This window comes from Hypanus sabinus, chromosome 3, assembly GCF_030144855.1.
Source record: "Hypanus sabinus isolate sHypSab1 chromosome 3, sHypSab1.hap1, whole genome shotgun sequence".
Classification (NCBI taxonomy): Eukaryota; Metazoa; Chordata; class Chondrichthyes; order Myliobatiformes; family Dasyatidae; genus Hypanus; species Hypanus sabinus.
The window spans coordinates 55,004,639-55,076,572 of NC_082708.1; the positions used below are offsets into that span (position 1 = coordinate 55,004,639).

The 71,934-nt window shown below is 41.2% G+C and overlaps 1 protein-coding gene across 6 annotated transcripts; it reads left to right on the forward strand.

The window, feature by feature from the left end:
• The first annotated feature begins 6,006 nt into the window (after positions 1-6,006).
• On the forward strand, positions 6,007-60,169 carry fhl2b (four and a half LIM domains 2b). Of its 6 annotated transcripts, none has more exons than XM_059964384.1 (6): positions 6,007-6,070; positions 39,474-39,655; positions 48,784-48,958; positions 54,413-54,582; positions 57,903-58,089; positions 59,402-60,169. In XM_059964384.1, exons 2-6 carry the CDS (start codon positions 39,500-39,502, stop codon positions 59,551-59,553), a joined length of 840 nt encoding a protein of 279 aa, XP_059820367.1. In that variant the 5' UTR covers positions 6,007-6,070; positions 39,474-39,499; the 3' UTR covers positions 59,554-60,169. The 6 variants fall into 6 exon arrangements, with proteins under 6 accessions (XP_059820367.1, XP_059820366.1, XP_059820368.1 ...); XM_059964383.1 differs by lacking the exon at positions 6,007-6,070 and adding an exon at positions 6,301-6,510; XM_059964385.1 differs by lacking the exon at positions 6,007-6,070 and adding an exon at positions 7,153-7,239.
• Positions 60,170-71,934: the final 11,765 nt, after the last annotated feature.

Genomic DNA, 71,934 nt, shown 5'->3' on the forward strand with positions numbered 1-71,934 from the left:
GAAAATAAATTGAGATTAAATTCCTGATCACTATTCAATAACCAATACAAAAATATTCCGTGGATGTCCAGTGAGATAGAGGACTGGATTCATCCATAATATTCTCCATGATTGAACTGCTAACTCACAAATATCTGTCTTGAATCACAGTTCACCACTGAGTGTAGCACTGAGAGCAAAGTTTCCACAGAGTAATCACATAATTCAGCTACAGGAACGCAGCCTTTGTTTCAACCATAAGAGAAATAAAGCATCATTAGGGAATTGAAGCTGGAATTGGATGACTTTCAGACCATTCGGGGGCTGAGGAGCTGATAGACAGGAGTTATAGGGAGGCAGGTAGCTGGGTGATGGTCAAGAGGGTGCAGAGTACCCCTGTGGCCATTCACCTCTATAACAAGTATATGACTTTAGATGCTGTTGGGTGAAGAAGGGAAATGACCTACGAAGGGAACGCTGCAGCAGCTAGGTCAATGCCAGAGAGTCTGCCTCCGTGGCTCAGAAGAGAAGAGAGGAACAGAGGAGAGTGATAAGCAATTAATTGGCTAGAAGAACAGACCAGAAATTCTGTGGATGTGAATGAGATTCTCATATGGTATGTTGCCTGCCAGGTGCCGGGGTCAGGGACACCTCAGATCTAGTCAACAGCATTCTTGAAGGGATGGTGAGCAGCCAGAAGTCGAAGTTACAGATGAGTACCAACATCATACCTAAGGAAAGGAATGAGATCCTGAAGAATGAATCAGGGAGTTAGGAAGGAAGTTAAAATGTAGGACCTCAAGGGTAGAAATCTTTGGATTGCTGCCAATGCCAGGTGCCAATGAGGGTAAAAATAGGATGATATGGCAAATGAATGCATAGCTGCAAGGGATTGTGTTTCAGATTTGTGGATCATTGTGATGTTTTCTGGAGCAATTATGACCTATACAAAAATGGTAGGTTATACCTGAATTGAGAAGGACCAATGCCCTTGTGGGGAAGTTCGCTAGGGCTATTGGGGAGGGCTTAAACCAAGTTGGCAGGGGGATAGTAACCAGCGTATTAGGTCAGATGGGGGGGGGTGGTTGATGTGAAGGTAGATGCAATGTGTAGGGAGACTACAAGGAAAGACTGACAGATAACGCATAAATGCAGTCAGTTGATGTTCTGGGATTAAGATGGTTAAAAAGGTGAATGATGTGTTGGCCTTCATTAATTACAGGATTGAGTACAAGAGCGGGATAATGTTGCTGCTCTATAAATCTCTGGATAGTTCACACTTGTATTGTGTTCAGTTCTGGTTGCCTCACTAGATGTGGTAGGTTTAGAGAGGGGGCAGAGGAGATTTAACAGGATGCTGCTTGGATTAGAGAAACATTGAATGAGCTTGGTTTTTTTCTTTGGAGCAAAAGACTTGATAGAGGTGTATAAGATGATAAGAGGCATAGAGAAGACAGCCAGTATCTTTTTCCCCCAGGGTAGCAATAGCTAATACTAAGGACATCTTTTTAAGGTGAGTAGAGGAGAGTTCAGGGGAGGTGTCAGAGACTGAGAGCCTGGAATACACTGCTAGGGCTGGTACCTGATGCTGATACATTAGGGACATTTAAGGTACTTCTAGATTAGTATATGGATGAAAGAAGAATTGAAGGCTTTGTACTATGTAGGAGGCAGGGGCTAAATTGATAATGTAGTAGGTATATATAATCAGCACGACAGCACAGGTTGTAGGGCCGACACGATACCATCCTGTCCTATGTTGATTTATGTATATACAGTACGTGTCCCAGCTGTAGAAGGTGAAAGCTGAAAGCAGAAGTCAGAATATAAAGTGTTTCCTAAACCTTACTTTTATTATCATTAATTATTTCGATGGAGGTGCGGAGTTATTGATGCTGCTGTGTATATTTGACATCATGCAATGGCCCATGTTGGTTAGGTTTTTTTTTTCTTATTTACTCATTTTTTGTAATCACTATGAGTTTGGGAGGTTATTAAATATGGATTATCATCTATTTGTATTTATACCTTAACCTATTAATTATGTATTCTCAAACTCTCGGTATCTATGTTTCTCTTATGTTTGTTTAAAATTAATAAAAAGATTTAAAAAGAAAAGATAAAGTGTTAACTTCAAATGTAGCTATGTGGTGCTTGAGTGCAATATTGACATTGCAAAACCGGTTGTCTCTGTCAAATACATAGAGAAAAGATGATAATCTAAAATGGAAGATAAACTTATGTGAAGGTAAATAAATGATGTACAATTGCACTTGAATATTTCATAGAAAACCAGAGATTGTGCTGCATTTTAAAATGTGTTGCTCCAGAAATTCACCTTCACTAGTTTTCAAGCCAAGTTAAGTCAAGTTTATTGTCATTTAACTATACACGTATACCATCCAATGAGACAATACTTCTCCAAACCAGGGTGTAAAGCACAGTAGTCCATGGAACACACATATAACACTCAATGACTTGTGAAAGTTAGGATAAAATCTACAAATGAATTACACATACTGTAAATAAACAACATAAAGTGCATAAATTAAGTATTGCAAGGTACAGAATAGATTAACCAGTGACATTTCAAATGCGATACGGCAGGGAGTTCAGAAGCCTAATGGTCTGAGGGAAGGAACTTTCTCACCCTGACCATTCTTGCTTTTATGCATCGTAATCTCCTGCTTGATGGTAGGAAGTCAAAGGGGTTGCTGGATGGATGGGTGGGATCCTTAATAGAACTAAAGGCCTTGTGTCCTGATATATGTTCCCAAAGGATGGTAGGGTGACTCCAGCCCTTCTCACAGTTCTTTGTAGGGACTTCCAGTCCGATGCTTGGCTGCTCCATCACAGACGAAGTTGCAATTTGCCAGGATGCTGTCAATGGTGCTCCTTTAAAATTCAGTTATGATGGTGGGGGGTGGTGATGGAGCCTCAATCATCTGAGGAAGTGGAGGTGCTGCTGTGCCTTCTTGTTCAGGGAGGTGATATTAAGGGACCAGCGTTAATATCACATTAGCAATCTTGTTTTACAGAGCTTTTAAAAAGGCAGAGAAATTCAATAGTGCCTGTTTGAAACCAATGCTATCAAGCTACCATCAGGAGCAGCAGACAACTCTGGTCAAACACCTCATGCAACTGACATGTATCCTAAGGGCACTGACATCAAGACACAGGCTTCAAATGGTCACATTTGCAATCCCAGTCTGGTTATATGAACAATATGAGTATGTTTAGATAATATAGCCCCGAATCTGATAGCCTGCTCCACCAGTCACCGATTGTCATCCTTGCCATCATTTTCTAGCTTTCCCCCCAAAATTTACATCCCCTTCATGCCCACAGAACTCCTGATTTCTGGTTTGAAATTAAAACTGAGCTTCTTCAGCTTCCTAGGGTAGAGAGCTCTGAAAGTTCACCACACTCTCAGACTCTTCTCCCCTCTCCATCCCTTATTCTTAAACCTTGTGCCCTGGTTATAGACTCCTCAGGCAGGAGAAATATCCTTTAAAGCCCTTAGGAGGTTTTCCAAACACTAAACACTTACGCTCCACTTAATCTCTCCCTAACAGCAAACCAGCCACATATGAATCACAGCTGCACTGGCTCAATGATAGGTTCATCCTCTTTGAGGAAAGGAGACCAAATCTGTCTGAAAAACTCCATTTATGGTCTAACTGGGGCCCTTTACCATTGCCTGACAGAATGAGTGCATACTTCACTAGTGAGCGGGGGAGTGGTAATTTTTCCAAAGGACAGCGGAACATGCACTGGCTTCTTCACAGTGCCCACAGAGAACAGCCTCCTGTGGTCACCTTGTGGCAGAAATTTGCCCAGGAAGTGCCCATAAGGATGTGAGTGCCCTGTCTAAAGGCGTGCACCTCGGACACGTCTTTAGACAGTGTTTCAAATGTTAAAGTTTGACTGAATAAAAATGGAAAGTTCCCCACCAGGACCGTTCTGTGCAGAGCTGTGTCACTCCTGTGTTGTTTGCAATTTCCAGTGACTGACAGGGCAGTTACAGCCTGAGATGGGATAAGGCAGGATTCCTTCGGACAGCCAAAACTCCATATAAAAAGGAACCAGTAGCATTTACATGGATGTTTGGAGGAGCACTTCATTGTCTACGTCCCTCAGGGCCTACCTGATGCCAACCCCAGGGGCCCACCCAGTGTTCATCCTGGCCATCTTGGACCCACCCAAACTGGCTCAGGGATTATCTTGGGACTGGGCAATCTAGTCATCCACAAGGCAGTTTTTTTTCCAGCATCAACTTTCAAAAAGCTGTTATAGGCATTCCTGCTCCAGGCTTGCACCCATGGGCAGGCACGTTTTTGAGTCTGAGGGATTCCCAGAAAATGCTGATGATCCGCACTACAGTGACTTTTAGGGAGGATTGGATGAAAATGAGTTCTGTTCTGACTTAGTCAGTTAGGAGTTATTTGTTTTCTGAAAATGAAGTATGAAACATCTTTTTTGAGAAAAATAATTACCCTTATTTCTTTTTTTCTAATTGGCTGGAGAGTCATCAGAGTTTGATGCCCATATTTACTGGCAGTTCACGTATTACATTTCTTTTCCCTTCATTACTTATTTGATATTGACAGTATCATTTAATCATTTAATGCTCACAGTTACAGGTTTTCCACTGTGACTATTACAGGTTGGGACATAACTACCCACTCACAAATCCTGTACACAAAATGTCCCACCTGCAACTAGTCCCTAATTGTTGAACTACAATTTTGGCAACGTCTTGCAATGTGATAGAGAGCAGCCAAGGGTCATACACCAGCACAGACAACCTGGGAGGGTCTCCAGGCTCGGATTCTGATATTGGTCCTGCCACAAGTGTTGATAGGGTGGTGTGAATCCTGGTGGAGAAGGTGTCAGCACTTCTCTTGCCAGATGCTTTTCTTTTGTTTCTTATTAATTTCTATGTTGATGAACATGGAATTTCTGTTCTTTGTAGCCTTTCTTCAAGTATTTTGTGCTGCAGCTTTTAATGGGGTTGATGGTGTCAGCTTATTTGAGATTTGCCATCTGTGTTCCATCAGTGAATGCAGAAGAGTTTTGTCCGGGTTTCGGCATGAGTAAAAGTTAGTTCTTAAAGACATAGGGCACTCTAGCACCATACAGGCCCTTTGGCCCACAGTGTGTGCCAATCTTATAACCTACTCTAAGATCAAACTCATCCTGCAGAGTCCTCAATTTATCTATCATTTGTGTGCCTAAGAGTTTCGTAAATGTCCCTAATGTATCTGTCTCTACCACCATCCCTTTCAGGGTGTTCCATGCAACCACCACTTGTTGTGTAGAAAAAACTTCTGTTATTGAAGAGACAATCTCGCAGGAGATCCCTTTTTGTGTTGATATCATTTGTGTGAGTTGTTACAAGAAAACAGCTGTAACCAATAAAATCTTGGTTCAAAAAGTCCATGTGAAACTAATCCCTGGCATTAACTCACCCAGAACTATGCACAGAATTAGTTTATGGCGACGCAATTTTTCTCTGAGAAATGCATGTTTTTCCCGTGTTGCAGAGATGAGTTTCTATGCTTTTCTATTTGTTCAGATGTCCAAATGTGCATTGTGTGCACGTTCAAAAATGATAAATGTCTATTAGATTTTTACATCACAGAATCAACACGGATAAATAGTATATTCCAAGATGGGTATCTTCTTGCTCTGAAGAAAGTCGCTGTTCAAGGGCACCCTATTTCCTCCCTTGTTCTTTATCACACCACATATAATGACTTTTTCATCAATGGAAGTTTTAAGGTAGCATGTGCAGATAACATCTACCTGTAAATGGTTTGAATAAGTTTAACTCTGTGAACTTTCAGACCTGTATTACTAGGCTATATTTTCTTCCATTGCACTGTCTGTGATTGTTTTTTGATCACTCCTTTGCTGAAGGTTATCTATATTTTGTTACTGTGGCTTTGCTGTAAGAATAATTGCTTAACCTGCCTTAAGCCATGACTGAATTTACATTAGGGCACTCAGCCTAAAGGTAAACCAGCAGAGGTTGTTAAGTGAAGTACGTTATCTGAAACTACTCTGCATTTATGAATCTAATTCCAAGGTAATATATTTATTTTTATGCTACTTGTTCAGTAACTTATTTTGTGCATGCGAGAAGATTTTAGAAATGGGATAAGTTACAATTGACCATAGACTAATCCCAGCTTTGTACGTCCTTGAGGTAACAGGATATGTGGTTACATTTTTACTAGTGCAGACTTTCCATTGCAGGACATGTGTTGTTAAATGTCTGATACCTTAAAAGGTAGGAAGTTGTGCACAGCAACAGCAATAGTGGTTCTTATCTCTAGTGAGCAGCAGTTGCTTTAGAGATATTGTATTTATAGACTCTTTGGCAAAAGAATGTCAATCTGCTTAATTGCTGGTGTCATCTACTAAATACGAAGCTTTGACAGTCAAATAAAGCAGTAGGTTTCTTCCCTTGTCTTGCTCGGTCATTCATTTGCCTTGGAATTGAAGACAGTTGCTGTCAATTTTGAGGTAAGGATTGGCGTTTCTCTTCATCTATACGTTTTCTGCCATAATTATCTTACATGTTCATTCCCACCATTTCTGAAATTGAGAGCTTTCTCTCTCTGGAATCATTCAATTGAAATGTTAATGAATCAATAGATTCATTATAGCACAGTGTCAAGACCAGGTACTGAAAATAGATCAGCAGTTTACTGTCCTCTTAATTATTTCTTTTGTCATCTCCTATTTTTATCCCCGAAATGAATTCAGTGTTCCATCTGTATAAGACTTTTCAAACAGATTAACTGACTGCTAGAATACAGTATGTAGCCATCAGACAGTTATAATACTTGGTGATTATTATGTTTCTCACATTAAGCTATATTGGATAATGAAATACAAATAAATTTGGGGAAATTATTGAAATATTTTGCAGTGTTTAAATTACTAATATCAATTCATCACAAAATCATGATTCCATTGTTATTTTTAAACATCCCCTCTTTAGTTATTTTAGACTCTATTCTGGGTTTTTTTCAATTTTCTCCCCATCACTCGGGGAGATCTCTGTCTTGTTGGGACTCAGTTCTACAGTGCCAGCAGCTCTCCCATGCTTGCGCTAGCTGCATCAGCAAACTGCTCAACTAAACCCAGGCAGTAAGAGGGACTTAGCTATCATCCCTGCTTTCCTGAACGATTGACACAACACTGATGTTAGATCGTGACTGAAAGTTTCCAATAAAAGCACAAGATGCGGTAGGTACTCAGAACGTGCGGCAGCAGGAGCTGATCAATGGTTAGTAACCTGAAATGTTAACTGTCTCACTGCCAACACTGCCCAACCCGCTGATGATCCCCGGTATCTTCTGCTTTTATTTCAGATTTTCTGTATTCGCAGTGCTTCTTTTTGCTTTTGAGCTAGGATTTTATGCCTGGCACATTACTATACCAACTTTGTAATTACTACCTTTGTTTGTTATTACGCTTTGTGATAAATCATCTGAAGAATTGATTTCACTGACGTTTGTGCGTTATTAATAATTGTTTCAGCTGAGCACAGAATAATACCAAAACCATCTCAGTCAATATTGCAAGATGTAGTCAGTAACCTGGTTATATAAACGTTCTTGAGAACAGTCCATAAGCTGTTTCTTTCTCTGTTAAATCAGAAGTGAACAGTTCCATCCAAAACCAAATAAAAACCCATTACCCAAAATAGTTGGGCCTCCCCTGTTCTTCTGAGGAAGAAGTAAAAAAGTGGTGTACTCTCTGTAGAGCACTGGAGTGAGTACTTATTTATACATCTTGTGTGACTGGAACTCATCGTTTTCTAGTATATGAAGGCTTCTCAATGAACCCCATGCAATGTCAGACTTAAGATTCCAACACAGCCTTCTGCCATACTTGTTACTAAGGGTCGTGAGAAATAAGATGCATAGAGGTACATAGACATGCATGGAGATGAGCAACAACATGCAAGGCATGCAAACTGCATTTGAGAACTGACTTCCAAAAAATTAGGGGGAATCCTGTGACAGTTGCCATAATGCTGGAAAAAGTGGGTCAGATAGGTCTGTTTAATTATTTCCTTGTCTATGCTTCCATCAGAATTCCTTCAACATCCAGAACCACCATAGCACCACTTTTGTCCGACTTCAGTCAACTTCTCTTTGCTCAACTTCACATGCCCCATCACTGAAATGTTCCCACAAACTCTGGACTCACTTTCAAGGACTCTTCATCACTTGTTCTTGATATTTATTGCTTCTTTCTTTCTGTCTTTCTTTTCGTATTTGCACAGTTTATTGTCCGTTACACACTAGTCGTACACGCAGTTGGTTTGGTCTTTCATTGATTCTATTATAGTTATTGGACATTGCATATGCCCTCAAGAAAATGAATCTCAGGGTTGTATATGGTGACATATATGTGCTTTGATAATAAATTTACTTGGAACTTTGAAAACACAATCCCTCTTACAGTCATGTTGTCCAAATACTTATCCCCACTTTTCAGTACCTGCCTGCAGCCTGCTGCTCATTAATTCCCAGCTCGTGCTTATTGACTCAACAAAGGTAAGAGCCCATGGAGAGATGCTAGTATGAATACAGGGTTGGGTAACCAGCAATAGGCAGAAATAAAGCCTTTTCTGATTGGCTGCGGTGACTAGTAGGGGTCTGTGTTGGGACCACTTCTTTTCACGTTCAATGATTTGGATGACGGAGTTGATAGCTTTGTGGCCAAGTTTGCAGATGGCTCAAAGTTAGGTGAAGGGGAAGGTAGTGTTTGATGAAGCAGGGAATTTGCAGAAGGAATTAGGAGAATGGCAAAGAAGTGGCAGTTGAAATGTAGTGTAGTGAAATGCATGATCATACACTATGGTCAAAGGAATAAAGGTATAGACTATATTCCAGAGAGAAAATTCAGGAATAAGACATGCAAGTAGTCTTGGGAGTTGGTGGTAAGGAAGGCAAATGCAATGTTAGCGTTAAGTTCAAGAGGACTAGAATAGAAAAACAAGGATGTAATGCTGAGGCTTTATAAGGCATTGGTCAGACTGCATTTGGAGTATTTTGAGTAATTTTGGGTCCCCTAGTTAAGAAGGAAAGTGCCGGTATTGGAGAGAGTCCGAAGGTCACAAGAATGATCCCAGGAATGAAAGGGTTAATGTACGAGGAGCATTTGATTGCTTTGCACTTTGTACTCATACTCGCTGGAGTCTGGAAGAATGGGGGGGGGCGGGATCTCATTGAAATCTATCAAACATTGAAAGTCCTGGATAGAGTAGATATGGAGAGGATGTTTCCTATAGTGGGGGATTCTAAGACCAGAGGGTACAGCCTCAGAACAGAAGGACATTCCTTTAGAACAGAGATGAGGAGGAATTTCTTTAGCCAGAGGTTGGTGAATCTGTGGAATTTATTTCCACAGACAGCGATGGAGGTCAAGTCATTGGGGAAATTTTAAGTGGAGGTTGGTAGGTTCTTGATTAGTAAGGGTTTCAATAGTTATGGGGAGAAGGTAAGAAAATGGAGTAATAAATCAGCTATGTTTGAATGGTGGAACAGACTTGATGGGCCATGTGGCCTAGTTCAGATCTTATGTTTCATGGTCTTATGAACTTCCACTGAATTAACTGACACCCAATCAAATCCTACTAACTACTTAGCCCCAATCTGTACAGTCATATGCCCTCACTACTAACCCACATACCCAAATCTAATTATTACTTTAACTACAGACACTAGCCCTCAATATCCTATCATATTCATTGATCATTTATCTCCAACCCAAAACAAGATCCCTTCTCTTAATGTGACTACCATTGGAGGGCCACCTCAAACACTGAGTTTTTATGGTGAGACCAACAGTTTTAAAATCAGCTTTGCATGCTCCAGCCAAAATGTAAATCAAAATGTTTTAATTGAAAGGAAAATGGTTTAAAGATTTTAATTTTAAACATTCTGACATAATTCTCACATCTTTCTTGCACTCTGTGGCCACTTTACTGTGCACACCTGCTCATTAATGCAAGTATCTAATCATCCAATCATGTGACAGTAACTCTGTAGAGGTTCATTTGTTGTTCAGACCAAACGTCAGAAAGGGGAAGAAATGTGATCAAAGTGACTTTGACTGTGGAATGATTGTTTGTGCCAGCCAGTGTGGTTGAGTATCTCAGAATCTGCTGACCTCCTGGAATTTTCACACACACTGTCTCTCAAGATTACAGAGAATGGTGAGAAAATGAAACACACAGTGAGTGCAGTTCTGTGGTAAAAATGGCTTGTTAATCAAAGAGGTCAGAGGAGAATGGCAAGACTGGTTCATACCATAAGATATAGGAGCAGAATTAGGACTATTTGGCCCATCGAGTCTGTTCCACCATTTCATCATGGCTGACCAATTTTCCCTCTCAGCCCCAATCTCCTGCATTCTCCCCGTATCCCGTTGAGCTCTGACTAATCAAGAATCTACTAGCTTCTACCTTAAAAATACCCAATGAAGTGGCCTCCACAGCTGCCTGGGGCAACAAATTTCACAGATTCGCCATTCTCTGGCTAAAGAAATTCCTCCTCATCTCCGTTCTGAAAGGACGCTTCTCTATTCTGAGGCTATGTCCTCTGGTCACAGAAACCCCCACCATAGGAAACTACCTTTCCAGATCTACTTTATAGAGGCCATTCAACATTTGATAGGGTTCAATGAGGTCACGGCTTATTCTTCTGAATTCCAGTGAGTAAAGGCACAGAGCCATCTAATGCTCTTCATATGACAAGCCTTGAAATACTGGAATCATTTATGTGAACCTCCTTTGAACCCTCTCCAATGTCAGGTTTCTTGGATAAGCGGCCAAAACTGCTCACAATCCTCCAAGTGAGGCCTCACAGTGCTTTATAAAGCCTCAACATTACATCCTTGTTTTTTATATCTCATCCTCTTGAAATGAATGCTAGCTTCGCATTTGTCTTCCTCAATACCATCTGAACCTGAAAATTAACCTTCAGGGGATCCTGTACAGTGACTCCCAAGTCCCTTTGCACCTTAGAGTTTTGAAATTTCTCTCCACTTAGGAAGTAGTCTACACTTTTATTTCTTCCACTAAAGTGCATGACCATATACTTCCTGACACTGTATTCCATCTGCCACTTCTTTACCCATTCTCCTAATCTGTCTGTCTTTCGCTACTTCCTCAAAACTGCCTGCACTCCACTCATCTTTGTATCATCCACAAACTCTGCCACAAAGCCATCAATCCGTCATCTGAGTCATTGACAGAAATGTAAAGAGAATCGGTCCCAACACAAATCCCTGTGAAACACCACTAGTCACTGTCAGCCAACCAGAAAAGGCTCCCTTTATTCCCACTCTTTGCCTCCTGCTAATCAGCCACTGCATTATCCATTCTAGTATTTTTCCTGTAATAACATGGGCTCTGAACTTTTAAGCAACCTTGTGTGTGGAATCTTGTCAAAGGCCTTCTCAAAATTCAGGTACACAACATCCACAGTTTCTCCTTTGTCTATCCTGCTTGTTATTTCCTCAACGAATTTCAATAGATTTGTCAGGCAAGATTTCCCCTTGAGGAAACCATGCTGAATTCAACCTATTTTATCATGTGTCATCAAGTACTCTAAAACCATAGTCTTAACAATCAACTTCATCATCCCAGTCACTGAGGTCAGATCAACTGGCCTATAATTTCCCTTCTCTGCCTCTCTCCCTTCTTGAAGAGTGGAGAGACATCTGCAATTCACCAGTCCTCTGGAACCATGCCAGAATCAATTGATTCTTGAACAATTGTGACTAATGCCTCCACAATCTTTTCAGCCACCTCTTTCAGAACCCCGGGCTGTACACCATCTGGTCCAAATGACTTACTTTCTGAACTTTCAGTTTCCCTAGGGCTTCTCGCTAGTAATGGCAACTTCATACACTTCTACCCCCTGACACTCTCGAACTTCTGGCATACTTCTGGTGTCTTTGACAGTGTAGACTGATGCAAGATACTTATTCAGCTCATATGCCATTTCTATGTCCCCTTTTACTACCTCTCCAGCATTGTTTTCCACCAGTCCGATATCCATTCTCGCCTGTCTTTTACACTTGATGTATCTGTAGAAACTTTTGGTATCCTCTTTTAATTTATTGGCTAGCTTACCTTCATATTCCATCTTTTCCTTCTTAATGACTTTTTTAGTTGCCTTCTGTTGGTTTTCAAAAGCTTCCCAATCCTCCAACTTCCCACCAATTTTTGCCCTATTATATGCCCTCTCTTTGGCTTTTATGTTGGTTTTGACTTCTCTTGTTAGCCACAGTTGTGTCATCTTGCCTTTAGAACACTTCCTCTTTGGGATGTACAAATCCTGTGTCTTCTGAATTGCGTCCAGAAATTCTAGCTATTGCTTCTCTGCTGTCATCCCTGCCGGTGATCTTTTCCAATCAATTTTGACTAGCTCCTCTCTCATGCCTCTGTAATTCCCTTTACTCCACTGATACATCTGTCTTTAGCTTCTCCTTCTCAAATTGCAGGGTGAATTTTATCATATTATGATCACTTTCCTCTAAAGGCTCTTTTATCTTAAGAGTTCTAACCAATTCTGGTTCATTGCACAACACACAATCCAGGATAGCTGATCCCTACTGAGCTGTTCTAGAAAGCCATCTCGTAGGCAGTCTAGAAACTCCCCCTCTTGGGATCCAGTACCAACCTGATTTTCCCAATCTACGTGCACATTGAAATCCCCCGTGATGATTGTAACATTGTCCTTTTGGCATGCAATTTCTATTTCCCAATGTAATTTGTCGACCACATCTTTACTACTGTTTAGGGATCTGTATATAACTCCCACCAGTGTCTTTTTACCCTTGCAATTCCTTAGCTCTACTCACAATGATTCAACGCCTTCCAACTGTTTGTCACCTCTTTCTAATGATTTGATTTGATTTTTTACCAGCAAAGCCATGCTACCCCCTCTGTCTAAGTGCCTGTCCTTTCAATATAATGTCTATCCTTGGATGTTAGGCTCACATCTATAATCTTCTTTCAACCATGATTCAATGAAGCCCACAAAATCATTCTTGTCTATTTCTAACTATGCTGCAAGTTCATCTACCTTATTCTGTATAACTGCACACATTCAAGTATAACACCTTCAGTTCTGTATTCATCCCTTTCGATTTTGCCTGTCTTTTTACATTGCAACTCATCCTGTTGACTGCAATTTGCCCCATCATCAGCCTGCCCTTGCTAGCAGTCTCACTACCCATAGATCAACTACCTCACCTTCAGCACTATCACTCTGGTTCCCATCCCCCTGTCAAATTAACTCTGAACCACTGCCCCCAGACCAGCTCCTCAGCGCACACATTTACCTGTGAAATCATTCTGTTCTGACTCTCAGCAGTGTTTGGCAAAGGCAGCAATCCAGAGATTGCTACCCTGGAGGTTCTACTTTTCATGTTTCTACCTAGGTCCCTGAAATCTCTCTTCAGGACCTCCTCACCTTTTCTACCTGTATCATTGATGCCATTATGTACCAACTCTTTCTGGCTGCTCACCCTCCCCTTTTATAATGTTTGGACCTGATCTGAGACATTCCTGACCCTGGCTCCTGGCAGGCAACGTACCAACTGGGTTTCTCTATCGAGCCCACAGAATCTCATCCCTGTTGCTCTAACTATGGAATCTCTTATCACCAATGCAGCCCTCTTCACCTCTCTTCTCTTCTGAGCCACAGTGACCTGGTCACTGCGACGTCCCCCGGTAGGTCATCCCCATTAACAGTATCTAAAGTGGCATACTTACCGTTGAGGGGAACAGCCACAGATATGCATTTCCCTTCCTTCTCCTGATAGTCACCCAGTTACCTACCCCCTGAAACCTAGGGGTGACTACCTCCCTGTGGCTCCTGATTATCACCTCCTTATTCTCCGGTATGAGTCAAAGGTCATCGAGCTGACAGAAAGGCAACAGTAACTCAAATAGCCATGTGCTATAACAGTGACGTGCAGAAGAGCACCCTGAATGCACAACTCATTGAACCTTGAAGTGGATAAGCTACAGCAGCAGTAGAATGGGTTCTATTGTGCTCTTGCAAGAAGACAAAGTTTAAGGCTGTATACTGTATACATACTTTAATAACCATACTTTGAACTTTGACCACAAACATACTTGCATTAGCCAATTTATTAGGTACAGTCATTAATTATTAGTTAAACATTTTCTAGGAATGTTGAAGGAAGGAGAAGCACTGGTCAAGACATCAGGGATAGCTCCTTTGTTCTTCCTCAGACCGGTACCAAGCTCTCCCTTGCATTTTCCTAATCCTGATAGGGTGGACATCTGGTGGATCTTTCTTCCTCTGGGAGAATCGCGAAGATCACTGGTGAAAAATAAGGCTTGTCCATTTAAGACAAGAATGAATTGATTTTTTTTCTCTCTCAATTTGTAATAAGACTTTGGAACTGTTTTTGTCAAAGATCGGTGAAAACAGAATCCGTGAATATTTTTTTAAAGGCAGAGTTAGATAGCTTCTCGATAAGTGAGGAGGTTAAACATAGTGGGAGAGGAAATGGAGAGTAAAGGTTTCATTCAGATCAACATACTCTTGTTGAATGATGGAGCAGGCTTGAGGGGGCGTGTTGTTTCTAATTCATATATTTCTATTGCACTCATTGACACCTCTAACAGTGCAGAAACTTCCTTTGTACTAAAGTGCCAGTCTGGATACTTTAGCAAAAGTCACTCCGCTGAGTCCATGCCACTCAACTAATACCAGTTACACTAATCCTACATTTCATTACATTTTACCCTGCCCATATTCCAATCTATTCCACAGCGCATCCCCACCCCTCCCCATTCTTCAACTCGTTTACACACTAGGGCAGCTTTGGGATGTGGGAGGGAACTGGATCACCCATGCAGTCACATGAAGAACGTGCACATTCCATTCGACAGCACAAAGGTCAGGAATGGGCTCAGGTTGCTGCTGTTGTTCTAGCTGTGCCAACCTTTGTGGACCCACAGTTTCTGGAGTCCAAAGAATCATGAATTCACAAATGTGCCTATGGGTGTTAAGTAGTTCAGTGATCACAGTGCACTCAAGGACATCTCATCCACCATTCCTGGAACAAGCAACCTTCACCACTTCTCAGAAGGAAATAGGAGATAAAATGAGGAAGCACAAGAAGGAAATGGCTGAAATAAAGATATCTCAGGATAGTTAGAGATGTTTTTAAGAAGGTATAAATTAATGAGATTAACCATACTCGGCCCACATGGATTACTTCTATGATTTTACCAGTGATGATAATGTTACATACCTCTCCAGACCACTAGGAGGTAGTGGCTACACTTAATACAGTGTATCATCACCTGTTGTGCAATTATTGGCAAGCTGTCCTTGTAAATATGGAACAAGAAATCCTATGGGGAAGTGGAAAGTTCAAACCAGAATTAGATTCTGCACTGTCTCAGTACATACCAGCACACTTCACAGCATCTACTTTGTTGGCTAATATCAGCCTGAAATGTTGGATCTCCTAGGGATGCGTGAGTTGCAATTTGCTTTTTTTTTGTTGTGATGATTGATTTAATGACATCATTATAAAATGACTTTCAGCTGCTGCAGAGTTTTTTTCCTCTGCATAGCAAACAGAAATTAGTTAAAAGATATCATTCAGCGTATGAAAGAAATGGTGAACTCTGGCTCAACCTAAAAGCTACTCTGTTTCAAATTATAAATTGCTAATGCAATTTTGAGCCAGAGTTAGAGAATCAAGTGCAGAGGTATTGCACCCAGCAGTGAGAATGCTATAGTCAGGGATCGAGCAAGGACCACTTTTACCTATGTTTCATGTTGTTGGGTATCACCCATTTCTGAGGGTCTGTAAGTTCTGTCAGTGTTGGTTTTAACCTTAATATTTCCCTGCACAATACCTAACTATCTGTCTTGGACTGCTTGATAATAATGAATTTCGTAGGTTGTTTCAACTTAACAATGTGTTAAGCTGCTGCTTTAAAGTCATGCAGCACAGAAACAGGCCCTTTAACCCAGCTTGTCCATGGTGACCACAACATATGTCCAACTTAGCCTCATTTGCTGGTATTTGACCCATATCCCAGTAAATCGTTTCTACTCATGTACCTATCTAAATGTCTCTTAAATATTGCAATTGTATCCACCACTTCTACCACCTACTCTGGCAACCCATTCCATACACTCACTACCCTCTGTGTGAAAAAGTTTCCCCTCAGATCCCTTTTAAATCTTCCTGCTCTCACCATATCCTCTAGTTTTGGACTCTCCTACCCTGGGAAGAAAACCAAGCATCCACCTTGTTGATGCTCCTTGTGATTGTGTATGTAAGGTCATCCCTCAACCCTTAGCCCCCAGCCCCTTATACTCCAGGGAAAATAATCCCAGTCTATCCAGCCTCTCCTTGTAAGACAAGCTCTCCAGTTCTGGTAACACCCTAGTGGATCGTTTCTACATCCTTTCCAGCTTTATGATGTCCATCATAGAGCTGAATGACCAGAACTGTACTCAATACTCTGTGTAGTCTCACTGCTGACGTATTATTGTACCACAATGTCCCAGCTCCTGCACTAAATTCCTTGACTGATGAAGCAAGCATGCCAAATTGTACCCTATCTATGCTGCCATTTTCAAAGTTCAAGTTTCAAGGTACATTTATTATCAAGGAATACGTGTGCAGTCTGCAACCCTGAGATTCGGCTTCTCACAGACAGCCACGAAACAAAGAAAAACTCCGGAACCTCTTCAAAGAGAAAGATCAAACCCCCAACGCACAAAAAAGAACAAATCACACAAACAGTAAAAAATGAGCGAAAAACATGGAATTTAAAACATCAAGCCGCAAAGTAATTGAAACAGAATATTCAGTGTAGTTTAGTTCAGTTCAGCTTAGCACCATGTTGTTTGCTGACTGCTGGCCGCAGAGCCAGTTTATCCTGATCAAAATCGCACAAAATAGTAACAAAAAAGGAGCGACTAGAAGCCAGAGACACACGATAATGTGACCTACAGAGTCCAATCCACAAACCACGTCAATTCAACCTCGCCCATGACCCAAGACTCCGGCAGTATCGAGCGAGAGAGAGAGTGAAACCTTACTCCAGGAGCAGTGAGCGAGAGTGAGAGAGAGCCGGTCAAACACCTGCTCACCTTCTGCTTTTATCCTCATTGATTTTAATTTTCCTTGTCAATGCTTTAATTGGTGAGATCGGCAAGAAATGGAGTCAATCCATGGAACTGGACACCTATAACCTTCAACACTCTCCAGAGTGCCATCATTCACTGTATAAGTCCTACCCTGGTTTAATATTCCATAATGCAAAACCTCACACTTGGATGTGTTAAATTCCATCTGCCATTCCTTGGCCCAATTCCCCAGTTCACCTAGATTCCATTGTTACCTTGGATAATCTACTTCACTATCAACAACACCAACTTACTAACCATGTTAATGATATTGTCATTCATAATGTTAATATAGATGGCAAATAACAATGAACCCATCACTGATCCTTATGGCACACCACTGGTCACAGGTCTCCAATCTGAATAACGACCCTACACTATTGACCTCTCTCTCTCTCTCTCTCCATTCACTAAGCCAGCTTTGTCTCCAATTGGCTTGAATACCTTGATTTCTATGTGATCTAGCTTTCCAGACCTGCCTATTTTCGGGACCTTTCTGAAGTCCATATAGATTTTACCAATCCTTGCCCCTTCAAATGCTAGTAGGTCTTGTCCCTCAGAATCTCCTTCAGTAACTTTCACCATTGGCATTAGGCCTACCAGCTTGTACTTCTCTTGCTATTCCTCTTAGCCCCATTTAAATGACATTAACCACCCTCTAGTCTTCAAGCGCTTCAGTCATGGCGCAAGATAAAGCAAATATCTCTGCCAGGCCCCTGCAGCTTTTTCCCTAGCCTCCCACAATATTCCAGGATACACTTGATCAGGCTCTGAGGTTTACTATGTTAGTATACCTTAAGACTGTCCACACACCCTGTATGTAATGTGGATATGTTCATTTCCTTAATAACTTAGTTTTCATGACCTTCTCCATGGTAAACACAGATGAGAAATATTCAACAAACATCTTGCTCATCTCCTGTGGCTCCACACATAGATGACTACATTTATTTTTATTTGGAGATACACAGTGGAGTTGTCCCTTCTGGCCCTTCTTGCCAACCCTGATTTAACCCTACCTAATCAGGGGACAATTTACAATGACCAATTAATCTACCCGGTATGTCCTTGGACTGTGGGAGGAAAGCAGAGGACCCAGAGTAAACCCATGCATTCCATGGGATGATATACGGACACTCCTTACAGAGGATGCTGGGATTGAACTCCAAAATCCAATGCCCCGAGCTGTAATAGTGTCGTGCTGACCGCTATGCTACCATTTTGTCCATTAATCCTTAAAGGAACCTCTTCATTCTCTAGTTACCCTTGTTCTCATAATAGACTTGCAGAATCCTTCAGGATTCACCTTTACCTGATCCGCAAAAGTTATCTTGTGTCATTTGCCTCATGATTTTCCCTCTGACTTCACCAATTACCTCGATTCCAGCTGTCCATACCTGACTATTACCTCAATGTCAGTCATCATCTAGGGTTCTGTAAAACCACCAACCATCACCTTCACTCTAATAGGAATATGTTGACCTTGAACTCGATCTCTTTTTTAAAACTTCCCAATTGCCAAATCTCCCATTACCTGCAAGTAGCCTATCCCAATCAACCTTTGCAAATTCCTGCCCAATGCCATCAAAATTTTCCTTGCCCAAATTTAGGATTTTAAATTATGGAAGAGTACTATCTTTTTTCTCATCATTTTGAGTTTTGCAACTATTTAAAAACCAGTAGAGTTTTGGTCACTTTTCCCAAAGTGCTCCCTCCACTGATACTTCAGTCAGTTGCCCAGCCACATGTCCTAACAGGAGTTTGAGAGATGCCCTCTCTCTGGTTGGGCAATCTACATACAATTTGAGAAAACTTTGCTGGAGACTTTAACAAATTTTGCAGCATTCAAGCCATTTGCCCCACGTCATTCCATTCAATATTAGAGAAGTTAAAATCACTCACTTTTAAAATCCCATTTTTCCTATTGCTGTCTGCAACCTCCCTTATTTCCTATTGATATTGGAAAGCCTGTAATATAATCCCATCAAAGTGCTCCACCCACCCATATAGCCTCACTGGATGATTTCCCAAGAATACCCTCTCTGGGTGCTGTCGTCATGTTCTCCTTAATCAAAAGTGCAACTCCCCTCCTGTCCTACACTCACATCAGTCGTACCTATGACATCTATACTGCAGAGCATTGAACTGTCGGTTTTGCTTTCTGTAATGGCTGTAATATCTCAGTCCCATATATCTAGCCCTGCCCTTATTGTTGGGCTTCTTGCTTCTGTCGATTCTGTTGACTAAACTTGTTCTCTCTTGCATTTATATTTCTTTTAAATTGCCCATCTGCTATACCATGACTTTGGGTTTCTCCCCCTGCCAGACTAATCTAAATTCTCCTGTGCAAATCTCCCCACAATAATATAGCTCTCCCTCCAGCTCAGGTGCAGTTACCCCTTTTGTTCTTGTTGCCTCTGCCCCAGAAAGAAGAGCTCACAATGGTCCCAGAACCTGAACTTTCCTTCCTGTACCAGCTCCTCATCCACAAATTAATTTGCCCCATCCCTGGTGTGCTACCCTCACAAGCACAGCAGCTTCTCTTTTGTTATTGTTGCAAATTAACTTAAGGAAACTTAACTATAAAGAGACATTTTTGATGATGTTGGTGCCGCACTAATTCTATTTTTTGATGTAGTGCTTAAAGTAAAGAGACCATCAATTTTCCCACCACAGAATTAGGTAGTTAGTCAATATTTCAGGGGCCAGAGGTAAAATGTCATGTCCTCCAAAGAAAACATGAGATACTTTGCAAGACAGAAACCACAAGCTATTTACAATTTGAGACTTTAGGCTGCTGGATTGAATGTCTGTGATATTGTTATATTCTGGAGATGTTGGCATGTCACATGATTAAATCAGGATCACAATATCAATACACACCTAGCTAATGAGGCAACATGATATTAACGTGCAGAGATCCACCACAAAATATCTTTATTCACACACAGAATGTCGGCCTACCTTTCTAGTCCATTACTGTATTGTCTTTAACCACTTAAGGAACAGTTTATAAAATAAAGGTAACCACTGATGCTTCGTTGAGATATATTTCCAGGATGGGATAATGTATGACTGAGAAAAGAGATTGCATGTGGGGAACTTCTACCCGTCATTTTGCTGGGAAAGAATGACGGTTTTTCCCAACTCTTGGCTGTGACGCTCTATTATCAACATAGAGTCAGTACCTCACCACTATCTATATATTATTATGATGGAGGTGATTAATTTTCAGTTCTATTTCTCCTAAAACATTTCTCCAGTTATCCATCCAATTTACCCACTTGAGTTAAATCAACTCCAACTAATGTTTGGCATAGGCCAAAGTTAACATGTATCTTTTCGACTTTGGCTCACTATTTCCCTGCATCTTGATTTAGGAATGGCTCGGATTTATTAATACCGTACCAGCAACTTCAGCTATATGCAAGTTAGTTATGATGTGAATTCAAACTTGTTGTGGGGACCTCTGACTCCATAGTATTCACAGGCGTGATGCTTGAAGATAAAGAACTCTGAGCTATGTTAGTGCAATAGGATGAGGCCAGGTTAGTCAGGGCAGTAGTCTTTGACCAATGTGGTAAGGCAATAATTGAAGCAAGTAAAATCTATGATGACAAGAAAATCTGCAGACGCTGGAAATCCAAGCAACACACACAAAATGCTGGCGCAACTCAGCTAGCCAGGCAGCATCTGTGGAAAAGAATAAACAGTTGTAGTTTTGAGCCGAGACCCTTCATCATGACCTGAATCAATGATGAGTGTGGATCTGTGTAATAACTATATAAAATAATTAGCATAGATTTATGAGGGATAGAGTGGTGCTTCCTTTAGAGACTTTCAGAAGAAATTTAACAGGTTTCTACACAAATGTAGAACCAAACATGGAAGTGCATAAAATTAAAGATACCTTTCTGCCCTGTAGTTAGGAGGGAGCTCGTGTTAGGGAGGAAAATAAAGGGGGTGTATATTGATGGTGAGATGTGGCATGTAGTTTTTGATGGATCTATACTGGGCTTTGGAAATTAGGCATACAGTGCCTACAAAAAAGTACTCACACTCCCTTAGAAGTTTTCATGTTTTATTGTTTTACAACATTGAATCACAGTGGATTTAATTTGTTTTTCTTTTGACACTGATCAACAGTGAAAAGACTCTTTCATGTCTAAGTGAGAAGAGATCTCTACAGTGATCTAAATTAATTATAAGTATAAAACACAAAGTAATTGATTGCATAAGTATTCACCCTCCTTATTATGACACACCAAATCATCACCGGTGCAGACAATTGGTTTTGGAATTCACACAATTAGTTAAATGGAGATCTGTGTACAGTCAGGGTGTTTCAATTGATTGTAGTAAAATACACCTGTATCCAGAAGGTCTAACTGTTGGTGAGTCAGAGTTCTGGCAAAAACTACACCATGAAGACAACAGAACATTCCAAGCATCTCTGCGGAAAAGTTTATTGAAAAGCACGAGTCAGGAGATGGATGCAAGAAAATTTCCAAGTCACTGAATATTCCTTGGAGTACAGTTAAGGCAATCATCAAGAAATCAAAAGAATATGGCACAGCTGTAAATCTGCCCAGACAGCCTATCCTCAAAAACTGAGTGACTGTGCAAGAAGGAGATTAGTGAGGGAGGCCACCAAGAGACCTATGAAAATTCTAGAAGAGTTACAAACTTCTTTGGCTGAGATGGGAGAGACTGTGCATACAACAACTGTTGCCCAGGTGCTTCATCAGCTTTATGGGAGAGTGGCAAAGAGAAAGCCATTATAGGCACTGTATATCACCAACTTGGGTAAAAGAATTTTACTGTACTGGTGCTGTTCAGCTGGAAAATTAATATGATACATTGGAGCAGGAAGTTATAAAGTATATATGCAAATTTTGTGAGTGAGTAGATGTATTTTAATATGGGGGAGTTTGCTGTCATGTACTCTGAATCAGAGAAAGAATAAATGGAACACCTTTTTATTGGTAAATGATTAGTGATCATGTAAAGAAAATTGGATTTCCAAATATTTAAGTCACTAGGAAGGCTAATGCATAGTCTAAAAAAAATCCAAAAAGATAATACAACATTGAACTTTATCATAAGGGGTGAATGGAAAAAAAATGGAGGGATTTTGTTTCTGTTCTACTGTGCCATGATAAAGCCTTATTTGGAGCATTGTGTTTTCTTTGGTCTCAGTCTTTGCTATTTCCTTGCTTATTATTTGTCTGGCATCAATTAGTCCATGTTCATGGTTAAGTAAAGATTTTGATTTTGTTTCATCAAAATTCTTTAAACACTGAAATAATCACTAGCATCCTCTTCTCTGTCTGACATCTTTTTCACTTTTGGTCTCTGTGCATGATCTAAAAGCAAAGGGGGTTCCCATGGCTACTGACCATGATGTAGATAATCACTGTCCCTACTTAGTTGTTAGAAATTTTCACGAACAAGTTTGAGTGCAGTGTTGGTCTTATAATGCCTTGAGATGGACTCAGGGTGGAGCATCTTCTTAACAGAATTTTTCCCCATCACCATGTCTTGATTTTCTTTAATTTGGAAAAAGTAGAGACAACACTGAAGAAGGATTGGGTAGAAATTGAGCACACTGTTGGATCACACACTGAGCTCAGTGGTTTTAATGTCAGATTCAATATTCAGGTTAGCCTACTAAGCTTTAATTTTGAAATTTCTGCCTCTTCTTACTCTCACTCCTAGTCATGTAGATGCTGGATAAAAAAAAACCCTTCCTTTACTTATCTGCTTCAGTGTTGTGCAACTTCTTGTTTGTGTGGATTTCTGTTGCAATCACTTCCTTGTCATTGTTATAGCTAATGGTTTTTCTTGATTGCCAGTTATGGATTTTGAATTTTATACTCTGACAAGACTCAAACAGAAATAGTTTTGTAATTTTGTTCTTCTTCATTAAGTGGACCATGAATTGACAAATGCCCTGATATGATATGTAAATATATTGCCAAATTTCTACCAAGAGGAATACTTCCTTGCACTCTGTATGGCTTTATCTAAATATTTCCACATTTGCCTCCACTTCTTACAGCTCCATTCTTTCAATGTATGAATTGAAGGATTCCTGCATTTGGGATGGGTCTGATATTTCATGCTGTCTTCCACTTTGATAAGCTACTAGGTGTGTCACTATGTCTGCACTGATCAACAAAAAATGTAAAAGTTATTGGATACAGATATATTTGATCTGAGGTTCTTCAGAAGTTGAGAATGAGGCATAAAAACCTGTTGCTTACAATTATTTATTAAGCACTGAAAGAGCAAAGGGATCAGAAAAGGAATGCAGCAAAAGCTGAGCCTAGTAGCGAGGGAAAGCAAAAGGTGAAAAGAGACTGATGCAATGTTGTCTGGTTTTCTTATAGCAATTTGTTAACAGCAATAAATCTCATTCAAATTCTGTTGCTTGAAGCAACCAATAAGATAGCCCCCGTTCAAATAACATGATGCCTGCAACTGCAGCCAAGGTGTTAAAAAGCAACTGGAACCACTTGTAAACACATGGAACCATTGCATATACATAGATAAACATATAAAATTACAAAACTGCATAAGAAAGTAAAATTACTAGGAAATTAACAATGCTGTAGTCTAACTCAACATTCACTCCTTTGATTCTAAATTACTTATTTGGAAACATTACACCTGAAAATCCGCTGGCAAACTCGTGTGGTACCTTCGTTAAGATTATAATAATCAAAAAATTCATCGACATTATGGAAATATCCATGATTATGTGATTGTTAGGTAGATCGTTTTTGTAAGTGGGCACACCCACGTGAGTTTGAACTGCTCTATTATTGATTGCCCTTAAAAGAGTAAAACACATAAATCAATGATAGGGTATATCAGGACATAGTATTTTGACACAATATATTATTGTAACAGATAATATTGAGTAATCCCAGCTCCATAGACTTAATGAATTCAGTCAAAGAAATCCCATTAATCAGACTGATGGACTTCAGTTGTTTCTTCATGAATATGATCAGTCAAATCAGTTATGTCTTCAGACTTGTATTTAGACAACACTATTTGCCTATAACTGCACTAGTTCTTCTCTGTAATTGCTAAGAGAAGATCTAATGCCATTAGACTTTGAAGAACCATCTTATGCATGGTGACTATTTCGAAGTGTGTGACATACCCAACAGCTAGAAGCATTAACAGCATCAGCAAATTCATGTGACACCTGCAAGTATACTGTACATTATAATTCATCACAATTGGCACATTGTGAGTAGGGAAAATTGACAGAAATATAGCAACAGCAAATAATATTAGAATAATTTCCGTAAAGTCCAGTTCAAAGTCTCTGACTGCACTTGCTTTCCTTGCTGGAACAGCTTCCACCTGTCTCGAAAACCTGTCCACTATTACCAATTAGTATTACCTGCATATCCTTGACAAAGAAATGTAGTCCATTTGTAAGTGTAAAAATGGACAAGGTGGGGCAGTTGCACTTAATTGTGGAAGCTCTTCCATTGCTCCAGGATTTGTTTTCTGAAATGTCATGCATCTTTCAAATTGATTTTTGAGCTTGTGCCTTGAATTTTGGATTCCACTACTACTGGGAGAATCTGCAGCTCATCTTTTGCACTGCAGTATGTCCTAGAGAGTGTATCTGCTGTGCCAGATAAGGAAGCAATGTAGTTGGAATTATTAGTCTATGACGAGTGCCATATCTCCATGCTTCATCACTGCTTAACCTCCTGCCATTCTCCATCCAGAAGCGCTTTTCCTAGTTAGAACATAAAGCTTGTATCTCTTGAATATTTTTTATGTTCATCTGTGATACAGAGTTCAACTATATTTACATAATTTCGGTCTTTGGGTTCACTGTTTACGTTCCCAGTACTTCTTTTAATTCTTTGATCTTTTTTACTTGTTTTATTTCTTTTATCCTTTCCTACAATATTTTGCAATTTCATCTGAGAATGAATTTTCATGGCCTTCCGTTGTAGTCCTTTTGGTTTGGCTTTTACATTTCAACACAGTAATTTCTGGCAGCAACTGTACGGCATTTGTGAGTTCTCATACTAGTTGGCCATTCTTGATTGTGGTTCTTAGAAACATAAGAAATCCCCTTTGCCTCCATATGTTTCCAAAGGCATGAACAACTCCAAAAGCTTATCAAGAACCAGTGTAAGTATTTGCTGATCTTCCTTCTGATTGGCTTCAATCAGTTCTGCACAGAGGTACCAGGAGCCGTGCTTCCTGATGCTTCACTTCAGTTTCAGAAAGCCCGGCCCAGCCGGCCCATTGAGGAGCCATTGGTATGCAGATTTGGGTTCAATAAAGTGTTTCCTTATAATTATTTGCTTTTTCATGGCATATTATCAATTTTGCAGAGTCATGGTCATTGGTCTTTGTAGTCTAATAAGAATTCAGCATATTCATTTCTAATTGGTAGTTAACATGTAAGACATCCAGTTTTTGCTTATCAGGGCAAGCAGGGGCTGCAGGCAAGGGCTTAGTACACCCATTATATCCAATGTATTAGGACAATACACCCATTATATCCAACATTGCTTGTCGAAATCATATTATCAGATCGGGATCTCCAGACTTTTGCAAGGCAGGGGATTGAACTTGCTGTTGAGCATGTTCCTGTTGTTTCCTACACTGACAACTTCTGGCCCAATGTCCTCTCTTACTACACAGGTGCCATTTTGTTTTCTGGGATTGGCCTTGGAGGTGTGGCTCAGACTGAGATTGCTGCAGTACACACGATGAATCCCAGTCCTGCTTTTTCTGTTGGTTAATGGGTATTGGCTGTTGACTAGCAAAACTGGCTGTTGATCAACAGGTAACTGAGTCACCTGAACTAATCCTACTTGGATTTCGATATCCCATTCCACTTTTCTAGTGGCTTGCACTAGCTCAGCTTTGGAGCACCAACTTCACTCCAATTCAGTTTTGTAAGCTTCACCGTGTTTGCAATATTTCCTTTCAAGCCACCAATAAAAGTTGATTTCAAGGGATCATATTTAGAGTCCTCTATGTTATCTTCATTTATTCCTGGAACTCAAGATTCAAGATTGGACTGTTTGTCATTTCCAGTACACAAGTGTAAAGGAAAATGAAATAATTGTTACTCTGGCTTCAATGCAGTACAAAAAAAGCATAATAAGATAAAGGACACAATAATAATAAAAATATTGATAAGATAGCTCATATACATAGATTGATTGTATGTCAATAAGGTGACGCTAGGCACTGGTGTGTCTGTACATTTAGGTGACTCTGACAGGAAATGGTAAAGTAGTGGTGGTGGGGTGAGTGAGTGGGTGGAGGTGTTGATCAGTCGTACTGCTTGGGGAAAGTAACTGTTTTTGAGTCTGGTTACATTTCCTGCTCCCTAATGGGAGTGGGACAAGCAGTCCATGAGCAGAGTGGGTGGGATCTTTTATGATATTGCTGGCCCTTTCTCGGCACCTTTCTCCTGAAGTCGAAAACCATCATGCTTGTCTTGTTGACAATGAGGAAGAGATTATTTTCCTGGCACCAGGCCTTGAGCTCTTCCATTTCCTCTCTGTGGGCCATCTCATTGATTTTGGTGATAAGCACCGCCACTGTCAGGTCATCAGCGAACTGGACAATGTGATTACTGGTGTGTTTGGCCGTGCTGTCACGTGTGAGCAGAGTGTACAGCAGTGCTCTCAGCACACAGCCCTGGGGACACCGTGTGGAGGGTGATGGGGAGGGAGGGGCAGTTGTGCATCCTGACTATCTGAGCTCTGTTGTTTAGGAAGTCTAACACCCAGTTGTACAGTGGTGTATTTAGACCAAAGAATAGGAGTTTGTTCACCACGGTCTGTGGAACAGTAGTGTTGAATGCCAAACTGAAATCCAGAAATTGCATTCTGACACAAATGTCCTGATTTTCCAGGGGCGTCAGGGTCAGGTGCGTGACTGATGCTCTGGCATCTGTCGTAGAGCAGTTCTGTCAGTAAGCAAATTGACGAGTGGCCAATGTGGCAGGAATGGAGTTTTTGATGTGTATTATTACCAGCCATTCAACGCACATCAATATATGAGTGGAGGTAGTCGTTTAGTTCTGAACATGTGGAGTTCTTTGGTGGAGACTTCATACTTCTGAATAACTTAACCACTCCGTCCTGCAGTGTCCCTTGTACTCAGAAACATTATCAGAAATATTTTGCTTGCAATCAACCACTTTCCTCCAATCAGTTTGTCTTGGGACCAGTTCTTCCAACTTCTTAATAGCATTCCAACTATCTTGTATATTTGTTTATTATCTCCCGCATGTGGTTTCAGCTCCTTGAATCAATTGTCTGAATAGGTGAGGAGACAATATAGCCGTGAAAATTTGGATGCCATCATATGGGTGCAGTTTGTGTATGTTCTTAATACATTGAAGCTCAGCCCAGACTTTTAAACTTCCATTTTCCAATGTGGGATTTCTTTGGACAATGCATCAATCTATTCTGCTTCAGATAGTTGATGCAAAAACTGTCACCTTTCATAGGTTCCATTTTGATCTGCCGTGTCTTCACTTCCTTGGTCTTTATTGTAGCAAGCTGTGGCAAAGCTGTCCATCTTATTGTTTCATCAATGTCATCCTCATTTGAGTTGTTAGAGGTTCCTGTCGAGTCCATGTCATGCCCATCCTGTAACTTAGTGGTCACCAACCTTCTTAAGCCCAAGATCCCCTACCTCGGCCTTAGTGAAAGGCGAGATTGACCCTAAATCAATTAGTTACACGCATGCGCACCTGGGCAGAAAATACCGGAAGTAAAACTCTGCAACCCAGAAATAGAAATAATGTATAAACACTAGGGGTACCCACCCTTTTTTACACTGCGGACCGGTTTAATATTGACAATATTCTTGCGGACCAGATGGGGGTGGGGGGGGGGGGATGCTGTCAAACATGACAGGAATACAGTGATACTTGAAGCAGGTTCCTTATGTCCAGTCTATTTTGCAATTTAGTTTTTGTGGCTCTCTGGACTTAGCTTCTGTCCCGCGCTGCTCATGTTTTTCCGCTGAGAAAGCTCAGTGGGTTTGTTTTTAAGTGTGGGGTGCTTGTATTCAGGGTACCAAAGCAGTTTTGAGGGCTTCATTGCCTCATTAGACAGCTTCCTGCCTGCCCGCCCCCAGACGCCTTGGCCAGGTGCGGCTGGTCGCAGGTGGCGTGAGAGGACAAGGTCAGGGCCGGAGGTCCCCGTGCCGGAGCCGCGACGGTCCAGTCCAGAGAGAGTAACCAACCGAGTGAGGAGTGAGACAGGGCACACCTGCCCCCCTTATAGGACCTATCGGCTGACAGAAGTTTTTTTCAGTAGATCGCAGCCAGGTAACTGCTCTGTTACTTACGAAACCCTGAGCCTGAATTAGGTCATTTGCGAATATTTTAGCACCGGGTTCCCCACGAACATTCGGTGTGGTGAACAGGTTCGGAGGCGGCGCCCATCTGTCCGCGCTCCGGGCCGGTGCCAACGGCGCTTCCCGCCGGCCGCGCGAGGCCAACCAGTGATCGCTGCGTTTAGGCGGCTGATGGCCGCGTGTGGGTTCAAGTTCAACAGTCGGCGTGACAGGGAATGAGGAAAGGTGCAGCTGACTCGTATCGTTTCCTCATGGCCTGCTGATTGGGGACCACTGAAATACACTGTGTAGTGTGGCGGGGCTACGCGCATGCGCACTGGGCAGAAAGAACGGAACTAAAACCCGCAACCCAGAAACATTCTCTCAACAGTATTTGTGTATTTATTTTTCTTTTTTTTTTGGGATCTACTGGGAAAGTCTCAAAGATCGACCAGTCAATCGGGTTGGCGACCACTACTGTAATTCCTCAGGTTTGGAGGGTGGCACTGTTTCAGATGACTGTCCAATGTAGGGAGTGTTTCCCAAGGAGAAGCATCGCTGGCAGGACCACCCACTTGAATCTCTGGTGGACTTTCTGATACTATACAAGGCGCTTATCATGTTCTTTTCACTTGTACAGTGAATGCAAAAATGTACTCTTTAGACTTTTTACTGTCTCTATCGTACTGTTTATTGCCGTTCATCAGATATTTCTCTTTCCTTTCCCAACTGATCAGTGAACTTCTTTTACTTGTACAAACTGACCATGTTCATATTTTTAACTGCAATAAAACAGATAAAATGCACCTAAGTTTGTCCTTTCCCTCAGGCATTCTTTGGGTCTTATCACGTGCCTCCTTAATAGTCTCAACATTAATGGCATATTTCATCTAGATTTTTTTTTCATTAATCTTATCAAATTGAAATATTTTATTCAGGTAACAACTCAAACCCTCAGTCATTCGTCCATGTGTAACTGGAGATTCAGCTCCCCTTTTTCTGTGGTAGGTTTCACGACTTTGGCCCTTGTCTCAATTCAATCTTGGGTAACACTTACTTTGTACATGCTCTTTATTACTTGGGTTGCAATCAAAATGCCATTGGATTGCTTCGAAATATTATTGGATAGTAATCAAAATGCAATGGATTCCAGTTAATTGAACCAGTACATTTTGGCCCAATTAAGCAATGGCCCCAATTAGCAGAAGTTTCGTGGAAATAGTTTATAAAAGACCGACTACCATCTAACTGAGTAACACATTATGCATTAAAATAAAATGCAGAAACATCAGAGCATTCAAACATGACCAATATAACTATAGTACTATAAAACTGTGATTTAGTTCCTAATAGGAAGCAATGAAGGAATTCATCCATTGTACACAGACAAGTGCTTTTAATGGATTGTAAATGAACTAACTTAGCACAGCAACTGATGCTAGTTGGAAATTTTTGCTTCCTCAAAATCTTCATTTTCATTGTAACATTCAAGATGATTGTCATTACTTTCAAATTCTTCATTGTTCCTATCCTGTTGAAGTAGTGAAATCATTTCTTTTTCACTCCTGGCCGTTTCTCGCATCTCCAAGCCTGAATGCTCGAAACCTCAGTGAGTAAACTGCTCTGAATTTTCTTACTGCTTATTTCTCACCAACTATCAGTGACAAAAAGTTCAAGTTCAAGTTTATTGCCATTCAGCTGTACAGACGTATAGCAGCAAATGAGACCAAGTTCATCCGGACCAAGGTGCACAACACATTGTATGTAACTCCACACACACACACAAACAGAACAGATGAAGTTAATATTACCACAAATAAATTAACAAATAATAAGGTGCATATATGATATGTTAAAAAGCAAATAGTATAACACCACTGGTGCTTCGTATGTGATGAGAGCTAGGTGGTGGCAGGGAGTTCAGTAGTGTAACTGTTTGGGGGAAGAAGCTGACCCCCATCCTAACAGTTCTCCTAATGCTATGGTACCTCCTGCCTGATTGTTGGACAGATGGGAGGGATCACTGACAACGTTAAGGGTCCTGCATAAGAAGTACCCCTGGTAACTATCTCCAGTGTTTGGAAGAGAGACCCCAGTGATCCTCTCAGCAGTCTTCATAGTCCTTTGTGGGGAACTGTGGTCAGATGCCTTGCATTTCCCATACCAGGGGTGGTGATGCAACTGGTCAGGACCCTCTCGATGGTGCTCATGTAAAAATTGGTTAAAATGGGGGGGGGGGGGGGGGATCGCAATGGGAGCCTGACTCACTTTAATCTGCTCAGGAAGTGGAGATGCTGCTATGCTTTCTTGACCAAAGAGGTGATTTTGAGGGGATTTAAAAACTGCTCTAAGGAACTCTCCAGCAGCAATCTCCTGTCCCAATTCAGTGGCATGGATAATAAACAAAGAAAACTCGATTAGGTTTTGTTCTTTACGAGTTGTCCCAAATAAGTGGCTGCCTCATTTAGTCGGTAGCCCGTCTATCTGGAATCCACTGGAGATAGGGTTGCTATTGGAATAAGCGGCATTATAATTGAAATATCGCCTTTTGGAATGCAATCTGGATATCGTTTCAGGATTGCATTTGAAAGAGAGGGAACTTGTAGAATGCCTATGAGATGGCTTTTTAGAGCAGCTTGTGGTCGAGCCCGCAAAGGGCAATTCTGGTTTCAGTGTTGTGTAATTAACCAGTTTTGATTACGGAGCTTAAGATAAGCAAACCCTTAGGAGGCAGTGATCATAATAGAATTCACTCTGCATTTTGAGAAGGAATAGATAAAGTCAGATGTATCTGTATTACAGTGGAATAAAGGGAATTACTGGGGCATGAGAGAGGAGCTAGCTAAAGTTGATTTGAAGGGGACATGAACAGGATGATGGCAGAACAGTGATGACTGGTGTTTCTGGGGGCTATTTGGGGGGCAGAAGATAAATACATTCCAAAGATGAAGAAGTATTCTAAAGGGAGAATGAGACAAATGTGGCTGATGAGGGAAATCAAAGACAGCATAAAAGCAAAGGAGATAGCATATAATATAGCAAAAAATAGTGGGGAATTAGATGATTGGGAATGTTTTAAAAACCAACAGAAAGCAACTAAAAAGGAGAGAAAAGATGAAATATGAAGGTAAGCTCACCAATAATATAAAAGAGGATACCAAAACTTTTCTCAGGTATATAAAGAGTAAAGGAGAGGTGAGAATAGATATCGGGCTGCTGGAAAATGACATTCCAGAGATAGTAACGGAGGACAAAGAAGTGGGAACAGATGAGACTGTTCAACAAGATAAGAGCCGATTGTATTACAGGAAAGGTACTAGCTGTGGTGAACTACATATACCTGTCTGGACATGCACCCCCCCCCCCCCCACCCCCGCTGACTGCTCTTGCGGCTCCTGCCACAGACCCCGGTATAAAGGCCATTGGAGGCACAGCCCCGGCCTCAGTCTCCAGGATGTAGTGTGGTGGTCAATTGCTGCTTGTTCTTTCTTCCAGCCGATAAAAGCCTGTATCTCACCTCACGTCTCCAAGAGTTATTGATGGTGCATCAATTTTATTGGCTGGAAGTTTTAAAACACGGAGAGTATTTTACATCTGGAAAAATTAGACTTGGACCCCCAAGCTCCAGAAGAAGGTCTTGCCTTTGAACTCTGGCTTGCATGCTTCCAATCATACTTGGAAGTGATTTCCGTGACTGAGCCTGCCACAATGTACAAACTCCTACTTTCCAGAGTCAGTCCGAGGGTATTCTCCCTCATCAGGGACCTGCCGACCTACCAAGGGGCACTGGATGCCCTCAAAAGACAGTACCTGCGGCCGGTGAACACCGTCTACGCAAGACATCGCTTAGCGATGCGGCGGCAGTGAACCAGTGAGTCGAGCGGGGAGTTTCTCCGAGCCCTACATTCACTTGTGCGAGCTTGCCACTGCAAGGGACTGACAAAGGAACAACATGCAGAGCTGCTAGTATGAGATGCCTTCATTACGGGGATCAGGTCAGTGTATGTGCGCCAGCAGCTGCTGGAAAATGCAGATCATACCTTACGCTCGGCGATCGAGACAGCCGACACGCTGGAGGCTGCTCTGCACAACACTGATGCTGTCCAGCCACGCGATCCCCCGCCGGTTCCGTGGACACTGCAGACCCCGCCACCCGCAAGCGATTCCACCAACGCCACTGCCAGTCGTGAGTCCACAAACTCTCCGAAACTGACCACAGCTGCTGCCAGTCACAAGTCCGTGCAGTGTTACTTCTGTGGACTCGAAAAGCACCCCCAAAAACGCTGCCCGGCCCGAGAAGCTACCTGCTCCAGCTGCGGGAAGAAGGGCCATTTCGCCAAGGTCTGTAAGTCTGAACCACGAGCGGGGTCGGGCAGCGCTGAGTGTGTGGCATGGGGGCTGCCATCTTGGTTGCCGCCATCTTGCCTGCCTGCCTCATGTGAGACATTGGGGTGGCCATTTTTGTCAGCGCCACCTCGCCCCGCCCCCGACCCATGGGTGCTTACCGGGCACCAAGATGGCGGTTCAACTCTGGCCTCCATAACCCTCGACCAAAGCGCCCCACCCCAGCCTGCATGGTCAATGATGGACATCCTGGTGGAGGGGCACAGGACTAGCTGCCTGTTTGACACGGGCAGCACTGAGAGTTTTATTGACCTGGACATGGTGCAACGCTGCGGACTCGTGACACGGCCGGTAAGCCAGAGGGTCACCATGGCTTCTGGGTCGCATTCCACAGACATTCGGAGGGGTTGTGTAGCAACATTGGTGGTGCAGGGCACAGAATATCAGGACTTTGTGCTACTGGTCATGCCTCAACTGTGCGCACCTGTGCTATTGGGGCTGGACTTCCAGAGCCACCTCAAAAGTGTGACTATGGAATATGACGGGCCCCTCCCACCACTCACTGTCAGGAATCCTCAGTTTTGTGGGACTTCGTCATATACCCCGCTACTGACCACACACACACACCGACCCACACATCCCACCCAGCACCATGCCAACGGCCATGCTACTGACACCACTTGCAGCCTCTCCACCCTCAAGATCCCTCCCCCACTGTTGTTCACCAACCTGACCCCCGACTGTAAACCTTTGGCAACTAAAAGCAGGAGGTGCAGCGCGGGGGACAGGGCCTTCATTCAGTCGGAGGTGCAGCGGCTGCTCGGGGAGGGGATCATTGAGCCAAGCACAAGCCCTTGGAGGGCCCAGGTGGTTGTTGTTCGGACTGGGCAGAAAAATAGGATGGTCGTGGACTATAGCCAAACCATCAATAGGTTCACGCAGCTTGACGAGTACCCCCTACCCAGGATCGCGGATATGGTCAACTGGATAGCTCAGTACATGGTGTACTCGACCATAGATCTGAAATCCGCTTACCACCAGCTCCCCATCCGCCCGGTGGACCGCCCCTACACCGCCTTCGAGGCGGGCGGCAGGCTCTATCACTTCCTGCGCGTCCCCTTCGGTGTCATGAATGGTGTCTCGGTCTTCCAGAGGGAAATAGACCGGATGGTGGACCAGTGCCAACTGAAGGCCACATTTCCTTATCTGGATAACATCACCATCTGTGGTCACGACTGGCCGGATCACAACGCCAACCTCCAACGATTTTTCCAAGTGGCCAAAGCCCTGAACCTTACTTATAACAGGGACAAGTGTGTGTTCGGAACCACCCGCCTTGCTATCCTTGGGTATGTCGTGGAAAACAGGGTCATTGGCCCTGATCCCGACCGTATGCACCCCCTGTTAGAACTCCCTCTTCCCACCACCCTCAAAGCCCTCAGACGGTGCCTGGGCTTCTTTTCCTATTACGCCCAATGGGTCCCTCATTACGCAGACAAGGCCCGCCCCCTGTCAAGTCTACCACTTTTCCCCTCTCTGCCGAGGCCTGCGCGGCCTTCAGCCACATTAAAGGGGACATTGCCAAAGCAACGATGCATGCGGTGGACGAGACCTTTCCCTTCCAAGTAGAGAGTGACGCCTCCAATTTCGTGCTGGCTGCTGTCCTCAATCAGGCAGGCAGGCCAGTAGCATTCTTTTCTCGTACCCTTCAAGGCCCTGAAATTCGGCACTCCGCGGTGGAGAAAGAAGCCCAGGCCATAGTGGAAGCTATTAGGCACTGGAGGCACTATCTCGCTGACAAAAGGTTCACCTTGACCAGCACTCAGTTGCGTTCATGTTCAGCAACCAACAGCGGGGCAAAATCAAAAATGATAAAATTTTGCGGTGGAGAATAGAACTCTCTACCTACAACAATGATATCCTGTACCGGCCTGGAAGGCTCAATGAGCCCCCTGATGCCCTATCCCGGGGAGCGTGTGTCAGCGCACAGCTCAACCAGCTATACGCCCTCCATGCACAACTTTGCCATCCGGGGGTCGCCCGATTTTACCATTTTGTGAAAGCCTGGAACCTGCCATACTCCCTTGAGGACATCAGGACGATGACCAGGGATTGACAAGTCTGCGCTGAGTGCAAACTGCACTTCTACCATCCTGAAAAGGCGCAACTTATCAAGGCCACCCGCCCCTTTGAGCGACTGAGTGTTGACTTTAAGGGCCCCCTTCCCTCCACCGACCGCAATGTCTACTTTCTCAATATTATCAACGAGTACTCATGGTTCCCCTTTGCCATCCCCTGCCCCGACACCACTGCCACGTCTGTCATAAAAGCCCTGCGCCAGCTCTTCACTCTGTTTGGATATCCCTGCTATATCCACAGTGATAGAGGGTCCTCCTTTATGAGTGATGAGCTGCACCAGTACCTGCCGGCTAGGGGCATTGCTACTAGTCAGACCATGAGTTATAATCCCCGGGGAAATAGACAGGTGGAGAGGGAGAATGCCACAGTGTGGAAGGCCACACTTTTAGCCCTTAAGTCAAAAGGGTTGCCGGTCTCTCGATGGCAGGAGGTCCTCCCTGAGGCACTCCACTCTATCTGCTCCCTGTTATGTACGTCCATCAATGCCACCCCTCACGAACGCCTATTTCCTTTTCCCAGGAAGTCTGCCACTGGGACCACCCTACCAGCTTGGCTGACGTCCCCGGGGCCAGTGCTGCTCCGGAAACATGCACGGAGTAATAAATACTCCCCGCTGGTCGGGAGGGTTCACCTTCTACATGCGAACCCCCAGTATGCCTACGTGGTCTTACCTGATGGGCGGGAGGACACGGTCTCCGTCCGCGACCTGGCATCCGCAGGAGCAGCAGACCACTACCCCGAACACTCCACAGTAACTATGAACCCTGTACCAGAGGTGACACCGCGCACACCAAGCCCTACACAGACTCCTCACGACACTCCTATACCGGGCGTCTCGCACACGCGTATACCAGGCGCCTTGCACACGCGTGAGGGATCACTGATGCCTAGTGGGCTGACACCTCCAGTCAGGCCGGAACCAGCACAACCACCATCTCCGGTGCAATCACTGTTGCTGCTACGTAAATCGCAGCGACAGATTCGACCATCTGATAGACTTAACCTGTAAATATACTTGTAAGAAACTTCGCCCCATGGGACTCTCTTTTAAAACAAAGGGGGGGGTGAATGTGGTGAACTACATATACCTGTCTGGACATGCCCCCCCACCGCTGACTGCTCCTGTGGCTCCTCCCACGGACCCCGGCCTCAGTCTCCAGGATGTAGTGTGGTGGTCAATTGCTGCTTGTTCTTTCTTCCAGCCAATAAAAGCCAATATCTCGCCTCTCATCTCCGAGAGTTATTGATGGTGCATCACTAGCATGGATAGAAGAATGGCTGACTGGCAGGAGGCAAAGAGTGGGAATAAAGAGGGCCTTATCTGGTTGGCTGCATGTAGTGTTAAGGAAGCAGGGAGTCTGCAGAAGGACTGATTGGATCGGAAAAATAGCAAAGAAGTGGAAAATGGAATACAATGTCATGCACTTTGGTAGAAGGAATAAAGGCATAGACTATTTTCTAAATGGGGAGAAAATTCAAAAGTCAAAGGTGAAAAGGGTCTTGGGAGTCCTTGTGTGGGATTCCCTAAAGTTTAACTTGCAGGTTGAGTCAATAGTTAAGGAAGGCAAATGCAATGTTAAAATTAATTTTGAGATGACTAGAATATAAGAGCAAGGACATAATGCCTAGGCTTTGGAAGTCATTGGAGTTTTGTGAGCAGTTTTGAGTCCCTAAGAAAACCTGTGCTGGCATTGGTGTGGGTCCAGAGGAGGTACACGAGAATTATTCTGGCAATGAAAGGGTTAATACATGAGGAGTGTTTAATGGCTTTGGGCCTGTACCCACTGGTCATTAGATGAATGAGAGGGGGTCTCAGTGAAGCCTATCGAGATAAAGTAGATGTGTTACAACCGCAAGTTAAAAAACCGGTACTTGGAAGTTTGACTTACAACTTAAAACCAAGGGGCCAACTGGCCAAGGAAGCAAATATCCTTTATACAAGTTAAAATATAAGGAAAATAACAGTTATATAGTCTAATCCAGTACCATTTACCCTTCTCCTACATTCTCGTTTGTTCTACCCACATTCTCATCAATGACTACTTACCGATACACAAAGCAATTTAGATTACCCAATGAAGGTGCATGTCTTTGGGATGTAGGAAGAAATCAGAGCATCAGGAGGTCACCCATAGAGCCAGAGGGAGAATTGAAAACACCTGAAGTCAGGAACGATCTTGAATCTCATGTCCTGTGAAGCAACAGCACTACTAACTGTGCCATGGAATTCGTTCGTCATTGGAATACTATTCTACCTGCTGAGTTCCTCCAGCATTTTACGTGTGTTGATTGGAATACTATTTCTCACTTACACATGTGAAGTTACTCTTTTGACGCCTCTTCAAATACTGGTCCTGGAAATCAGTCAGTTGCCAGTTTCTCACAGTCTGCAGCCTCACTATGATTGCAAGTCCAGTGGTGTGTCCAGAGTGTTATGGCCTAAAGATTGAAAACTAATATAAGGAAAACCACTTGTAATTTTGAAATCCACATTCACCACTTGTTAATGTTATGCAACAGAAAAACTTGTGTGACAGAGGCTGTGTGCAATATCTTGGATCGTAGTTGAGGAAGGGCACAATTATCAGAGGAAAGCAGACCTGTCTAAAGCTAAATAAAGAAAACAGTCTCTGCATTAAAAGCCAATGTATTACAAGATAGAGCCAGAATAAAGGAACTCAAAGGTTCAGCAGAACATCATTAAAAAACAAAACCTGGTAATTACTGGCAGTGCATAATGTAAGATGTGACTGCTTTCAAATTCATCAGTTTTAGCTTGCTGGTTCTGTTCCTTAGGTTATTATGCGGAGAAAACAGCTGGGTCCATCATTATTACTAACTCGGTCATGCCAATTCAGGAGATGATGTCTGCAATCTAAAGTCTGAAGCTGATTTTACCAGGTGGACTTCAATGCTGGGAGCAAATATTAATAATCATCGTTGATATGTCCTGGTCACTGGCATAGCAAATGGAGACAAGCTTTCAGTGAGAGAAATTACATTATGAATTTTTGCTCAGTCAAATAGTTTGAAGACACCAGTACTTGAACTGGCAAGATAGCTCCATCCAATAGTTAATTTGAAAGGAATATTAACCAACTTTGATAGTGAGGGTACTTGAATGCTGAAGACCTTGTATTATGAATCATTATTCTTGTTAAACAAGTTTAGTAGAGCAGCTGAAGAAACAATAATGGGCAGATACTCAGGGTTCATAAAATGCTAATATGATTGTTTTCTCTAGTTGCAAGGGAAATCTCAGATTGCTGTTCAAATCATTAGGTGGCCCCTCTATAAATAAGGTCAATCACACAAAGTTAAAATTGCTACAGAATAGGTTAATTCATATAAAAGAAAAAATGCAGGAGGAGGAATTTTTACTGCATCTGGGACAGTCCTAGAAATCAAATCCTTCAGTCATGATCATTAAAACCAGTTTGAGGTAGGATATTGTGATGAACTAAATAAATGTGCATGTGCACATTGTATGAAAGCCTTTTTCAGTTGGACACACTAACTCTTGTATTCACCTTCTAAATAAAGATTGATCCCATTATAACAGCCAAGCAATATATTTGTCTTGCATTTCAGAAAATATTGAGAATGTTTTGAGTGCTATATTAAGCAGGCATTATATTTAACTCTTGAGAAAGGTAATAATAATTTTAGTTTAATGTATATTTATCAATTATATAATTTATCAACTATATAATCTATTAATACAAAAAAAATCTAAAAAAAGGTATCACTCAAAATCCTACATTTTAATTTAATTCCAGTTCAACAATATTATACCTTTCTATAAATTTGTGCTTCTAGATGCTGAAAATCATCTTTATACAATTAAAATGAAATTTCTTTAATTCATAATGGTTTAACAAATTATAATACAATTTTAATGCTGTCTGTATTAATAAATCGTCCAGGGTTTGCAAGCCACTTGTATGTTTTTGTGCTGGTTGAAAGGAATTTGCAGGTTTGATCATTAGGAAATATTAGAGAGAAAGCAATGGAAAAGGATGTTCCACTGCCAGCTGTAATTAGGCTCTGAGACAGCATGATTTCTGGGCTTTTAATGCCTTATATGGTAAAGTGACACAAGGATTTTATTAGGCAGCCAGCCACTCATTGCTTCACCAGTTACATAACACACACCAGTTACAAGAAGTACAGCAGTTCAAACTATATGAATCCTAGGGCGTCGATGGTTTAATATTTTAGCTCATGTCTGACCATCGGAACAGTGAGTGACTGTGGCTGTTTGTCACAATTTGCATGTCTGATGTCACACTGAGATTTTTACATACGTTAATCTTTAAATAATTCTATTTCTTTCATGAATGAACTGAATCAGATATAGCTGTGCTGAAAAGCATTGAAGTAATCAGAACGGTTTCAAATTTCTGCTCTTGTTTTGAATTATAGGTGCTTAAAGCCTTCCAAACAGCAAAATGACAGAGCACTTCGACTGCCACTACTGCAAGGAATCCCTCTTTGGGAAGCAGTACATCCTTCAAGAGGAGAATCCCTTTTGTGTTAGGTGCTATGAAAGTCTTTATTGCAATACCTGCGAGGAATGCAAGAAACCAATTGGTTGCGACAATAAGGTCTATACCATTTTTCATCTTTGTTCATTGGGTTGCAGTGGTGGTGCAATGCAAAAACTGGGATCTGCACTTGAGGAATATTTTCCGCATTTCGAAGCATAGGGTTGTGTACAAAGATAATGTTATAAAAAAAATACCAACATTATTAATCCAGTGGGAGCTGGATGTGGTTCAGGGCAGCCTCTCTAAATATACTTGAAGTACTTGGAAATCACTATCAATTTTCTTTAAGTTTTCTCTATTGGAGGGTCAAAATTGACTGGACATATTTCAGGCAAGATAAAAATTTCTCATCTCTGGAACTCATATTCCCAATCTATGAAGTGCTGGTGTGGATATTAAATTTAACATTAAATTCAAATGCTTTGCATTATAAGCTCTCAATATGCTTTGTCAGTTTTAATTCTTTAATTAAGATTATTGGATTATTCTAATTTTAACACAAACAACTACTTCCAATATCAGGACTGGGCTTGCTGGTTGAGCATCTGTTTTTTTTTAAATTTTCTTTGGTTATGTTATCTTACTTCATAAATTACCTGTCTTTAGATCAACTTGGCTTTTGTAACACTGCTGCAAGCACCGCTGCTACTGAATACTTAATTGTAGCTGTCAGTTTATGTGTAATTTGAGACAAGGCATGTGGTAAGTGTAACATATTTGGGAAAAACAGCAGACTTTGGATTTCAAGCTTCCAAATTCTCCACTCGAGTGGTTCTCATGAAATGTCTGGCTCTGTTGCGAGTTAATTGACAGAGATTGATTGGCTAACAATTCTGAGACTTGTTTAATTAAGCAACCAGCAGAATTATAGCAGAAGGCAAATCAGATGGACTTTGGCCTTTGATTGTATGGAAATGTCAATGTTCTGGGAGATGCACCGGTTGTCTACCTCTTTGAATGAAAATCTTACTCCTTCACAGCGGATAAATCACATTCCCTTCTTCCACCTCATAAAAATGATGACGTTAACACCTATCCATTTATAGCAGGGGTTCCCAACCTGGGGTCCATGGTCACTCCATGGCACAAGGAAGATTGGGATCACCTGCTTTAAAGTAATTATGTCAGTCCCAGGATTGCCAAGGACTGCCAGCAGTCTTACAGCTGGGACAACTAGGGTGTATTTTAATTTTTCATGTATTTTCCTACTAGATTACCTGAATATCATTAAAGACCATGCAATCTTTGCTGCCAGAGGCATAGTCTTTTTATCCTTCTTCACAGTTCCTCAGGGTCAAGAATGACTTACTTCCACTCTAGCGTTGTGGTTTCTGATGGGGAAGTACAGACTTTTCCACTGAGGATACCTGACCATACAACCATGAAATAAGGAGCAGAATTAGGCTATCTGCCCATTGAGTCAGCTCTGCCATTTGAACATGGCTGATTTATTTTTGCTTTCAACTTGATTCACTACCTTCTCCTCATAACCATTAGCATTCTTACCAATCAAGAACATATCAAACTCCACTTTAAATATACCCAATGACTTGAACTCTACAGTTGTCTGTGGCAATGAATTCCACAGATTCACCTCCCTCTGCTAAAGAGATTCCTCCCCATGTCTGTTCTAATTTTGAATCTGTGCCCTCTGGCTCTAGTCTCTCCATCTATCGGAAACATCACGTCCACTCTATCAATATTCGGTAGTTCTCAATGAGAATCCCCCTTCATTCTTCTAAATTCTAGAGAGTACAGGACCAGAGCCATTGGACACTCCTCTCATGTTAACCCCTTCATTCTTAGGATCATTTTCTGAATTCCTACAGAACCCAACAGACATAGTTTGGGTAGTTCGTGAGATATGCACTTCTTTACCTGTTTCCTTGGGGTGTCAGTATGCTCCTGGTGCACAGACTCAAGATACTAAATGTCATTCCAAATAGTCCTTTTGCATTTTGAATGGTGGGGGATCAAGGATCCCCAAGAGGCTGTAAGGATATTGCATTTTATCAAGGAGTCTTTGAGAACATCCTAAAATACTGTTTTCAGTCAGCCAGACAATTTTATCCTGTAACGGATTTTATTTCAGGAGTCTGGTATTGTGGTGATCTACATATACCAGTCTGGACACGCCCCTCTGCTGATTGCTCCTGTGGCTCCTCCCACAGACCCCGGTATAAAGGCAGTTGGAGGCACTGCTCCTCCCTCAGTCTCCAGGGTGTTGTGTGGTGGTCTCTTGCAGCTAATAAATGCCTATCGTTCGCCTCCCATCTCTGAGAGTTATTGATGGTGAATCAGGTATTGGGCACGATGACATGACCTAACTGAGGTAAATAGGGCCGCAATACTGGGGATATTTGCCTGGGTGAGGATACTGAGAGTGATTCCCATATTCTTCCAGTGAATTTGGCAGATTTTTCAGAGACACCATTGGTGATATTTTTCCAGCAGCGGAATGTATTTATTATGGGTTATCTTGCCTCAGAAGCAAGCAGGAGTATATGGATCACATTCATTGGCCTTCAGCATTTCATTTCCTTCTGACAGTGTTGTCACCATGAGCACAGCTCGTTTGAAGTGGGGATGGAAATGTCAATCCATCTAGCGTTTTACATGTTAATGTTCTTATGTTCAAAGCTACGGAGATCATGTTACAGTCCATTCAGTTCTGTTTGGCACAATTCCAATGATATGCTGTAATCTGAGAACTTGTATAGTTTGGTACTCAGCCCAAAATATTGACTGTTTATTCCTATCCATAGGTGCTACCTGACCTGTTGAGTTCCTCCAGCATTGTGTGTGTTTACTCTGGATTTCCAGCATCTTCAAGAAATTCTTTTGTTTATCCATGAGTGCTGTCACTCCTGTTCAATTACGTACTTGCTAATGTCACATTTATCGCCACTGAACGCTCATATGCAATTCCAGCCTTGAACATCAATCAGTAGTATTCACACTGCAGGGTTTCTCATTCTCAGCCAAGCAGCCCTGGGTAATTCTGATCCCTCAACAATGTTCGCAGCTGAGATTAGTTAACTAATTACTCACCTGAAACACAAGAAAATCTGCAATGCTTACTAAAATTCTGGAGGAACTCAGCAGGCCAGGCAACATCTATGGAAAAGAGAAAACAGTCGATGTTTTGGGCTGAGACCCTTCATCGGGATTAGTCTGTTTTCCGCAGCCTCTCAATACCTGACTGCATTAGATCTGTTCTGGTTACTTTGTTCTTCTTTCCTCAACTGGGTCTTTCCAACACATTACATTCACAACTCATTAACGTTGCTATGTTACATGGGCTGAAAGCAGACTGATGGGATATAACACTAGTCAATCCCTGACCCAGAGCAACATGTTTTACAAACCAAATACAGTACATAGGGGCTGGGTTGGGGTGGTGTTGACGGTGACAAGGTGTGCATTTAACATCACTGCCATAATGGTAGCCTAGTTGTACAGACCATCATGGTGCTCCTGGTTTTGCTTTAGCAAAGTTAAAACAAGTTCTGCAAAGGCCAGAAGTATGTTGCATCCTGTTACTGCTCCAGCAAAGTTGTAAATGACCCTCAGGACAATCCACAAACATAGCACTGATGGTATTATTTACTGATATTTCCTTCCTTTGAAGGACCATCTTACCATGATTGTCCTGATAAGGCTGGGAAGCTCAATTTAAGTGGAAACCCATATGTTTAACCTGACTAGTCATTAATCTGCACCTGATTTGTTAATGGATAAAACCTCTAATGTTTATTTTGCCTCTGTTGTTCTTTCCTGTTAAGTGTCTGTAATGCTAACTTTACCAGTCTCCCAGCTCCTGACCTGTGTAAGCTTGAGCTGAACCAGAATGCAATCACCTAAATGCTCTCCTGTGCTAAGTCTCTCCGGCTATTGCCACTAAATCATCAGTGCTTGTCTAAGTTCCATTACTACATGAGAAGAACTTTGTTTCAAAAAGACCATTGGGAAAACCAAAGGTACTGGTTCTGCCTATTTACTAACCAACAACTTCATTCCTGTCACTGTCTGTAAGTGAACCAAGTTGCTTGCAACCTTATTTTCATACCTGACCCTGTCTGGGCCATTACAGAGACTGCTCATTTCCATTGTACAGTATTATCTAACTCTCCCCTTACCTCAGCCCAGCTCAAAATCTTCCTTTTCTCTTTCAAGAAACAGATTTAAACCTACCTCCTTAACCATGCTTCTTGCCATCCTTTTAGCGTCTGGTGAAGCGACTGCATTTCTTTTTAAAGTGTTATAATGCCAGGGTATATTTTTGCTCGATTGTAGGAGCTATATGATTTGAGGTTGTTGCTGTTCCTTCTGGTTTGCACATCCAGTTCATATAAAAAGCTGCTGATTTTGAAATCCAGCTTTTATCATTATCAAAATCGTTTGCTTTATGCCACTTCCACTGTCTAGCCCCACCTTGCCTTATTTATTTCTTCATGTCAATATGGATATTTTAATTTCCTCACGTAGTATAACGCTTTCAAAAGCTTTGGAGTTCTCAGCAAGAACTAGATGCATTGAGAAGAAGTGAGGGGAATCAGAGGGAAGATGGGGCCAGAGCTCACATGGGAGGAAGCTTTTTGCAGGCCAGCAGCGGATCAGACTATTTTGTGATCCAGGCAGGAACATCCCTGATATGAAATTTGGTTCACTTTGGAGCCTTCCATTGTAGAATAACCTGCAGATACCTTATAATTCCAACTGATAAATACTTGGATTTTCTTAGATTATTAAATGGATGAAAATAATCAACCTTTTACCCACTTTTCATCTTCAGATAGCAGAATCATTTGCTCCATGTTTTTGTTAGCACGATGACCTGTACATACTGCTTAAGGATCTGTGCTTGCTGCATGAGAAGGAAGATGACTTGTGCAAATGTGTAAATGATAAGAGTTCTCCAACAGGAAATGCTGGAGAAGGTTTAGTCCTTGGTATGATTGGAATTACTAAAGAACGTAATGAATACATCCGTAGGGGTTGAGAAGAGACTTAATAATAATTGATGACATATGCATGTTGCCCGAGAACATATGCAAGTTCTGAGATCATGTGTAGACATTGTATACTCGTGCATGTGTGCAACAGGCAGGATGATAGAACACATGGCATCTTGGGACCTGACTTTCCAAGATTCACATGCTTCAGGGAATTTGGCTGTAAATGTCAGGCAAGCTGCTTTGTGGAAAGGAGGGTATTCTTTTCTTCATAGTTGAAATAATATATTTTACTTGCTGTTATAATAATTGCTTTCCAAAACATCCAAAGCTTGGATATGTGGATTGCCAATTAGCATGGGGATCATTTTGTTTTTACCACAACTATGCAATTGATTCAAGTACTTAGGAGTTCAAAAAACTGAAAGTTCAAACTAAATTTTATAATCAAAGTACATATATGTCACCATATACTATCCTGGGATTCATTTTCCTGCGGCGTACTCAGCAAATCTATAGAATAGCAACTATAACAGGATCAGTGAAAGATCAACCAAAGTGCAGAAGACAACAAACTGTGCAAATGCAAATATAAATAAATAGCAAAAAATAATGAGAACGTGTGATATGAGTCCTTAAAGTGAGATCATTGGTTGTGGGAACATTTCAACGATGGGGCAAGTGAGTGTGGTTATCCCTTTTCATTCAAGAGCCTGATGGTTGAAGGGTAGTAATTGTTCTTGAACCCGGTGGTTTAAGATAAAAACAGAAGAATTCTCATAAAATACATTTTCATCTCAAGTTTTTGTTTCTTCCAATGAAAGATAGGTTTTAAAATACTTTCTGATTGTTTTGGAACTTAAAAAATTCTGTACATATCCGTGGCTCAACAATGGCAGCACTTTAGTTTGATGATGGCTGAACATCTGAAAACTTTTCATAATCTATTAATTTTATTGACTAGTATTTATTTTTTTCTATTGTAAGTGCTGAATACTATACATGAGAAAGTAAAAGAGGTAAATAAAGTTGCAGATTATTCCTATTTATGACTCATTCTGCTCTAAATCAATGATTGGTGCTACTTCAAGAGTTAAAAACTGAGGCATACTAATTCCACACTTTTAGACTGAGTGCAAAATATGGACTAAGGGTTGAGATGATGAAATCTAAGGTCATTTCAACTTGTGTGGTTAACATTATTTTGGCATCAATCCATCCTTTATTATAACATTTTCAGCAAATATATTTCTGACATATAAACAACGTTGCTTGGCTGCCACAGAAGACATATGACGGAATTTAAAGATTGTTTAAATCTTTATCCAACTTCCTGCAAGAATGACATTTATACCAGTTTCTTTGTTTCCCTGAATATAATACAATTGGCTCCATTAGAATTTGAGAATTTTGCTGAATAATTGTCATGCCTATTTCCAGTTAAAACTGCAACAAGGTACCATTCAATTCTCTGAAAAATGTGTTTGGAACTTATTTACATACAATGGAAGTGAAAAATAGTAAGTCATCTTTTAAAGTTTTTTTCCCAGAAAGATTGGTTTATTTGTTTATTGGAAACACACCAAAGCATGAGAAGTACATTTTCTGTCAAAAAAAGAATGGTGTACATGTGGGAAAAGCAGAATGTGTTGATTTCTTTTGATTGTGTTTAATTTTTGTTTTCCACAGCACTAATTTAGGCCTTTGGGGTAATATTGAAAATTTTATATTTATGTCAATAATTCAGCACAAAACCATCAGCTGGGCCCCATTTGTGCAATATATTTGTAAATCATAGCTGAGAAGGCAGGAAGCTCTTTGTGCTGCGGGTCACTGGATTAAGTTACTTGTGCTAGCAGTGAGCCTGAAATGCTGCAATAATTCAAATCGGAGCTTTACAAGTTCATGTGAGTGCAATGTTCAATATTTCCTTGCAGTAGAGAAGGAGACTATTCAGCTCATTGAGGTGAAGATGCCTTACAGAATAATTTTGTCATCCCCATTCCTCGTTCCTTTCCTCAAAACCACTCTGAAATACACCCATTTATTCTCCTACAATATGTATACTAAAGGCAATTTACAGTAGTCAGTCAACGCACCAATCAGTGTCTTTTGATTGTGGGAAGCAACTGGAGCACTGGAGGTAAACTCACCCAGTCATGGAGGGAGCATGCAGACATCACTGGAAGTCACTGTCAAATCAGGGCTGTTGGAACTTTGAAACAACAGCTCAACCAGTAGCACCACTATGCTGTTGATGTGGTTTTAAGAGGCGGGTAAGAGCAGTATTCATAACCAGGGTATTACTGAACAAGAATGATAACAAAAGGCAAGTAGACAGAATTTTAGTGACTTTTTACCAAAGATATTCTTCCTTGCTTATTGATCTCTCTCAGAAGATTATTTGGCTGTAGTAGGAATTGTAGAAGATGCTGGGGAAAGGGAGAGCGCTCGAGTGTAAAGCATTTAAAAGTTTGTACAGATAGCACATTAATGGATAGTATAAGCTTGATGGACCAATTGGTCATTTTGTGTTACTTTTGTTTTGTGTCACTACTGCTGTAGCTTGGCCGTATATTACACTGAAGTAGCAACATGTAGTCTTGTGACAACAGGCCTTTCAGCCCATCTAGTCCTTGCCAACCTGATCTTCTACCTAATCCTATCTACCTGCACCCGGACCATATCCCTCCAAACCGCGTCCAAACTTCTTTTAAATATTACAATTGAACCCACATCTATCATTCTGCTGGTCATTTGTTCCACACTCACACCACCCTCTGAGTGAGGAAGTTTCCCTTCAGATTCTCCTTAAACATTTCACCTTTCACCCTAAGAGCATGACCTCTTGTTCTAGACTTACTCAATCTGAGGGGGAAAAGACTGCATGCACTCATCCTATCTAAGCTCATAATTCTGTGTAACTCTACATGACCCCTCATTCTCCTGTGCAGAGGGAAATAAAGTTCTAACCTTTTCAATCTTTCCCTATAACTCAGGCCCTCAAAATCCTAGGAACATACTTGTAAATCTTCTCTGCACCCTTTTAAACTTACTAATATCTTTCCTGTGAGGCAAATGACCAAGACCGCACAAGATACTCTAAATTCGGCTTCTCCAATGTTCAACATAACATTCCAATTCCGGTATTGCATGCTCTGATTTATGAAGGTCAATATATTGAAAGCTCTCTTTGTAACCCTATCTACTTATGAGACCACTTTCAAGATATTATAGATCTGCATCCCCAGGTCCCTTTTTCCTATTTCATGCCTCAGAGCCTGGCCATTCGATCTGTAAGTTTTACCCTAGTTAGTCCTTGCAAAATTCAATGCTTCACATTTGTTGGCATTGTATTCTATCGGCCATTATTTTAAACCATTTTCCCAGATGGTCAAGATCATGCTGCAAGTTTTGATAGCCTTTCCTATTGTCCACTCTAATCCTAATCTTGGTGTCATCTACTCAGTTGCTGATCCAGTTTATCACATTATTATATAAATCATTCATATAGATAATAAACAACAATGGAGCCAGCACCAATCCCTGCAGCACACCACTAGTCACAGGCATCCAGTCAAAGAGACGACAATCATCCACCACTCCCTGGCTTCTCCCACTAAACTAATGTTGCCTCCAATTAGCTACTTATTCCTGAATGCTAAGTGACTTAACCTTCTGGATAAGTCTCCCATAAAGGACTTTGTCAAAGGCCTTGCTAAAGTCCATGTAGGTAATGTCCACTGCTTTCCTTCACTATCCTTCTTGGTCATTAATTATCACTTCATTTCTGCATTATGAACATTCACCTACATAAATTATATTTAAAAAATGCAACAAAAAGGAAAAGCTGAAAGATGAATTACATTGCAGGCAAACCTCAGAAGGTTGATTATACTTTCTAAAGAAGTTGACAGTTTCTACTCCCCTTTTCCACAGTAATAAATCTCCGTGGGAGTTATTGTGCTCAAACTTTTTAAGTTATTAGTGCAGCACTTCCTGTGCATATGTTCAAGATCATTTTTGACCCGCTCATGCTTTTAATTGTCAAACAAAAATGTAAACTAGAAACATCTGTGTTATCTACCAAACACATCAAGACTTCCCTAGGCCTTCCACGGACAGAGTAATGAACATTAACTTTAATTTTTTAAAAAACTGAAAGGTACTTAGTATGCAATTTGAGATGCTCTAGCTATTTGTTTTTATTATATATTTTGATTCCCACAGGACTTGTCCTACAAGGACCATCACTGGCATGAAGCCTGTTTCAATTGCTTCCAGTGCAAGCAGTCACTAGTGGATAAGCCATTTGCTGCCAAGGATGAGCAGTTGTTCTGTACAGAGTGTTACACAAATGAGTATTCCTCCAAGTGTCAGGAATGCAAGAAAGCAATAATTCCAGGTCAGAGCAAATTTTGAACTTTTTTTTTTGCTTATTTGTAGGATATATGCCAAGAATATTTATCCATCATCATTTGCCTTTGGGAGGATAATTTCTCGAACTGCTGCAGTTCCTGTGGTGGAGGTACTCCCATAGTGCTGTTGAGATCAGGATGATGGAGATAAAATTCCAAGTTAAGACAGCATGTAACTTGAAAATGAACCTTGTGCCATGCTGTATCTCTGTACCAGGTGTCCCTAACCCGGGCTCCACAGTCTCCATGTTTGATGGTATTGGTCCATGGCATAAAAAAAAGGTTGCGAGCCCTTGCTCTATACGGTATGTGTCTCTGTAGTGTTCAGTTTCAGGTCACACACTTTTAGGTAGCAGAGGCTGCAAGTTTAAGAGTAGTTGCCAAGACCAGTGAATTTCTACAGTGCATTTTATAGATAATGCACATTGGTACGGTAATAAGGTAAGAAATAAAGAAATTGAAGCAGGTCAGCTGCTGTATTTGGCTCCTCATCCCTGTTTCTGGAGATCATAAGAACATAAGAAATAGGAGCAGGAGAAATCCATCTGGCCAATCGTGCCTGCTCCGCCATTCAATATGATCATGGCTATTCCGGTAGTAGACTCAACTCCACTTACAGTGCCTTGAAAAAGTATTCAGTCCGCATGACTATTTCCACATTTTACTGTCCTATTTTCTGAATTTAAAATATATTGAGATAGGATTTTTTGAGCTAACCTACAAAACATTGAGCGTCATGTCAAATAAAAAGAAAAATTCCAAAACCTATCAGCAATGTACTAAAAATTAAAAAACAAAATGATGAGGGTGAAAAAATATTCATCCCCTTTGTAATGACTGTGCTAACTTTCCTCAAGTAGAATGTTGCATATTATCTTACCAACTCACCCAATTCGGTGATGCAGAAAATTGGAGGACCACAAATAAATACCCCCACTCTCTCTGTAAGGTCCAACGGTATGGTAGATTTTCAACAGATCAAATCAAAATGAAGGCAAAAGAGCTTTTAAGGCAAGTGAGGGAAATGTTAATAAAGAAGCACAGATCTGGGGAAGTGTACAAAGGCAATGCACATACCTTGGAGCTCAGTGCAGTCCCCATCATGAAAAAGTGGAAATATATGAAACCACAGTCACACTACCTAGGTGAGGCCACCCCTCTAAACTTCGTCACCAGAGAATAATCGCTCTTGTAAGGGAGGCTACTGTGACACCAACAATTACTCTGAGTCAGATGAAGGCTGCAAATTGAAATGAAGTTTAGAGCTCCACAATCTCTAACACCTCGCACAAAAAGGGTGCTTATGCAAGACTGGCAAGGAAAAAACCCTGGCTTAAAAAAAACATACCCTTGCCCATTAAGACTTTGCAAAGTGTCACTTAGAAGATACTGTAAAGATGTGGAAGAAGGTCTTGTGGTCGGATGAGACTGAAGTGAAACTTTTTGTTCTCAGTATTCAGTGTACATGGGGCATTAATCTAATAATGTGCCGTCACCCGCCAAGTAACACCATCCGTACGTAAAGTATGGTGGAGGTGGCATTGTGCTATGATGATCCTTTTCAGCAGGAGGGACTGAAAATCTGGTCAAGATTGATGGGAAGATGAATGCGGATAAATACACAGAGATCCTGCTAGCCTCTGCCAATAAGCTTTTACTGGGGAGCAAGTTTGTCTTTCAGCAGGACAATGACCCAAAGCACACTGCCAGAGCAACCATGGAGATAGATACTGTAGATAGATACAGTGCCAAAAAAAATTCACCCTCCCTTGGAAGATTTCATGCTTTATTGTTTTAAAATATTGAATCTCAGTGGATTTAATTTGGCTTTTTGACACTGATCAACAGAAAATGATTCTTTCACATCAAATGGAAAATTGATCTCCACAAAGTGATCTAAATTAATTACAAATATAAACTGCAAAATAATTGAGATCATAAATATTCACCCCCTTTAATATGACACACCAAACCATCACTGGTACAGCCAATTGGTTTTGGAATTCACATAATTAGTTAAATGGAAATCTGTTTTTGGAGATCACCTGTGTGCAGTCAAGGCGTTTCAATTGATTGTAGTCAAAATGCACCTGTATTCGGAAGGTCTAATTGCTGGTGAGTCAGTATCTTGGCAAAAACTACACCATGAGCACAAAAGAACTCTGCAACTCTGCAAAATGGTTATCAAAAAGCATGTCAGGAGATAGATATAAGAAAATTTCCAAGTCACTAAGTATTCCTTGCAGTACAGTTAAGTCAATCATCAAGAAATGGAAAGAATATGGCACAGCTGTAAATTTGCCTAGAGCAGGCCGTTCTCAAAAACTGAGTGACCGTGCAAGAAGGGGACCAGTGAAGAAGACCACCAAGAGACCTATGACAACTCTGGAGGAGTTAGAAGCTTGAGTGGCTAAGATGGGAGAGACTGCACATACAACAACCATAAGGAGAAGCACTGTCGATGTTTTGGGCCGAGACGTCGACAGCGCTTCTCCTTATAGATGCTGCCTGGCCTGCTGTGTTCCACCAGCATTTTGTGTGTGTTGTTGTTTTGAATTTCCAGCATCTGCAGATTTCCTCGTGTTTGCACATACAACTGTTGCCTCGGCGCTTCACCGGTCACAGTTTTATGGGACAGTGGCAAAGAGAAAGCCACCGGTGAAAGAAACTCACATGAAAACTTGGCTAGAGTTTGCCAGAACACATATGGAAGATTCTGAAGTCTTCTGAAAGACAGTTCTATGGGCTGATGAGATCAAAATTGAGCTTTTTGACCATCAAAATAAATGCTATGTTAGGCATAAGCCAAGCACCATACATCATTAAAAATACACCATCCCTACCATGAAGCATGGTGGTGGCTGCATCACGCTCTGTGAATGCTTCACTGCAGTAGGCCCTGGAAGGCCTGTAAAGGTAGAGTTTAAAATGAATGTAGCAAAACACAGGGAAATCCTGGAGGAAAACCTGATGCAGTTGTGGTGAACTGCATATACCTGTCTGGACATGCCCCCCCCCCCCCCCACTGACTGCTCCTGGGGCTCCTCCCACGGACCCCAGTATAAAGGCGATTGGGGACTCCGCCCAGGCCTCAGTCTCCAGGATGCAGTGTAGTGGTCAATTGCTGCTTGTTCTTTCTTCCAGCCAATAAAAACCAATATCTCGCCTCACGTCTCAGAGAGTTATTGATGGTGCATCAGCAGTCTGCAGAGAACTGCGACTTGGGGAGAAGATTTGTTTTCCAGCAAGACAATGACCCCAAGCATAAAGCCAAAGCTACACAGGAATGGCTTAAAAACAACAAAGTTAATACCCTGGACTGGCCAAGTCAGAGTCCAGACCTCAATCCAATTGAGAATTTGTGGCTGGACTTGAAAAGGGCCTTTTACTCATGATCCTCATGCAATCTGACAGAGTTTGTGCAGTTCTATAAAGAAAAATGAGGAAAATTGCAATGTCCACATGTACAAAGCAAATAGAGACCTATCACACAGACTCAAGGCTGTAGTTGTTGCCAAAAGTGCATCTACTAAATACCGACTTGAAGGGGGCGAAGACTTATGCAACCAATTATTTTGTGCTTTATATTTGTAATTAATTTAGATCACTTTGAAGTGACCTCTTTTCACCTTGACATGTGAGAGTCTTTTTCTGTTGATCAGTGCCTAAAAAGCTATATTAAATCCATCGTAATTCAATGCTGTAGAACATTAAAGCATGAAAACTTCCAGGGGGGTGGTGAATATTTTTTATAGGCACTGTAGATAGTTACTTTATTGATCCCAAAGGAAATTACTGTACATTGTTACAGTTGCATGACAAGTGCACAGATATACAAATATTAGAAGAGAAGTAAGAAAGAATTTTAAAAAGTTACCTTAAAGATAACATGTACAAGATTAACAAATCAACGATTGCATGACTTCCAAGTTCACAGTGATAAGGTGGTAGTGCAAGAATTACTGTAATATTATAGAGTAATGAGTGCACATTCATACCATCTGGATAAGAAATGATGGTAGTTTTGCACAGTTTGTACAGGGTGTCTGCAACAGCAGGCTTCAAATGATGAAAACTGATGACCTTGAGTGGTGCAGTCAGATTCCAAACATTACCCGATCAAACATCTCTGGCAGGTCTTTGTTTGCTGTCCACTGCTGCTCCCCAACTAACTCAGCACCCTTGAGCAATTTGGCAAGGAGGAATGGGTAAATCCTGTTCTATGACATTGTACAAAGTCAAGGGACTTATCAAAAAAGACTATTGGCTGTTTTTGACTGTGAGAGGTGGTTCATCTAAGTACTGAGGAAAGGAGGATGAATACTTTTGAATGCTAACATTGCAGTTTTACAAATTTTTAGTTTCTCATGCTTTACAATTTTCCCTGTTTTTTATGCTCTACTCTGAAAACAAAAGAGCATGTAATTCACAAATAAAAATTCTCAGTTAAATTAATCAAAATCCCTGGTTGTAATACTCATTTATGTGAACAAAGGGTTGGGGGCTGAATACTTTTACAAGGCACTGTATCTGCTTTTTCCCAATAACTCTTAATTCTCCAACTATGATAATTAATTATAATTATATGTTATTATAATTAATTATTAATTATTATTAACTATGATGATTAATTATTTTAACTATTAATTATCTGTCTAACAGTGTCTTGAATATATTTAATGAAGTAGCCTCTACTGCTTCCTTGGTCTAATACTTCTCTATCCAAATGGATCATGCTGATCCTTCATCTCAGTGAAGTTTCTCTGCATGCCTCTTATCTCCTGATTGCCTTAAAATTGATGTCAGACTGACAACTTGGCCTACAGTGGTTTCTTTGTGACTCTCCATTTATTGATTAAGAACCCTTAAGGCCAGAAAACAGATTAAGAAGGCTGATGACTGTTTTTTCTCTAAATAGTTGAGCTAAAAACAGCGCACACATGTTTGGCTGCTTGATGGTCAGAAGAAGACAGTTTTCATTATTGCCTGCACCAAAGTCATTAGGAAAGAAAAAGTTTTGTTTTTAAAGCATAAAATGTGATAAAATTCTAAGTTTAAGCTAAAGTTAGATAAGAAAGTTATGCATTAGTTGAATTATCTCCTTCACTTAACATAGTATTAAAGTTAATCTTCATTGGGTAAGTCTTGGTATCGCCAAACAGATTGTGAAGAATAATTGTGATTTCATAGTTTAATGTCATAAGCCAATGTATTCTGAGAAGATTCAAGTAAGCAGGTATGCTTTAATTGCTTGATATTACAGGTCATTAGCTTGTCTTAGCTTCAGTTCATAGCTAATACTAATTGTCTGTATAGCATGCTCCGTTGGGCTAGTATATGAGGAACAGCAGCAAATTCTTTACTGTTTTAGAATTAGCTGGTGGGAGAGCAAGGTGTGCCAACTGAATATTCCTTTTGCATCATCTCTCAAAAAAATCTAGGCACTCGCAAGATGGAACATAAAGGAAACAGCTGGCATGAGACCTGTTTCATCTGTCATCATTGTCAACAGCCAATGGGCACAAAAAGCTTCATTCACAAGGATGATAAGAACTATTGTGTGCCATGTTATGAAAAACAATTTGCCATGCACTGTGTGCAATGCAAGAAGGTGAGCAAGGTCATAGAGTCAAAGAGTTGTAGAGTCATACAGCACAGAACAGACCCCTACCACTGACCACCCACTCACCCAAATCCTATTCTACACTCCAAACATCTCTAACTCCTCAAGGACTCTATCACTCATGCCCACTCAGAGGTAATTAACAGTTTCAATTAACCCACCAACCTACACTTCTTTAGGATGCATGAGGGATCATCCTGAACAAACTACACAGTCATCGGGAGAATGAAAAACTCCGTGCAGAGAGCACCCAATCACAGTATTAGAAAAGTATTGTACCACTGTCCGACCCTGAAGCTGTTCAATATATAGGGAGGTGAAAACCCTGAGTATATTCAGCATTCTCAAAATGCTGGTGATATCAAGTAAGTCAGCTGCATCCATGGGGAGGAATAGTAGTTAATGGTTCAGTTTGATGACCTGAATTATTTATTGCTTTCAACCTGAATCACTAATTGCAGTTCTCCCTCTGCTGATGCTGCCTGACCAAACAAGTATCTCCACCATTTATTTCAGATTTACAGCAGCCACATTTTTTTTTGTGTGTGTTTTGTTTTGGTTACCGATAGCTAGAAAACCTTGCTTGGAATCTTTCTGCATCTTTTTGAAAAGGCAAAGTGCAGTGTGCATGCTGGAAAACCCAAGATAGTATCTTGGGTTTTGTAGATTGACCACATATCTGATGAGGTAAAATATGATGAAACAACGAACATGCTTGGTTCTAACTATCTTTGTAGGTCTCCTTCTCCAGTACTCACCACCTTTATATCTATTGTATGTATTTGCTACCAATCTGGAGATTAATTGCTCAAATTCCTATTCCTTTCTTTCAAATGTCTGGTAATTAATCAATCCTGATATATTTTATTTCTCTGTCTTCAACCATTTTATTTTTCTGACAAAGCATCATCAATCTGAACGATTAATTCTGTTGCTCTCTGCACAACTGCTAACTAGCCTGCTTCCAGTTCAAACATCCAGAGTTTGCTTTCTGTTGATTTTGTATAGGTGTGTGGAGTCAGAATATTGTCCTTTTATAGAGTACAGCACAGAAACTAGCCCTTCAGCCCACCATGTCCATCCTGACCATTTTTTTTAATCAACATGTGGTCCATATCTTTTATGGCTGGTGATTCAAGCATCTGTCTAGGTGTTTCATAAAAGTTGTGTGAGTGCAACCTCCTCAGCAGTGTGTTCCAGATTTGAACCACTCTGAGTGGAAAAAATCCCCCTCAGATCTCAACTAAAGCTCTCACCTTACATCTCTGCCCTAATTTTACTCAAGGTGCTATGATATTACTATCTTCACTATCTAACGCCCTCTTAACTTAGTACAATCAGGTAACCCCTCTGTCTCCCCTACTCTAAGGAAAACAAACCTGTCATACTTGATTTCTTTCATAACTGATATGTTTTAATCCAGGCAACATCACTGCACATATTCCATAGTATGAATATTCTAAGACTGATCCCTTTCATTAGACATATTTGAACTTTCCAGTGAGGTCCTACACAATAATCATGAACAGAAACTCTCTCTGCTTTCAATTCGGCAGAGGGAAGGAAGCTGAAGGAGTGAGGTGGGGGTAAGATGATGGAATGCCAGTAAAATGAAGCTAATAGAACTATACTTTGGAGAACATTGATCAAAAAGTCATGAAGCAGTAATAGTTGGCTCTAAGTATGATCAAAGAGACCAAGAAATGAGATGCTATAAGAACTCAGTGGATAAGGCAGCATCTATGGATGGAAATGGATAGTTGACATTTTGGCTCAGTCCAAATGGATGGTCTCAAACTGAAAGGTTGGCAGTTTATTTCGGTCCAGAGATACCACCTGATCTGTTGAATTCCTCCTCCAGCATCTTGTTGCTGCTTCAGATTCCAGAATCTGCAGTCTCTTGCATCTCTGTTCTCTTTGATAAAAATAAGTTGGTGTGGAGAACTTATTGAAATGTAGAACTACTGGTATCAAATCAGCAGAACACATAACCACCTGAGCATCACTTTCTTGTGGTTTGGTGTCCCAGTCCTGAACAAAGTGACATCCTTTGACCGCCTAGATGACATTGTTAATATTCTGTTAGTTTAAGTGTGACTAGGTGAGGTCTCTGTTGGTCAGAGTTGACCATGGATATCGCATCCTTGCTGACCAGGTATGCAGGCCTGGGCAGTACGATGTGAAGAACAAGCTGTTGCCCATGTAGCAAAGCATCTGATGAGCCCAAAGGAATGGCAGAGACAGGTACAGTTTGGTACCACAAGTGTCGCAGGAGCTGCCAGCCAGCATTGAACTTACAGACTCCAGCTCTGGATTTTCCCCCTGGGGTTTACTCCTGAAGCCTTCCTCATGAGTGGGTATAGCTGCAATGCAGTGGAGGTTTGAGATCAGAGTTTTCCTTCACCTAGATGAGCTGCCAACCGCGGCTGATGAGCCCCATCTGGCCAAAACATCTGGTTTTAATGTGTCAGTAACCTGCCTTTGCCCCTTCTCCCTTCAAAAGTTCTACTGGGCTTAGTAGCTAAGCCAGATATGAAGGCCTGGAGCTGGACTTGGTTGTCAGAGGCTACACACCATTGGGAGCATTTAGTAGGTAATGGGAACTTGACCCCATTACCACACCAGGCTAGAACAACCTTAAGGAACCCAAGTATTTCTTTATATTAACATTAAGATGTTATCTACCTTTATTATCTAGTTCTGTGAATGGTAATAAACAAATGTACTATATTTTATGTTTACAACTTTTATAAATTAATTATATTTTTGGAAAACAAAGTTGACCTCACTAAGTCAGCACACACAGTTGACTTTATCATAGACTTATGTGTGACCTGAGCTGAACTGCCTGCAAAGCCAGATGAAGATCAGACATGGAGGACTGTCAGGGGTTTACTGGCTGTAAGGATTTAAAGCTACTTCTCTGGTTGGTAAACAAGCCATGTAGTTCATCAAATGATTGGCTGATTCCTTTGCTTCTATGGAAACATGACCATGAAGTTGTTAATGTTCTGAGAATATTTACTCATTTTCAAAGTAATTTTCACAAATAAATGTCACTTAAATAGCATCTTACATATTTTATCAGCAATGCTATGACATCATTAAAGTATTTATATTAATGAAATAACTGTTTATTAAACTGACTATATCTTCCAGTACATAAATAAATTCTTACTCATGAAAGTAGGAAATTGGTTGATTTTACCTCTCTTTACCATAGATTCAACATTATAATTAAAGATCTGTTATTGTATAAGCAATCAAAATGAAATAACTAGTATTCTATATTTTATCTTGGTAACCAGGCGATTACCACAGGAGGGGTCACTTACCGTGATCAGCCTTGGCACAAAGAGTGTTTTCTGTGTACAGAGTGTAAGAAACCATTGAGTGGACAGCAATTTACCTCACGAGATGAATGTGCCTACTGCCTGGATTGCTTCAGTCATCTCTATGCCAAAAAGTGTGCTGGCTGTACTAATCCAATTGTGGGTAAGTTCTTCAATAAGAGCAGGTTGCAAAAAAGAGCAAATTATTGCCAGTTGGTCAATGGATCCTTTGAACTGGCAACCTGGCAAGACATGTTCGCTTGACACCAGGTGATGGGAAATGCTTAGACCAGATTAGAATATTGCAGAATTTGGGTTGAAAACTTTACCTTCTTGTTTGGGTAGTAATTTGACAGAATGTGTTGTTCCATCTTTTGATGAAGTCATTCGAGTTTCATTGGAAAGGGTTTGTTGGTTATCTGCTTTCAAAATTAGCACCCAGTTGTTAAAAGTGTTAGTGTCCCCAGTCTACAATTTGAATTGTATCTGCCACTTCCATAAGCTTCATATTACCTTTCTCTCAGTTTGATGTCACTCTTTATTTCTGAATTATTTCTGCAGTTCCTAAGACAAAATAATTGAGCTCAAGTTTTGCAATAAATCTGTTATAAAGTCATTGATCTTTATTGAAAAGTTACACTAATTGCAGACATTGCATCTCATTATCTGACCTATAAATAAAAAAGTGAAACAAAATAACGGAAGTAAAGAGATCAAGTTGGACAAGAGGCAACCATTGATCTCCATATGGTGATCAACTTGTCACGGACAGTGACAAATGAAAAATTTATCAGGGGAATGCACAGGTAGGGTTTAGAATAGAGTGGGATGTCCACAACCTAATTCATTGACCTGAGAGACGATGGAGCCATTGAGCCCAGTGTTGAGAAATATGTGAACAGGAATTTCAGTAATGATGGAGATGTGTCAGGAAATACAGTGGAAGGAAAATAGATGATATTTGTAACAAACTGAGTTTTGGTTTGAAGTTCAGAGTAGACCAGCATTTGGAGGTTGCAATGTTTAGTTTAACCTGAACAAGTAAGAAAGGACCGTTTCGGAAACAGGACTAAAGGTATTAGGTTTCTGATAAATAACTAGACAGAATAGCCCTAATTCTCATGTGTTTAAGCTATTTATTGGAGTTTCCCAGCAATAATTCTCCCCATTGTTTGCTAAGACACTCTATGTGTATGTCAAAAGCAACACACATACTAAATGCCGGAAAAACTCAGCATCTATGGAATAGCTGATGTTTCAAACTGAGACCGTTCTTCTGAACTGAGTCAATCCTGAAGAAGGGTTTTGGCCTAAAACTTTGACTATCTATTCATTTCCATAGATGCTGCCTGACCAGCTGAGTTCCTCCAGCATTGTGTGTGTGTTGCTTTGGATTTTCAGCATTTGCAAACTTTCTGATGTTTATGATGTGTTGATTAACATCTGTTTACCTTCTCTTTACAATTTTCTTTTAGGTCTAGGGGGAAGCAAGTACATCTCATTTGAGGAACGTCAGTGGCATAATGATTGTTTCAACTGTAAGAAATGCTCCATATCCCTGGTGGGCCGTGGCTTCCTCACAGAACGAGATGACATCCTTTGCCCTGAATGTGGGAAAGATCTGTAAGAGGAAATAGATCAGGAAACAATCTCATAGCAACCTTGACTGCAGCTGCATTAAAACAAAATAACCAGGCTCTCACTTGCTATGGTGCTAATTGCCCACAATGGTATGAAACGCGATTGAGCTTGATAATTGAGACAAATTGTTCAAATCAGTTTATGAAATGTTTGTGAATTCAAAGAAAGTTTGTATGAGTACACCAGGACAAGTGAAAAACTATTATTTTAATTTTATTGGAAGGCACTGATGAAATAAACAATATGAAATATTTCTGTACTTTAATGACCAAAATGTAATGGTGCATGTTGCCTCAGCAAAGGACAAAAATTCTGGTACAAGAACACTGAAAGATTTTTCTTTTTATCATAGAAGTGGCACAGGTTTAAACATGCAACAGGTTGTGAACTGAACAGAGCTGGAAAGTAGTCATTGCAGGATCTTAAAACTAGATAATTTGCCCTGCTGTCTGCATCAATTATGGCATAACATGTTTGAAAGTAAAACTTATATTTTACTGCATGATTACATAGTAAATAATGATCGTAGGTTCATCTGTATTTCATTATCTTTTTCAGGCATTAAATATTTGTAGTATTAAGTGCATTAATAAATTGAAAAAAATGTTCCTGTATTCCATTTGTGAATAGCTGTAAAATTTGAACCACACACCCAGATTTTCCATGCAATGGATCCAGCTGTTCTCCAACTAGTGAATAATACATCACTCTTGTACACAACAGATAGAAGGTTAGTACTTCACACAGCAAGCAGAGATGAGAGAGCTAAAGGAATCAGCTCTAAAATTGATCAATATAGTAATATACAGAATATAGACAGATGTATTACTGACTATGCTGCTGTGCTAGGAACTAGGCATGATCTCCTGCCTTCTCCATTCTCTGCTGGGAATTCAACATAAACCCCTGCCCACTCCATTCTCTGCTGGGAATTCGACGTGAACTCCTGCCCTTCCTGATGGTTTTCTGGCAATTGGGTACAAGAGTATGCCTTTGCTTGGAAATTTCTTTAGTTTCATCAATGGCATACTTGAAAATAATGTCTTTCATTATTTTCAAGGAACCTCCTATGGACTGTTGAATTTGCTCCTTGTAGAATGATATCCTCTTGTGGAGTGGTGCTGTATAACAGTCAGTGCGTACTAGTCAAAGTACTCTTAGAAAGATCCAGTTAGAACTTATTAGTCTCAGTGTAATAGCTATTTTAGATGATTTATTACCTTTATCCATATTTACCTTTCTTCTGATCAGACTTCCAATCAGATTCCTGGAGAAGTTTTTCTTTTCTGGTTAAGATTATGATGAAAGCCTTTGATGACAAGTGACCGATAGTGCGGACAGAGGGAAACAGACTTCCCCGACAGCACGTGTGCATATTAAACAAAAAGCTGTCAAGGCCTAGCAAATGGTGGATGGGTAAAACAAATGGAATATCTTCCAATATAGTAAGTAGTGAGTGGACAGGTGTAAACAATATTGGAGGTGTTTTTCCCAGCATATTGGCAAAGGATGAAAAATACTGACATTGGGCCTTCCCATTTCAATATATAGGTACTAAATGTTTGTTTACAAGATTGGCTTGCCTTGAATATAGCAGGTTCCACACTGGCTGTATTTAGGAAAATATGTGATCTAGATGTTCTTAATGGAACCCTTTATGCAGCTGCCAGAAAAGGTAGCTAAGCCATTGGGCTGCATAACTCTGGAATGGAGTTTCTATAGGGTCGTAAGACATCAGAGCAGAATTAGGCCATTTGGCCCTTCAAGCCTGCTCTGCTATTTCATCATGGTTGATCCTTTTCTCACCTCCTCAGCCCCACTCCTTGACCTTCTCCCTGTAACCCTTGATGCCGTTTGCAATCAAGAACCAAGCAACTCTGCCTTACACCCAATGACCCGGGCTCCACAGCTGCCTGTGGTAACAAATTTCACAAACTTACCACCCTCCGGCTAAAGAAATTTTTCTGCATCTTGGTTTTAAATGGATGCCCCTCTATTCTGAAGCTGTGCCTTCTTGAGCTAGACCTCCCCCACCATGGGAAACATCCTTTCCTCATTAACTCTGTCTAGTCCTTTCAACATTCAAAAGGTTTTGATGAGATCCCCTCCCTCATCCTTCTAAATTCCAGCGAGTACAGACCCAGAGCCATCAAATGTTCCTCGTATAACACTTCCTTTCCCAGAATCATCCTTGTGTACCTCCTCTGAACCCTCTCCAATGCCAGTGCATCTTTTCTTGAGGAGCTCAAAACTGTTCCCAATACTCAAGGTGAGGCCTCAGCAGTGCCTTATAAAGCCTCAGCATCACATCCCTGCTCTTGGATTCTAGACCTCTTGAAATGAATGCTAACATTGTATTTGCCTTCCTCACCACTGACTCAACCTGCAAGCTTTAGGGTGTTCTGCACAAGGGCTCCCAAGTCCCTTTGCATCTTAGATTTTTGGATTTTCTCCCCATTTATAAAATAGTCTGCAGATTTATTTCTACTACTAAAGCGCATGACCATGCATTCTCCAACATGGTATTTCACTTGCCACTAGCTTGCCCATTCTTCTAATCTGTCTAAGTCCTTCTGCAGCCTCCCTGTTTCCTCAACACTACCTGCTCCTCCACCAACACTGGTGTCCTACAATGTTGCATCCTCAGCCCTCAGCTCTGTTTCCTATAACGCATGACTGTGTGGCTTTAATTTTATCTACAAGTTTTCATAAAGTACCAGCATGGAATGGTACCAACAATGAGTCGGAGTACATGAAGGAAATAAAGAGCCTGGTGACGTGGTGACATGACAACAACTTTTCCCTCAATGTCAGCAAAACACAAGAGGTGGTCATTAATTTCATAAAGCTGGGGTGGGGGTGGTTTGTGGTGCACATGCTCCTGTTTACATCAACGGTGCTGAGGTCGAGAGTTTCAAGAGTGAATATCGCCTGGTCCAACTGTGTTGCTGTCATGGTCCAGCAGGTTCACGGCACCTCTGTTTCCTCAGAAGGCTAAAGAAACTTGGCACGTCCTCATTGATTTTAATCGATGCCCTACAGAAGGCTTCCTATCTAGATGCATCATGGCTTGTACGGCAACTTTTCTGCGCATGACTCCAAGAGACAGCAGAGAATCATGGACACTGCTCAGCATATCACAGAAACCAGCCTCCTCTCCATGGAAACACAAGAGATTCTGCCGATGCTGGAAATTCAAAGCAACACATACAAAATACTAGAGGAACTCAGCAGGTCAGACAGCATCTATGAAAATGAGTGAACCGTTGACATTTTGGGCAAGACCCTTCATCGGGACTGGAAAGGACGGGGAAGAAGCCAGAATTAGAAGGTGGGGAAGAGAAAGGAGTACAAGCAAGAAAGTGATAGGTGAAGCCAGATGGGTTGGGGAGGTGGGATGAAGTAAGGAGCAGGGAGTTAACAGGTAGAACAGATAAAATGCTAGAAAAGGAAACTGATAGGAAAGGAGAGTGGACAGCGGGAGAAAGGGAAGGGGGAGGAGCAGCGGTGGAGGTGAGAGGCAGGTGAGAAGAAGAGGAGCGGTAAGAGTACAGCATGGAAGAAGAGGGAATTTGCAGCGGGGAAATTACTGGAAGGTGGAGAATTTGATGTTAGAAGTGTTAAAGTTGATGGCAATTTCAAAGATCCCATCCACTCCGGAGGTTCTCTGTTCTCCCCTCTTCCAACAGGTAGGATATAGAAAAGCCTGAAAGTAAGTCCCATGAGTCTCAAGGCCATCTTCTATCCTGCTTGTATGGTTCCCTGGTGCATTAAGATGGATTCTACAATACCTTGTTATGACATTGTCTACCTGCGCTGCACTTCCTCTGTAGCTGTTATACTTTATTCTACACTCATTTATTGTTATCTCAATGCGTTGTTGTAATGGTTGATCTGTATGAACAGTAGGCACGTTTTTCATTGCAGTCGGTACCTGTGACAATAATAAACCAATCTGTCAATTTATACAAAGTGCACCTTCTGGGATTTTTATGGAGATTTGGTGGTCTGCACCATCCACACTAATCTGACCATTCACCACACTGGGGAGCTGGTACAGAAGAGCTTAAAGGGGAAATCACACCAGACCAAGTCTCCCATGATGTTAATCTAACTGTACAAATAAAGAACACAGCATAACATAACAAATTGAAAGTTATTTTTTAAACTGAAGAGACTCTGCAGATGCTGGATATCCAGAGCAACATATACAAAATGCTGGAGGAACTCGTTAGGTCAGTACGGAGGAGAATAAGCAGTCACTGTTTCAGGCTGAGACCTTTCATCTCTTTGCTATTTTTTTCCTTATTGACTTAAAATTTTTTAGAAGCTTTAATTTACAAGTTTAAAATATGCAATCTTTATCTAGCATATTGAAAAAAATATATCTGGTAAATGCCAGATTTTTTGAAAATTAACACCGTAGAATTCGCCTTACAATAGAATTGGATTTTTGTTTGCTTCTTTTGTACAATATACTATTGATTTTATATTGCAATTATTTTAGAAAATGATCATGCAGATTTAGAGTACATCACTGTATGAGTGATTGAGGAGTAGAGTCAATTCTGCTACTAAATGATTATCACTTGGCACACACCATTGACATGTCTGCTGGAAGCATGGGAATTCAAAAGTGTCATCCAGGCACATCACTGTGAGGGAATTTTGTTCTTTATTTAATCCAAACTCTTCTTTGTTCGGCATGTTATGTGAGCACCAAACAGAGAAATATTTAGTCCACAGCATTAGCATTTAGAATCAGATTTATTATCTTTGATAACCGAGACATGTACTTCAAATTACCTGAAGGTATGAAGCAGGTTACTTCAGACCTGGAAAGCATCCAGTTGGGTAAGTCACTGGGATCAGATGAGATGTACCCCAGACTACTGTGGGAGGTGAGGGAGGAGATTGCTGAGCCTCTGGCAAAGATCTTTGCATTATCAATGAGGATGGGAGAGGTTCCGGAGGATTGGAGGGTTGCAGATGTTCTCTTATTCAAGAAAGGAAGTAGGGATAGCCCAGGAAATTATAGGCCAGTGAGTCTTACTTCAGTGGTTGGTAAGTTGATGAAGATCCTGATAGGCAGGATTTATGAACATTTGGAGAGGCATAATAAGATTAGGAGTGAGATATGCCAACTAGTGGAATGGTGCTGCAGCAACAACCTGGCACTCAACGTCATTAAGACGAAAGAGCTGATTGTGGACTTCAGGAAGGGTAAGACAAAGGAACACATACCAATCCTCATAGAGGGATCAGAAGTAAAGGGAGTGAGCAGCTTCAAGTTCTGGGTGTCAGGATCTCCAAGGATCTAACCTGGTCCCAGCATATTGATGTAGTCATAAAGAAGGAAAGACAGTGGTTATACTTTACTAGGAGATGGAAGCGATTTGGCATGTCAACAAATACAGTCAAAAATTTCTAAAGTTGTACTGTGAAGAGCATTCTGACAGACTGCATCACTGTCTAGTACAGAGGGGCTACTGCACAGGACCGAAAGAAGCTGCAAAAGTTTATAAATCTCGTCACCTCCATCTTGGGTACTAGCCTACAAAGTACCCAGGACATCTTTAGGAAGCGGTATCTCAGAAAGGCAGTGTCCATTATTAAGGACCTCCAGCACCCAGGGCATGCCCTTTTCTCACTGTTACTATCAGGTAGGAGGTACAGAAGCCTGAAGGCACACACTCAGTGATTCAGGAACAGCTTCTTCCCCTCTGCCATCCGATTCCTAAAAGGACTTTGACGTTTTGGACACTACCTCACTTTCTTTAATATGCAGTATTTCTTTTTCTGCTCTTCTTAAAAGTAATCTATTCAATATATGTAATTGATTAGCTTGTTTATTTACTACCTTTTATTTTTTATTATTTTTTCTCTCTCTCTCTGCTAGATTATGTATGGCTTTGAACTGCTAAATTAACAAATTTCACGTCACATGCCGGTGATAATAAACCTGATTCTGATTAGTATTAGTCAACATGGCTTTGTCAAAGGCAGGTCGTGCCTTACGAGCCTGATTGAATTGTTTGGGAATGTGACTAAAAACATTGATGAAGGTAGAGTTGTAGATGTAGTGAATATGGATTTTAGCAAGGCATTTAATAAGGTACCCCATGCATGGCTTATTGAGAAGGTATGGGATCCAAGGGGACATTGCTTTGTGGATCCAGAACTGGCTTGCCCACAGAAGGCAAAGAGTGGTTGTAGACAGGTCATATTCTGCATGGAGGTCAGTGACCAGTGTTGTGCCTCAGGGATCTGTTCTGGGACCCCTACTCTTTGTGATTTTTATAAATTACCTGGATGAGGAACTGGAGGGATGGGTTAGTAAATTTGCTGATGACACAGAAGTTGGGGGTGTTGTGGATAGTGTGGAGGGCTGTCAGAGGTTACAACGGGATAGTGATAGGATGAAAAACTGGGCTGAGAAGTGGCAGATGGAGTTCAACCCAGGTCAGAGTGAGGTGGTTCATTTTGGTTGGTCAAATATGGCAGAATGTAGTATTAATTGTAAGACTCTTGGAAGTGTGGAGGATCAGAGGGATCTTGGGATCCGAGTCCATAGGACATTCAAAGCTGCTGTGCAGGTTGACTCTGTGGTTAAGAAGGCATATGGTGCACTGGCCTTCATCAATCGTAGGATTGAGTTTAAGAGCCAAGAGGTAATGTTGCATCTATATAGGACACTGGAACTATATACCCCACTTGGAGTACTGTGCTCAATTCTAACCACCTCACTACAGGAAGGACACGGAAACCATAGAAAGGGTGCAGAGGAGATTTACAAGGATTGGGGAGCATGCCTCATGAGAATAGGTTGAGTGAACTCGGCCTTTTCTACTATGAGCGATGGAGGATGAGAGGTGACTTGATAGAGGTGTACAAGATAATGAGAGGCATTGATGGTGTGGGTAGTCAGAGACTTTTCCCCAGGGACAAAATGGCTAGCATGAGAGGGCATAGTTTTAATGTGCTTGGAAGTAGGTACGGAGGAGATGTCAGGGGTAAGTTTTTTATGCAGAGAGTGGTGAGTGCGTGGAATGGGCTGCCGGCCGCGGCAGTGGAGCCAGAAATGATAGGGTCTTTTTAGAGTCTCCTGGATAGGTACATGGAGCTTAGAAAAATAGAGGGCTATGGGTAAAGCTTAGGTAGCTCTAAGGTAGGGACATGTTTGGCACAGCTTTGTGGGCCAAAGGGCCTGTATTGTGCTGAAGGTTTTCTATGTTTTTATGTTAGACCTTGCCTTACACCTTGTCAAGGTGATTGACATGCCACAAAGTACTTAGTTCACTGCTCTGCTCCCTCTACACTCAAGACTGTGTGGCTAACGACAGCTCAAACGCCATCTATAAATCTGCAAATTACACCACTGCCTTTGGTAAAATCTCAGTTGGCAATGAGGAGGAGTACAGGAGTAAGATAGATCGGTGGTTGAGTTGTGTGACAACAACAACCCTGCACTCAATGTCAGCAAGGTCAAGGAATTGTTTGTGGACTTCTGGAAAGGATGGTGAAATATCACACACTACTCTTTATTGAGGAGTGCTTGGTGAGCAAGGTGAGTAACTTCAAGCTCCTGGGCATTAAACTCTCAGAAGACCTACCTTGGGCCCAGAACATTGATATGAACATGATGACATGCCAGCAGCTTGACTTCCTTAGGAGTTTGAGGAGATCTGGTATGCCACCAAAGACTCACAGATTTCTATAGATGTATGGTGCCTCACAGCTTAGTAATGAAGTTCCAATGCACAGGAGGCTGCAGAAACTTATAGATTCAGCTAACTCATTTGCAAGCACAACCCTTCCCTCATTAAGGACATCTTTAAGAGACAGAGCACCCATCATTGTGGACCCTCACTATCTGGGGCATGTCCTCTTTTCATTACTACCATTGGGGAGGTACTGGCGACTGAAGAAATAGCTTCTTCCTCTCCACCATCAGATTTCTGAACAATCTATGAATGCATGAACACTACCTCATCATTCTTTTCTTTGCACTACTTCCTTATTCTTGTAAATTATAATAATTTTACGTATTTGCAAAGCAACAAATTTCATGTCACTATTTGAAAAAATTTCAAATCTCAACTCAGTGACAATAAAGCTAATTCTGGCACTCCAACTAAATGTGAATGAAAATTCTACGGCACGGGAAGGAGAATGCTGGAGGGAGAAGTCAAAGTCAAGTTTATTATTTGCACAGGTGCAACGAAAACTTACCTGCAGCAGCATCACAAACACGTAGCATCACATAAGCAGCATTCACAATAAAAACACAAATTAGTCATCATTGAACATCATTTTTACAAAAAAAACCCACAATTAGAACAAAATCCAAAATCCAATTTAGTACAAGGTTGAAGGCTGAGTAGGGAAGAATAAGGAGGTGTTTCACTAATTCCATTGCAGACTGAAATATAGAACATACATTTTGTGCCTTGTGAAATATACAGTAAACATACACAATGATCAGCTCCAAATTTCCTTAGGATTCCACTGGATTCTGTTGTAGCTCTGGACAGATTTCAGCAGAAGGTTCTGATTAATTCATGTCTCCACTTTTTCTGGAAATGTTTTGGTTACATTGCCACGTAGGTGTCATTACAAAGAAGGCACAACAATACTCCTACTTTCCCAGAACTAAATGGCCGAGGGTATACTGACATGTAGACATTCATGGCCTGGAATGGAAGCACAAATGTCTCTAAATCGAATAGTAGTGGGTACAGCCCTGTTCATCGCAGGTTGAACTCTCCCCACTAATGAGCACATCTACATGGAGAACTGACACAGGAAAGCAGCATCCACCCTGAAGGAGGCCCGTCTTCCAGGCCATGCTCTTTTCTCACTGCTGCCATAAGGAAAAAAGGCACAGGAGTCTCAGGACCCACACCACTGGGTTCAGGAACACTTGTTACCCCTCAACTATCAGGCTCCTAAACCAGAGTGATAACCTTGCTCACTCCATCACTGAACTAATCCCACAGCCTATAGACTCATTTTTAAGGACTCTACAACTAATTTCCTCAATCTTCCTGTTAATTAATTTATTTATTCCTTTTAGTATTTATATAATATGCTGTCTTTTTTTTCATTGGTTGGTTGTCTGACTTTGTGCGCATTTTTCCATTGATCCTATTGTGTCTTTTGTTACTTAGAATTTCCCAGAAGAAAAAGAATCTCAGGGTAGTGATGCACTTTGAGCTTTGAAGGGTGGAAAGAATATAACAGCGGCTGCAAAAGATGAGGACTGCAAACTGAAGTTGCCACTCTTGTGGACGTGACAGAGTAGCAGTGATCAGCCTTTCACGGAAGATGAACTACAGAGGGACATGGTGTACCTGTCCAAAAAAACCTGACACCTTGAAGAAGGAAAAACAAAAGTCAACCTGCATTGAATCCTTTCTCTTGCTTGGGACAGCTGCCTAGAACTTAAAGAAAGCCATTGAAAAAAAACAGCAAGCTTCAGACAGGAACTGTCATGTTGAAAGTTAAAGAATAATGTCCGGTTAGTGTAAATGAGCTGTCATTGGTTGGTGCAGACGTTGTGGGCAAAAGGGCCTGGTTCTGTGTTGATGCACCATCAATAACTCTCTCTGAGACGTAAAGGCGAGATATCAGCTTTTATTGACTGGAAGAAGGAACAAGCAGTGAGTGACCACCATATTACATCCTGGAGACTGAGAGGCCAGGCTCAGGCCTCAATCACCTTTATACAGGGGTCTGTGGGAGGAGCCACAGGAGCAGTCATCAGGGGTATATGTATATGTAGTTCACCACATGTGTTACACTTTCTTATGGCTGCATAATCTAGATGTGGCAGTGACTATTTGCTGGAGGTAATGACCATGGTCCATCAGTGTCTCAAATCTCTGACATCTGCTGCAGATTTGTAGAGAATCCTTCATCCACAATGCAGTCAGCTAGGTGACAATATTATCCAGGTCAGCAAATTACACTTTCTACTATGTAAAACTGTTTAATCATGAAGGACAATTAGTCTTTAATTCCCCATTAGATGTTCCAGTTAACTTAATTCTCAAATTGTCACATGTCCAGACTATCACACAGCTTTGACAATATTATATCACTTGCTATTGGAAAGCAGAAAAGAATCTGACTTTCTATGCCAGTGGTGCTGAACATAGCCCATATGGCTCCCCAGGGGTCCATGCTGGATTTCACAAGGGCCAGATTTATAAAACAAGAAACAACGGGGGGAGAGAGGGGCAGCTAGAGGGGGAACACTGGAGTTTCTGAAGGGGCCATGATAACTTTATTGTTTGAATGAAATATTACTAAAATATACTGTATAAATAAAAAAAGAAATGCATATAAGTAATTCAATTGATACCCGGAATGAAATGAATGGGAAAATATGCTAGATGATGCAAATGAGGTAGCAAAACAACTTAGCCCGAGGGTAGGGGAGATGTCGTTACCTCTGCTCCTGCTTGACCACCACAAACCACCTTTCACACCCTGCAGAGTGGCCTGCTGATCCCCGCTCCACACCCACCCCCAAATCATAGCAAGTGGGCGTGACCCAGCAGGATACCCTGCAGCTGGTGATTAGGATTTAGATAATTACATGTTAATGGCAACCATCGACACCTAATTTCAACTGAAAGACTGTCAGAAGTCACCAGGATTTCCATATCAAAACCTTGTCAGAAAGGGATTAATATGGAGGGCCTGGCATGGCCCGTGTTGTAGTCATCTCATTAAAATGGTTAGGAGTATCACTAACAAACCGAAGGTTGGGCGGGGATGTCTGTAGCAAGGTCGGTCAGCGAGTATATAGCAGGAAGCTGTTTCTGTTTGCCTTCCACTGACCCATGCGTGGTGAAGTACTTATAAAAAGTGACATGAAGGCTGCAGTAACCACAGTGGGTTTATCTACCAGAACCGTCTAAACAGCAGAGGGGCGAGAACGCATGAAGTCTACTACTTCATCACCATCTACCACTACAACTTCCCCGATTCAGTACTTAGCATATTTGGAAAGGAAGTTCAATCTACTTTTCTTGGTGAGTACATGCACTTTATTGCCACATAGAATTTGCATACTAAAGATAATAACAACTTAAGAAATATCTGCCTAAAAAATAAACAGTTTTTAAAAATACTGCTTAAAAAGCTAGTTTTATTTTGCGGTATATTCAATACCGTTCCTTTTTTACGTAATTCCTCAATGTTTACTATTTTTCTATAGGGCTTACTTACACAATTGCACTTCTGTTACTATGTTTATGTATATATATTTATGTGTGTAGGGACATGCTCACATATTTAATTATTTTTCTTTTTTCATAGTAGATGGCTACTGTGGCAAAGAAAAAAAAATGTCAGCAATATTCCATTGAGTATCTTGCCCATGGTTTTATTCCATCCCCACTGGACAAAAGGAAGCCAAATGCATCTAATTTGTATGACACCTTCAAATGAAAGCATACAGCTATGTAAACTGAGGAAGAACTTGAAGACACTGCATAAGGGCAAAGACAAGACACTGGATTACTTTAAAAAAAGTGATAATTTTAAGAGATACAAAGGTTTACGTGCATCCCACGGGATTTCAAACTTCATTGCAAAAGCAGGTAAGCCTCATAATATTAGTGAACCGGTGATTCTCCCTGCACTTTCTGTTGTAATTTCTACTGTCATGAAACTATTCAAGCCATCCATCCCCTTGAGCAACTCATCAGAATCTAGGTGTATTGATGAAATGCCAGATGATGTGGAAAAACAACTAGTTGCACAACAGCAAGTTAAGAAGTTTGCCCTGCAAATCAATGAAAGCACATTACGTGATAATGAACCCCTTCTGATGGTATGTGTTAGGTTGTTGAATGATGATCAGGCCAATGAGGAAATCCTTTTTGCCAGAAAGCTTAAGTCATCCCAAAGATGAATATTTTCGAAGAAGTCAATAGCTACTGTATTTCTTGAAAAACGATACTCTGCTTGAAAATGTAATGGCTCATGTAACTGATTGTGCTGCTTCGATGGTAGAAAGATAGAGAATTAATTGCTTATTTAAAAAATGCTGTGCCTAACTTTTATTTTGCATATAGCGTGTCAGCCATCGTCAGCATTTGGTTGCAAAAAAATATGAGGAGGACGCTAGCATGAGCACCCTCCAACCCTACTGCTGTAATAATGGCTGTCAACTTAATCGACTCAAGTGCACTCCAAGATAGTCTTTTTCAACAACTTTGTGAGGAAAACAAAGAAGATTTTGAATGGCTACCGATAAATAAAAAGGTCATTGTCTATGTCAATTTGTTGCACTTTGGGATGATATTGTAGCATTTCTAAGTGATAAGCAGTTTGGTGAACAAATTGTTGCTGC

Bases quoted from the DNA above. Each gene is read 5' to 3' on its own strand.
- fhl2b (XM_059964384.1), top strand. From the start codon at position 39,500: ATGACAGAGCACTTCGACTGCCACTACTGCAAGGAATCCCTCTTTGGG. The intron at 54,583-57,902 runs GTGAGCAAGGTC...CTTGGTAACCAG, and splicing joins ACTGTGTGCAATGCAAGAAG to GCGATTACCACAGGAGGGGT. The intron at 58,090-59,401 runs GTAAGTTCTTCA...ATTTTCTTTTAG, and splicing joins CTGTACTAATCCAATTGTGG to GTCTAGGGGGAAGCAAGTAC.